This window comes from Mercenaria mercenaria, unplaced genomic scaffold (genome assembly GCF_021730395.1).
Source record: "Mercenaria mercenaria strain notata unplaced genomic scaffold, MADL_Memer_1 contig_2017, whole genome shotgun sequence".
In the NCBI taxonomy this organism is placed as follows: Eukaryota; Metazoa; Mollusca; class Bivalvia; order Venerida; family Veneridae; genus Mercenaria; species Mercenaria mercenaria.
The window spans coordinates 1-65,197 of NW_026460046.1; the positions used below are offsets into that span (position 1 = coordinate 1).

Consider the following 65,197-nt stretch of genomic DNA (forward strand, 5'->3'; position numbering starts at 1 on the left):
GTACTAAGCGTAGTTACACGTAGATAATCGTAGTCAAACGTAGTAATGATCGTAGTTCGAACTTATGATTTGTCCGTAGTAAGAAAATAATTTTTCGACATGTTCAAAATCTGACTACGATTAACTACGATGTTTTGACCCTACTGTGACCGTAGTTTGAACGTAGTTGATCTTAGTTAAACGTACTTGATCGTACTTAACAGTAGTGTGTATCGTTTTTGATCGCAGTACAAGTACAAACATGATATGAAACGAGAGCCGATTACACAAAAACTTTACTGTTATATAAATTAATTTCAATTCTAGTATGATAATATCGCTAATTATAAATACTTAAAAAACTAAATAGAATTTTTTCGGTATTCATGCGAAATGAACAACAGATGTGGATCGGCAAATACATGTACATGAATCGCGCTAGCAATCAACTGTTCATTTACCATGAAAACCGGGAAAAATCCATTTTATATATTGCATTTAAATTATTTTTTTTTTTTTTTTGCATTAGTTAGCAAATATGTGGTATAAATTGCGCATTTTTATGCATTTTACTTTTAAATTCAGTTTTTCGGCCATTCTGTTTTATAACATCGTTTTTTCCTAGGCGGCATACCGAAGCTTAAATGATGCTGTCTCGTCAACTTCCTAGAGCAAAATGACTGTAGCTTTCCCGTCCTGCGCAGGCGCAACCACAACGCTTTTCCGCAGCTCAACGTAGTTGATCGTAATTTGTCGTAGTTGTTCATACTTCGATCGTAGTATATACGTAGTGTAACGTAGTAACTCGTGGTAAGACGTAGTGATACCCTAGTTAACCCTACCCGATTTACTCGTAGTTGAACGTACTTACACGTACTTCATCAACTTAGACTTTCCATATTTCATCTTTTAAACCTAGTTCGAGCGTACTTCAACCTAGTTGACCGTAGTATTACTACGACAAACTACGTTTAAATGAACTACGACCAACTACGTGCGTGAACGTAATGTGACCATTGCATTAGATTCTGCTCACCGTTATCAGAATGAGTGATACTTTACTGTGTACGGCGTGCACAGAAAAAGAAGAGTAACACTGCCATACATAATAGGACATCTTGTTAGTGTTACTTTTATATAGAAATGAAAAAAAAGGAATTGAAATTTTCAACTGTTACTTTTAGGGTTTTTTAGTGTATGTGTGTTAACATTTAGTTGTTTTTAATATTTGGGAAAAAAACATTTTGAGAGTAATTGTACATAATCACATCATCGGCGAAATTAAGTGACGTCCTCAAACCGAAGCACATTAGGACATTGTTTTTGGAAACTCCATAAATATTTTGGAAAATGATATATTTGCCTAATGTTTATATTTCAAAATATATGTTTGTACCGGCGGAAACTGGTATCACGGGGAAACCTAAGCTCAAAACATTTCAGTTTTAAACAATACTATTCTTAAATTTAGTTTATTTGAATACTTCAATGTAATATAAGTCAACACAATGACAGAGGCATATCGACCCTTGGGGTTGTAAAAGCAGCTTTTAAATTCATTTCTGTCTATCATTCTGTGTAGCGGTGCGATTAATCTAACATCATTTCAACATGTCGGAGCCAGAAATATGTATAGTATTCGTTTGTAATTTGTAATGTTATTGAATCACAGAAGAGCAAACAAACTGAGAGAAACAGAATATGTGCAACATATTTACTTGTTTCAAAGATTGATACTGCCAATATAATCCAATGTCGACAACATTGAAAGTCTCCATTTAAAATAACTTATAAGTTATAAAATAACTACACAAATCAATTGATGCAAACAATTTACAGGGTACGTCAAATCATGCAAAATAATATAAAGAAAAATACTCATACCGTTGATCCACGTGTTTTCTGCGATACCGCACAACCAATACCGGAATTGTAACTGTCAACAGCATAAGAAAAAGCCCAGCTATTACAGTAATAATTACTTGAATACTGGAGAAGGAATAACTGGAAAATCCTGTAAAGAAGTTAAACAAAAGTAATAAAGTTTTGATTTTTTATTATTTTACAACAACTGTACATACGATAGTTAATAACTTTGTTAACTTTTGCTGTATAAGGCACCATGGGTATATAATATACTGAAAGTTTGTATGACTTTAAAAACCGTTGGAGAGACTTAGGTTTACATTTCTAAGAAGCATTTACATGTAATTTAATATTTTATGATTATATATATATTATTTTATTCTCTTTTCAGTTTATGTATTTTCGATGGTACTAATTGTGTATTTTCGTGCCAGTGACAAGATGCAGACGATATTTTCACTTTTAAATCACCTAATATGTTTCAAATACCAGGTACTAATAGTTTTATATAATAAGATTTACAGTGCATTCCCGATGCTACGAACCGCAATTTAACGAAATACTAGTATACAACGAAAAGGTGTTGTGGTCTCGGCTGCTTTTCTTCTTATTTCTATGTTACAAAGTCGCGGTTTTACGAAAATGCAATTTAACGAAAAATGCGCTTCTACGAATGTATTGTTATGCCCTTAAAGCCTGTTTTCAACTTGTTTTAGTTGCGATTTTACAAATACCTGTATTGTCTAAGTTTTCACACCTTCCATAATGGCGTGAAAACACTTTAGAGTGGAAAGTGTCACTATCATTTAGCTGGGCGTAAGAAAACGTAGTAACTGAATTCGAAACACATACGCTGTACACTATGACACAAGTTAGTGGTTATTTTTTTCTCCTATAACTATCAAATTGGATGACATACCAGTCACACTAAGTCTTGCTTCGATATCTATACAACTCAAACAATCACTGCATAAAGAAAATAAAAAATATTTAACTCCTGGTCGTCTGTATATTGTCGTTTTATTATTCTGAACTATTCAGTAAAGGGTAGCTGAGGGTATCGGAATATGCAATTGCGATTTTTGTTCTCGTGCAACAATATACCATGTATATGTTTTATGTACAGTGAATAAAAAGTGAAGAAAAAAAACGTTTAATATTCTAGATACCAGAATCGGATAAGATTTGTAGTAAACCCAGATGTACATACAAAATTGGTATAAATGTACTCCGATACGAAAATCACATGTTTAAATACTTCCGGTTACGACGTGTAGATATAAAGGTGCTGTATAACGAAATTTCCTATGCTACGCTCGAACGAAAATGCGATATTACGAAAAACAAACGGCCGGTCCCTTGGCTTTTCGTAGGATGGTGATTGTACTTTATGTCAATAACTGCAGAAGATTATGTATAATAACAAAGAATTGTTAAAGTATTGTTTTTATTGCCTGTCATGGACACAACCGCAGCATATTTGTGTTAGCATTATATATGATGTTACATTTGTTTCTATTCGATTAACATCACACTAATACTATTATAGGTTTCCAGACTTTCCAGCTTTTGATGATGGAGGAAGACCCCAGGTGCCCCTCTGTGCATTATTTCAGGAACGGACAGGCACTGGGCAGAACCATCGGCCTTCCATAAAGCAGCTGGATGTGTTTTTTTTTACATGTAACGGGAGGCTCCTGATGTTGTTAGTACAAGTAAAACAGAAATCATAGTTGAAATCTTTTTGTAAAATGTTCATTTTTGTAGTCATTGAAACACATGGCACTGTTATTGTTAAAATCTACGGCCTGCAAATATCAAAACAAATGTTTACTACATGTATGTATTATTGTATAATCAAAAAGCAAATTCGATGAATTGGTATCCCCCGCCGAATGGGCAAAAAGTTAGGGATGTTAACATGTATATTTGAACTTAAAGCAACAGATGTCCTTAAGAGAGCACAAGTAAGAAATATGAATCGTGGGTGGTGACGGGGATGAGGGGGTTACAACTTCACATGTTGATAAATATTCATGAAAGGTTTGAAGGAATGAAACAAATTTTGGGGGAGGGGGTGACGAGGTGAGGGTACTAAACTTCACATGTAGATGATAAATATTGATTGATAATAAATAACGAAAAGATGTTGGGAAGGGGTTGTGTATGATCAGCATGGTTGGGGTAACTGATTAGAGGAGTGAGTTGGGGGAGGGTACAACTTTGAATGTTGCTAAATATTCAAGGAAAATTTAAGGTTTAAAGAAAAAGAAAACTATGGAAAAAAATTGTGAGCTAGGGGATGGTGGTGAAGGAGGTGGGGGGGGGGGGGGGGTGTCCAGGACGAAGGGGTGACTGGGTGTGCACAACTTCACATGTTGATAATAAATGTTCATGGGAAAAAATGAAAGAAGTTTAATGACATTCTACCAATCTGTTAGTTTGTCATGTACAAATATGTGGATTTTTAAACAATTAAGAGCAATAACTGAAGTTAATAAAGAGATCCTGACAAAATTGTGTGTGCACTACTACATTATAGTGATCTAAATTCATTTGAATTTTAATAGTTCTAGGTCATATATGTCACAAGTTGTGAAGCAGAAATTGTCATATTTATAGTACCCTATAAAGTTAACACTAGAAACTACTAAGGGTCATAACTCTGGTGTTACTTAAGCAATGTGACTGAAACTTGATATGCCGCATTTCCCTAAAGTGGTAAACATGTATATAAGCTTTCTTAAATACTTCGCACCACTTCCTACATATGGATCCGGACGGACGGACGGACAACGCCAAAAGTATATCCCTCCGCCTCGGCGGGGGATAAAAAACGAACTTGTGTGCTGGAAAATAGTACATTTGTACTTGACAAAAGATAGTTCGTGTTTCTTCTTTTTTTTCTGTATTTGTATTCTAATGCCCTGTTCACATGACGAAATACTTATACATTGGCTTAAAGAAAATACATACAAGATGTGGTTAACATGTAGTAACGGGTTATGAGTGCCACAAAATTTTGTTAGAGATTCAACAGTTTCTGTTAGTAAACTGTGGCCTTTCACAGCAACTCATAGTTTTATGCACAATACGTGTCGTATTAGATACTTAATCCGCTTGATCTATCAAATGGTATATAAACCTGCTTAATATTTAGTTTTTATCTGAAACGTTAGATTTTCTTTTAGGTCATAATTATCTCATAATGGCTTTGAAAGAAAGAATGAAATCTTTGAAATAAACCTTTTTTAATAATGTCTTAACACTTCTTCATTCATATCTAAGATATTTTTTTTTTTCAATTCACTTCTAATCAAAACAGTCTTACATTTTAGAAAAATGGGCTTATTTGTTAGTTATTATTGTTTTAATGATAATATAAAGCTTAAATATATACTGAATGACTGGTCGGTACAGTATACAAGATTATAGAATTTAAATGCAAAATATTATCAAGTAAAAGATAAATTAAAGAAATAAAATATCAGTTTTTTATATCAACCAATTACAATCAGAAAAATAATGTAATTCATAACTTAAAATATTTATTTATTTATTGTTCTCGTTTTCTTACCAATAATTTTTTTAAATAAATATTTTTGTAACCCTTATTGATAACTGAGTTTGAGAGAAATTACATTGCATCTAGTTTGTGTATTTAGTGTATTTCCTCATATTGCTGTATATAATACCTTTAAATTATACATATAAACATAAATCAGTGGGGTGGACGTACGCTGTAAAGATTAAGTGAGTGAACCATCAGTTTTTGGTAAACAGACATAACTACATGAACGAACCCTGAAAGCATGCAGAGAAATGTCATATTTACAGAGGAAAAGGGAAATAAGTCTGTAAAAATAAAGACGTTTATTTGTAAATATTGCACTCGAGCCCAAAACCTTTTTTTGTCTTAAAGTTATTCGACTATAAATGCAATGTTGCTAAAGAATAGGCTTTTCGGTACAGCACTGGCACATTAATTCTAACCATATTTATAATATATTCATATATTAGCGGACACTTGTATCTTGCTGAATAGGGAATGAAAGGTTTAAACTATATTTAATATTTCAAAAGCATTTGAAAGTTTAGTAAAGGCACTTCACGGATGCCGTATTTGGCGACATATTGCATTTAACGCATAGGAAATGCCAAGTTGATATATAACAATTTTGCTAAGGTTCAATATCTAAAGGAGATTTTTATATAACATTAATCAGGGTTTCAGAAAACTGCAAATTTACTGGTAGCCCATTGGGCTACCAATATTTTTGTCTGGTAGCCCGAAAATTTTAGTTTATTCGACAATGACCGTTTTGAATTATTTGCTTGTATACTACAGTCTGCTGTTGGGATTGAATGCTGAAATTAATATAGGGTTTCTTAATTCCAGCTATATGCATATGTTTTTGTAGATATTATTCTCTAAAATATCAGTTACTAGTACCATCTGACACTATTTTTTTCTCATTTTTGTCTTTTTTTTTTATTTTTTTTTTATTTTAGAAGATTAAAATATTTAAATTGGGAATTCTTCTCCCTCTAATTATTGCAATATGACAATCATGAAAATGTCTTAAACTCCACAAGTAATGTTACTGAAAATCTGATATCTTCGCATATTCATCAGACAGTATTTTCAATTTACTTGGCAATCGACCTACAGAGTAGGGTGTCTGTCACTGACAAAAATGTCAGTCACTGACAAAAGAAATCCCATGACAAAAACATGTTTCCTTGCAATTAATAATTATCGTTCTTACCCTCTGATGTCTGCGATACATTTCTGGAAATAAAAGAAAGAAAGTATGAACGAAACACATAAAAAGTTTTAAATAAGATATTTGCCTGGACTAATTTCCGAACAAAAGCTAGACATAACAATGATGTTACTGCTATTGCTAATAAGATAATGGTTCATCTATGCAGGGACATCCGAGTTCGGAGAGAGGACAAAAATATCGGAAAATGGGGCACATACTTAACGTTGCTTTTTTCCAAACCTCATTTTAATACGATCTTTAACTTGGACATATTCAAACACTTAATGCTTTTGGACAATCTGACATAAATCAAAAGCTTAAGAAAACAAACTTTGTATTTCACTATGTATACGAAATTTGTAAAATCCCTAAAACAGGCAAACTTGGCATATTCTACGTGTGAAAATGTCACACACATATTCATGATATTACAATCATAAACTCTATTTGTCAATCAATCTATTTCTTTTGTCGGATAAATGGGACGGATGTGACATGATTCCTCATATAAAAATGTTATTGTTTTCGCGCAATATTAATGAAGCATGTGTATTGGAAATTTATGGAGAGCATTAGTTCAAAGGTGCACCTGATATTTCGAGATGCTGACCCGACATTTCGATTTAGTAACTCGATATTTTGACTTAGTAACTAAAAATATCGAGATACGTAACTTCAAATTTCCAGGTAATAAATATATTCTTCCTTATCAGCAAAATTGGAACGTCTGTCCGTCTGTCAAAGACCAAAAATGTTAATGGGCTATTTCTCCTAAACCCTGAGCTCGGAAGTCATTTTACTGACTTGACTCTTAGATAGCAAAAATATAATGTGGAAACATTTACCTACAGACCCATATATGGTACACAGCATGTAGAGACTTGTACGTATGCTACAATACATTAATGTATGTTTTACTCTAGCTTCTAGAGCTACTTTCGTTTTCAAACTATTTGCAGGATATTTATCTAGATTAACATGTATTGTACATTCTGTATATCGTATATTCTGGTAGTAGGGACTCGAAATAGGTCAAAAACCTACTTGAGGTCAAATGTGAAATTTTCTAAGTTTGAACACTACTCGGTCACCTTCTATAATCTCTTCTCAAACTTCGGAGCTGCTCGTAGTGTCAAAGGGCAGCCGACACCCATAACTGCACGAACATATAGAGTATGTTTGTATTTCCTTGCCAAATGGACTCAAATAGACTCAAACTGGGTTGGAAACATTCGAAATTTCGGCTTAGTAACTTGAAAATTCCATTTACGTAACTTGTAATGTCAGGTAAGTAACATTACTAAAATTCGAAAATCCGCCATATCATCTGAATCGTGCCGAGGTGACTTATGACCTAACAAAATATCTACTTATTGATTAAGACGTTTAAACTTTAGTTCATGATACTCTCATAGACATTAATAGTAACATATACAGTGTACATGTAAAGGTAACATGTGAAAACGAAACAGTCTGAAAAAATATAAGAAGCTAGTATTCATTCCACTCAATTCGATTAAGCTGTACCATAATATTTGGACAGTATAATTCAAATAATAACTAGAAGATGCTTTTGTAGAAAAGCACATGTCTCCGCCAATGCATAGACGTATAGGCAAGAAGTTAATAGGGGACAAGAGCGAAAGTCAAAGAAATGGATTTCCATGTTCTGTCCGCTGCAGCCTTGACCTTTAATAAAGTGACCCTAAAGTCAACAGGGGTCATCTACTCTGTATGTTCAATCAATTTTATAAAGTTTCAACATTCTGGGTCAAGTGGTTCTCAAGTTATTGATTGAAAAGTGTTTCTATGTTCAGCCCTCTGTGATCTTGCCCTTGACCTTTGATGGGGTGACCCTAAAAACAATAAGGGTTATCACCGCTGTAAGTCCTATCAACCTATGAAGTATGAATGTTCTAGGTCGAATGATTCTCAAGTTATTGACCAGAAATAGATTTTTATGTTCTTTACGCTGCGACCTTGACCTTTAATGAGTTATCCCAAAATCAACAGGGGTCATCTACTCTGCATGTCCAATCACCTTATGAAGTTACTACATTCCGGGTCAAGTGGTTCTCAAGTTACTGACCGGAAATGTTTTTCCAGGTTCAGGCCCCTGTGACATTGACCTTTAACAGTGACCCCAAAATAAATAGGGGTCATCTACTTTGCATGTCCAATCATTCTATGCAGTTTCAACATGCTGGGTCAAGTGGTTCTCAAGTTATTGATCAGAAATCGTTTTCCATGTTCAGGCCCCATATGATCTTGACCTTTGATGGAGTGGCCCCAAAACCAATAGGGGTCGTTTACTCCATAAACCCTGCCACCTTACGAAGTTTGAAAGTTCTAGGTCAAATGGTTCTCCAGTTATTGATCAGAAGCTAAGTGTGACGGAGCGACGGACGAACGGATAGGGCTAAAACAATATATCTCCTCCAGTGGGGGAGACATAATTAGAGGTAAAATATTTCTAAGAAAACATGTAATGACTATAGGAATTCCATGTTTGCTTCCTAATCTTCGTTGCTATTCTGTAATACTATAACAACTATGATTATGGTAAAATACAAACTTGCAAACTGGTTTGTTGCTTATGATTTGACACCGCAGTCCATCTTTACACTCTCCAATGAGGAAATAACGAATGTCGCATGGAGTGCTTACATTTTCAGGAAATTCTGAAATTAAATTTAACAGGAAATATAAAATGATGTTAATAAGAGAGAGAGAGATCATTCTTACAAACAGCCTAATGACAGATTTGCCACAAAAAAACTCTATGCTTTTGGTTATGGTAAGGCAGCGAATATGTAAACTATGCAAGAAAGCACTATATAGAATTATATCACGAAATGTTATCATTTTCAATACAAATTATTTTTTATGTGAAAACATACACTAAAGATTTTCGGAACTATGCTTGCAATGTGTTGATCAAGGACTCAGAATAATGATACATGTATGAATATTTTGATAAGAGAAAGTCAAGAGAAAGAAAACCATTTGCTTACACAATTTAACTTGACTTTTTTGTGCAAAAATACATTTGTAATAGTTATATAAGCGAACAATACCCTCTGACCGTGAATGTACCATTCGTAAGAGACAACCTCTGAGATATCAATACCAGTAGGCCCTATTTATTCTCCAGCTTCCTTATTCAATAGTTTTACTCAAGCGTTGAAACTGACGATCTTCAGGATTTACCTGCTTTAGCTTTCACCAGAGTGCCACCATATCGTATTCCTACACCCCTGTACAACTGCACTATAGCAAGAACTAAGCGATCAATCGAATGAACTGCGACACCATAAACCAAAGTGAAGTCTGCAATGATACTGCCTGTCCTGAAAAAAAAATATTGATAATCATTTTACATTGTTAGATACACAGTCTTATAAATACATGTTAACAAGCAATTCGTTTTCATTAAACCGACCAAGGAGCAGTAGTCCAGTGGTTAAAGTGCAAGCTGCCCAACCCAGAGGTCGGGGTCACAATGACTCCTCAAATGACACCAATTACAGTTCTAATTGTTTTTCAAAAAGCAGATTACAGATTTATTCAAATAACCTTTAAGCCTTCATCACATTTGCGCTAAAATAAATTAGTATAACCTTAACTAGCCAGCCTTGATAATTATCATCTAAAAATCGTTATCATTTGTTTTAAATTAATTTAACGTTATTAAACAGACAATCCTGCTTTAGTGAATTTTGGAATTGATATTGTGTTATTGAAAGAGTCACCAACACCTATTTATCGTTAGATGAAATTAAAACATCCAGACACTTTTCTGTCTAAGTTTCGACGGGAATACTATTGAAACTTTATGACTATTTAACCAGCTAGAATCAAATACTACATAAGGTATATTCATGTAATGTTGATGATAATAATAATAACATTGATTTTGATGATGACGACAGCAATAATAAGGATACTAACAATTTAACAAGGATAACATAATTGGCAATAACCATTTTAATACATGGTCCTCTAAACACAATAAAAATTAAAAAACATTTACATGTAAAATTGACGGTCAAATTTAACACTAAACGTTATGCACTAAACTAACGTATTTCTAAACAAATTTATCCCAAATGGCATGAAAATATCTTTTAAACAGCAAATAGAACTATAAAAATATATTTAATATCCTAATATCAGAAGATAAAAGTGTATCCCTGTTTCTCGTATTCTCAGGGTTCCTCATATTCTCGTTTTTTGTCTTAAAGCTGTCAAATGATATGATGTTTGTTATTTTCTAGACATAAATGGCACAAAACTGACACATTGAAAATTCCAAGTGATTTGAACGTTTTACTGAATTTTCAAAAAATAAATCCTTATTTTTGTCTGGTGGTGTTAGTAAATTTCCTATAAATTATTCATTATGCAATTAATTGTCATATTTCTTGATATATTTACTACAAAATATATCTTTTTATTACACAATGGTAATTTTAATGTTTTAAATTCTACAAGTTATTTGTGATGAAGAGTCAAATCTAAATCCACAGGACTACGAGTAACTCTTGGTTCATTTCTGTGGCTGAGGGTATTATCAAATACTGTAACAAAATAATTAAATGGAATAAATTCTATAACATCTCATGGCTCCATCTGAAAGACATGTGAATTTTCTACAAAATGACATCCAAGTATTGTTTTATGAAATGGTTAATCTGTTACTGGGAATAAAACAACCCCTTAGGCCACTAAGAATATGAGAAAACAGGATATACAAGTAGTTAAAATAAGTAACTTGTAATATTCACAGTAAAACTCTAACACCTCTTTCGTGAAACAATTACAGGAAAGCGATATCATGTTCTGTGTACGTTCCTTATTATGTTATAGTGACCATCTCAATAGAAAAAAAAATATTTTGTGCACGTTTAATTTACCTTTCTAAACTGAAATGTCAGATATGATCTCGAATGACTAATTGCAATTGGCAGAAGGTTCCAAAATAGCAGTGAAAAAGTAATACTTACCTGATCCCAGAAATTGATATTGACACATTTGAGAGAGTGTAGTTTCGGAAGTATAACAAGAGCTAAAACAGCATGAAAAATGTCATTGATTAAAGTTACATAACGTTAAGTTGGTCAAAAATATACAGTGTTATTACATTATTAATATATAGTTAATAAAAGGATAAATCTTACAATACGATAATCGCGTCAATGCACATACCTTAAGGTTTGATATATTCTAAATCATTCCATTCCAAACTAACTATATTTGATACATGTAAGTGTAGAAATTTCTTTAACAAAGTTTTTCTATTATTTGGCTTAGTGTCCTAAAGACTCAGATAATCCAGTTTCGAAATATATATTGGTTTATGAAGACACACATTCCGACTATGTTTCCTATAGATCGGATAGTAATGTGTATTTTGACCTATTGACATAGCTTTTATCGCCAGATGACACTGTTTTAACCAACATTTTATGAAAACACATATTCATAAAGTGGAAAATTTAGCTTCTGGAGTGTTTACAAGACTTTTCTTTGATTTAATCCAGCGACTTAGGTTTTTGGCTTCAGATATAATCCAGTTCGAATTTGACCTTGTTTTATAAAGTCAGCTGTCTGACCATGTTTCATTTAGACACTATACTCTTCAATAATATGACATAGTGGTCTAGTGCGACAAACATTATGACCAGGTTCCATTATTATTAAACTGCAGCTGTAATAATAAAGGCATTTGGATTGTTGGATTGATATTGTTAAGGTCATATGTTTTAAAAATGTATAGGTAATAAATGACAAAACTTACAGATTCCTTCACATTCTCGGATATTTGGATATGCGAAGAGATGTTCTGGAGATTGCTCTGGCCTGAATCTACTTCGTATTTTACAGTAGAGACAATGGAACTATTCCTAACATCTTCAATGAATACAAAAATATCAGTAACATATAAATGTATGTTATCAATTACTAATTAATTACTTACAACGATACAAATTCTGAACAAAATCTTCAGTTATCTTAATTGCTAGTGATGCAATGATATTTCGGTAAATGTTTGATTACTTTGTGGTAAATAGTGATTCAGTTTAAGCGAATTTTGATAATATTGCAATGTTATGAATTTAGATCTTCAAACATTAAGTGTTATCAGAATATATTACTAGATCCTACCACTCGATGGACATCGCTGATTCAAAATGAGGTAGACAGTAAATACTGCACAGGTCGCCCAAAACGACAAAAATGAAAATGTTGAAGGCTCGGTTGGAATGGGCTAAATTTATTGCTACAGAAAATATATATTTTGTATGCCGGCCAGGAATTTCCGGTATTTTCAACGGGGCTGAAAAATCAGTCCTATCTCTGTGGTGTAAGATGATTCTCGTATTGTTACGAACTACATCTATGTAGTAGATTCGTGTATTTATCTTTTTTTGTATATGAAACAGGATAAAATCACCTTTTTAGTTGTGCTTCATACCTTAAAGTATCAAAACAATATGAGAAAAATATAACATTACACTACAGGTAACAATGCGCTTTGTCAACGTCAAGGCGCCCTTTCTGTCGACTGTGCATTCCCAGCTTTTTATATAAGCTAATGTAAGAATATCAATCGTTTTATCTTATTATTGTATGATATGATATGCAAGAAAAAGAACGAGGTTCGAGCTGGATATTCCATCCGCACTTACAAAAAATTGAGGAGTCTAACAGCAGCACAAAAGGCTGTGAGTGTAAACAATCAATGACACTGGGTATAGATATCGCCCAATCAAATCCAAAATTCTGGTAAAAATGTACATATCTATTTTTCAATCACTTGAAAGCTGTCCTTCTGACAACTACTTTCGTTGACATTTAAGAATTGAGTAGACTGATATGCCTTGTTGAAGCAATATTGGAAAATGTATAACGACAATATGACTATTTGATCCCTCCAGACATTGAAGGAAGTAGAAGAGATTATATGAGTGTTACACGGCAACCCCTTTGCAAAGATCGAACATATCGGAATATTAGTAAGCAAGATATTACATGTGCATTCTCTATAATTTTTTAACCGATTTTTTATCTTAGAGGAATCAAAGTCAAAGTTTCCTAGTTCCATCGTAGGCGAATTCGAAATGAAGGCTGTGGAGGTTGTTTCGCGTTCGCCCCTTTCTGGTTTGATCTCCCAAACAATTACACTACTGAAAAATAAAACTGATAGCCAATAAATAAAAATTGACTTGCACCTTTTGTTGTTCGAGGGAAAATGTGTTTTCAACACTATAATATAATCGTTGGGACCAGATCTACGGTTCGGGAGTCTAAGCAACCAGTTTTTAAGCAATCCGAGGTAGAATAATACTTATTAAAAAGGCGTTTGCCGGGACTGAACATGGTTCGCGTAAATGGGTGTATTCAGTCGATCCGAGTTCGAGCGACTGAAGTTGGACTGAATTACAAAACTATGATAGCTGACTTAACATTGAATCACTTTATGATATAGATCCTAAATATGGCCGCGGTGTGAGTTTATCCAAAAAAAACTTACAGGGGTATATTAAAAGGTTATGTAATACCAAATCATAAATTCATTGCAGCATATGTATCATTAAACATATCTTTCATTTCGCGAAGGAATTATCGTAGCGTTTAAAACCGAATTACCTTGATTTCGCCGACTTTTGGATCATCAGATGTGGTAACTATAGTCGCAGCTTGACACTAGGCATAATCAGGCAGACAGAATGATTACTAGAGGATTCCAATCAAAATGCATTAATCAATCCTATATAATACATCGAGGATTAACAATTAATGAAAAGGAGAAGTAATTTCTTTCCTTTGTCTGAATGAATATACCCGTTTTGGTACGTAATATATAGAATATTTCTGATTATTGAAATTTCTAGACTGGAATTTTAAAATAATCTTTAGATAAGAACAATCCGATTACTTCAGATACAAACCTATGCAAGTGAAGCCATCTTCTGACAAAATATATCCTCTGTCACAACTACAAAGGAGAGATCCATTTAGAATTAGACATCGTTGATGGCAGGTTACATTTAATGGTTCACATTTATCTACATAATAACAGTAGATATCATTTCTAGTAAAAGTTTCATTACATCGACATGTAAATGAAACTTTTACATTTACACATTGGCGATCACAGTTGACACTAACCTCATCGCAGTTATTCACATCAATACAGGAGATGTTGTCATTCTGTAACTGATAGCCAGGATTACAACTACAGAAAAATGAACCATTTTGGTTAGTACATTGCTGTTCACAACCACCATTATTTATATTGCATTCATTTACGTCAATACAGGTGGTCTTGTTGTTATGCAGTTCGAAGCCGGAATTGCAGCTGCAGAAAAACGACCCATTTCCATTGGTGCACAGATGCTCACATCCTCCATTCAGTATCTCGCATTCATTTACATCATTGCAGGAGATGCTGTCCTTTTGTAATTCAAAGCCGGAATCACAGCTACAGGAAAAGGACCCCTCTTGATTGATGCACAGCTGTAGGCAACCACCATTCAATGTGTCACATTCATCTACATCCGAACAGGAGATACTGTCATTTTGTAGTTCGTAGCCGGAATCACAGCTACAGGAAAATGATCCGTTTTGATTGGTGCACTGCTGCTCGCAACCTCCATTCAATCTGCCACATTCATCTTCGTCAGCACAGGAGATGCTGTCAATCTGTAGTTGAAAGCCGGAATAACAGCTGCAGGAAAAGAATCCCTCATGATTGGTGCACTGCTGCTCACAACCACCATTCAATGTGCCACATTCATCTACATCCGAACAGGAGATACTGTCATTTTGTAGTTCAAAGCCGGAATAACAGCTACAGGAAAATGGTCCGTTTTGATTGGTGCACTGCTGCTCACAACCTCCATTCAATATTTCGCATTCATCTTCATCAGCACAGGAGATGTTATCATTTTGTAGTTCAAAGCCGGAATAACAGCTACAGGAAAAGGATCCCTCTTGATTAATGCACAGCTGCTCACAACCTCCATTCAATGTATCGCATTCATTCACATCAATACAGGAGATGCTGTCATTTTGTAGTTCAAAGCCGGAATAACAGCTACAGGAAAAGGATCCCTCTTGATTAGTGCACAGCTGCTCACAACCTCCATTCAATGTATCGCATTCATTCACATCAATACAGGAGATGCTGTCATTTTGTAGTTCAAAGCCGGAATAACAGCTACAGGAAAATGATCCCTCTTGATTAGTGCACAGCTGCTCACAACCTCCATTCAATATTTCACATTCATTCACATCAGCACAGGAGATGTTATCATTTTGTAGTTCAAAGCCGGAATAACAGCTACAGGAAAAGGATCCCTCTTGATTAATGCACAGCTGCTCACAACCTCCATTCAATGTATCGCATTCATTCACATCAGCACAGGAGATGTTATCATTTTGTAGTTCAAAGCCGGAATAACAGCTACAGGAAAATGATCCCTCTTGATTAGTGCACAGCTGCTCACAACCTCCATTCAATATTTCACATTCATCTTCATCAGCACAGGAGATGCTGTCATTTTGTAGTTCAAAGCCGGAATAACAGCTACAGGAAAAGGATCCCTCTTGATTAGTGCACAGCTGCTCACAACCTCCATTCAATGTATCGCATTCATTCACATCAATACAGGAGATGCTGTCATTTTGTAGTTCAAAGCCGGAATAACAGCTACAGGAAAATGATCCCTCTTGATTAGTGCACAGCTGCTCACAACCTCCATTCAATGTGTCGCATTCATTCACATCAATACAGGAGATTCTGTCATTTTGTAGTTCAAAGCCGGAATAACAGCTACAGGAAAATGATCCCTCTTGATTAGTGCACAGCTGCTCACAACCTCCATTCAATGTATCGCATTCATTCACATCAATACAGGAGATGCTGTCATTTTGTAGTTCAAAGCCGGAATAACAGCTACAGGAAAAGGATCCCTCTTGATTAATGCACAGCTGCTCACAACCTCCATTCAATGTATCGCATTCATTCACATCAGCACAGGAGATGTTATCATTTTGTAGTTCAAAGCCGGAATAACAGCTACAGGAAAATGATCCCTCTTGATAAGTGCACAGCTGCTCACAACCTCCATTCAATATTTCACATTCATCTTCATCAGCACAGGAGATGCTGTCATTTTGTAGTTCAAAGCCGGAATAACAGCTACAGGAAAATGATCCCTCTTGATTAGTGCACAGCTGCTCACAACCTCCATTCAATGTATCGCATTCATTCACATCAATACAGGAGATGCTGTCATTTTGTAGTTCAAAGCCGGAATAACAGCTACAGGAAAATGATCCCTCTTGATTAGTGCACAGCTGCTCACAACCTCCATTCAATGTGTCGCATTCATTCACATCAATACAGGAAATGCTGTCATTTTGTAATTCATACCCATATTTACAGCTACAGGAAAATGATCCCTCTTTGTTCGTACACAGGTGTGCACAACCACCATTATTTATATCGCATTCATTGACATCAATACAGGACGCGTTGTCATGCGATAGTTCATACCCTAGATTACAACTACACGTAAATGATCCATACCCGTTTGAACACAAATGTCTACAGCCGCCATTATTTTCTTTACATTCATTTATATCAACACAGGTAGTGTTGTCTTTCTGTAATTCATACCCAATATTGCACACACACCTGAATGTTCCCTGTCTATTTGTACATCTGTGATCACATCCGCCATTCTGGATTGCACATTCGTTTACATCTAAAATATCAAATTTAGTGATATATTAACATTCTCGCCTATAAAACATCATTTGATGTATTTTATTTTTTATGCAACTGTGTTGATACTGCACCTCATAAAATAGGAAGTAAAATAAAGGTGCTTAATTATTTAAGAAATAATAAATATGTCACTATATTTTACCAGTAATAAAATATGGGCAGGAGTTCGGATGCGTAATAATTAAATCACGAGTGCGTAGCACGAGTGATTTAATATTCGCATCCGAACGACTACCTATATTTTATCAACTGATAAAATTATTGGAACATATTTATTATTTCGATTCTTCGCATTTTACACCACTACATTTTAGCTTGATACGTCATTCGGCTGGAAAAAAATCAGAAGTAAATACTGTATTCAAAGTTTGTCTTTGCAGTTTCTAAAATAGTACACGTCACCTTTGATGACACTGCAACATACACACCAGAACTTTGCGGCATATAAACACGTTAACACTTGAGTGCATGAATTATTATTTACTGTCCAAGTAGACTCTAGTCAGTATTATTTATATTATTCATGACAAATTAAAAACTCCATTCTAAAAATGCATGCAATTATAAGCTTGTATTTTTCTGAACGAATTAATATTTATACTCACATACTGAATACTGAATGTATCACTGAGTCAGGAATCCAATGGTAAAGTAATAACTTTTTGAATTTTTGAGATAAGTTGGTTTTCACTATATGGCCAAAATATGTTTTCATCGGAATTAAAATCCTTGGTTTAGTACCGGGTACCTAAAGACTTATTCATGATAATCAATAAACTGTATAAGAATTAATTGTAAAGAGAGAAGTCTTGGTTTCATTGAGGTTGTTGATATGTAATGAAAAGTGCAAGTTGCCCTATGCTCCCGAGCCACACTTATAAGATTTACAATTTCCCTCGCCTCCTTTCTCTGATTTAAAATTTATAAATGTGTTTGCATTTGTGATGGATGAAATTTGCAATTAATGTAAAATACTCTGTTAAAATACTTCTGATGATAAATTCAAAACCAACTGAATCGATATATTTTGAATTGTTTTTGTGATGAGCATTATTACAACTTTTGACAAAGTATTTGAAAAGAATATGACGAAAGGCATTGTCATGGAAACCCAGCAGAAATATTAAATATCCTCTCCAAACCCGCATATCTATGAGTGCTGCCGGTAATGCTGGTAGATTCTGCCGCTTAAGGAAACTGATCAACAATTCTTCAATAAGGATAGAAATAGACCGGAAAATATTTCTTTTTCAAAATTATTCTTTTCTTGCGAGCGGTAAGATTTTTTCGCATTTATTTTTACCAAGTTTGGCGCGGGAAATTCGACGGGGAGAACATCATCGTTGAGTGTCCTAATTATGAGACGAAAGATACAAACATTTTAAGCTGTTAGCGAATAAAGTTCATAAAACGGTTATGACGCCTTAATGAATATTATTTAAAACCATTCAAACATTTCGATAACGGAGGTCATTCAAAATTTTGTGACATGTACTATTACGGTACATTTATCTACGCCATGAGTAAGAAATTAATGAAAACAGTTTAAAATATTGTGATTAAACGCGATTCAACGCGATCTGCGTAGAGAGCCCCTATGTGAACGGGACTAACAAGCACATCGTTGCATATGGAAAACTGTATGTCAACTAATTAGCACAGGTAACAGTTTTGTTCAATGCACGAAATCTAGCAGTGGAAAACATACATGCACGTTTGCTGATCTACAAAATTAATATAAATACTCCATGTATTTAGACTCAATGCTTTTATGTTTTCTTGTACTTTGGGACCACGGGGCCTATTCAATGTATACCGTAGAAGAATCCGGTGCCGGAGGGCGTGAGTGGTGTTGTACCTTTCTTAACCCCTCATGAACAGACTAAATTAAACCGATTCTGCATTGACTTCGCTTGGTTTTATGTTTCCAAGCGGTCTTCTCATAGATTTATCAACTATCGAAACACTAGTATTTCGTGACTTGTGGGGATCATAAATACTTTCCTCGTATTTGTACTCAGTGTTGTTGTTTGTTTTTTATTCGTTATTGGTGCCAGAGGAAGTTCTCATAGTAGATTTTAAAGTGTGATACAAATTAATGCTAATAATTTTCAAACCTGAACATGTTCCTCCGTTATCCGAAAGTATATATCCTGTGTTACAACTACATTCGTATGATCCCACTGTATTGTGACAGATGTGTTGACAACCACCATTTGCGACTTCGCATTCGTCCGTGTCTAAATGAAAAAAAACTTATTATTTCTTTTTGTTAGTAGTTTGTTTTGTACCATGCTGGTATTTAAGTCTAATGCCAATGAATGAAATAATAAGATCTAAAATGAAACGAGCCATTACGAGTCAGCATCTCTGCTAATTCTATCAGAATGCCGTCATCTTGAAAGATATTTTCCAGTTAACGTATCTTTCATGATAAAATGCATAAATATCAAAATTATATTTCATTGAACAAATTGTTACTATGGATTATAAGGAATCTTTCCAGTCATGTTAAGGATATTAGTAAAACTGTTTGTTTTAACAGTTATGAAGTAATAGAAAGCTATTTTAAAATATAGCGTTGAAGTGTTAATTCGGATCTTCAGTATATTGCAACAATTCTTATCATATCTGGGTCGAATTTTTCAGTATCATTTAATGTTCTAAAAATGATTACCTAGAAATAGGCTTTTTGAAAACTAAATTTCTATCACCAAGTTAACTTCACACGGTTCCAAATATTGCGAATATTTGACTTAAACAATAGTCATTTATTGCATAAAATCAATGAAACAGAGAATAAGTATTATCGCTGGAAAATAAATACTAAAAAGGTAACTTGTAAATTTAAGCAATAGATACTAATTCTGTAGCAGTTGAAAAGGCAATGACTGGCTGAAACTATTTCAGTGTTAGACATTCTGAATTTTTTTTTTTCTAATAAGTTTTTATTACTATTTAGATTGAACTAAATCTGAAATAAGTCCCACGTTAAGATTAGCAACTAATTCTTTTTGAAAATTAGTAGAATTATGGTATGTGTCACACGTATGTAGTTTGGGTCTGACAGCTTTGGTCTAGTTTCCGTAACCCAACTAAAAATTTCTTCCTAAATGGCATTTAAAAAGCTCAGAACTTTTCTGTAGAAATGGTAAGATATTTTGTTAAGGATGTACGAGCGAATTTTTCTAACGTTAAGAATTTTTTCGTACTCTGTGAGCTTGAAGAACATTAGTTTCCAAGTCAAACAAGAGAAGAAAAAACAAGGTCACCGAACTCGTTTTAATTTTATAGGGCATTTTCTTCACCCACTGTTTAAGCATTTCTGAAATTTTGTAAAATTGAAAACATGGTGTTACTTTATGATACATATTAATATCCCACTTAATATTATAAGGATTTAAGGTCTTACAGGTTAATATGAATACAAGGTGATGTCAGTATTATATAAGCATAAATGTCACTAACAAATCTCGTTCATTTTTACATGTTGACATAATTACCCCACCCACTTTATTTTCAATGGAAAAAACGTATTTAGATCTACAAAAAAAATTCTGACGTAAAGATTTTCAAAATATTTTGTAGCTTTAATGACACACAAAAATGCTTCAAAATGGAAAAAAAGGTTGGGGTCACCGTGCATCTAAGAGATTTGTTAAGGAAAAGCTGTTAAAAACTGGTGAATTTTGATATTTTTGTTCTTTTTGATTTAATTTATATTTTCTAGATAATATAAAGTGCTATCTTGAAAACTTTTACTTCAATGATAGCTTATTATTATATGTGTCAGTCAGGAAAATATCAAAACCAAACCTGATCTACTTTAATAGATATTTGAAATTACCTACCCCTACCCCATTGTAAATCTTACGTCAATTTTAGGCAAATGCCAGCCAAAAAAAAGGTTGAAATGTTTTTTTCGCAAAAAGTAGAATCTGTTTGTATAAATGGTACATTATAAGGCATATTTTAATTATGTAGCATTAATTTTTGGAAAAACTTTTGTTAGAAAGCAATATTCGAAGAAACATTTTTCAAAATTGCGGATATCCTGGAAAAAAAACGCTCGTACATCCTTAAGCAACATAATCTCCACTTCGCTATCATTATCACTTGATTCCAACGCTGCTGTCTGAAAATTTGGGATTTGGCGTTGGTGAAACTTGTTTATTCTACGGCCAAGTTGAGGTTCGAGCCCACATCATTAAGGGACAAGTGATTCGAATCGAGCGATCATAACCACTCGACTTCGGAGGCCCCTCTATGAATCCTATCTGAGATTGTGGAAGCGTACTGCAAACATTGCAAACTATTCATGTCTGGAAATATTACATCAATCTCAAATTTAGTAATGCTATTAGAATATTCATTGTACTGTTAAAAAATAATTGTTCAACCTGTCAGTTACAAAATTAAGTACTCATAAGTCATGGTTACTTTCATACTTAATCAAAATTAATCGATTACTATCAAATTTTGCAGTAATAATGAAGTACTTGATTACAGAAAGAAGGCAAAATAATTAATAAGGAATGCGCTAGATAATCAATATAATGCTGTCATTAGATAAGATTTTTATTTCAAACTCCACCTTCTTGTTTTCTTATGCGTTATATTTTTCTCAGCGAATCACAAGAAAAACATCTAGAAGTCACTTTTTTCTTATTACATAAAACATAATATTATAACTCTTACCTTCTGAGATTACAACCAGATATGCGTCTTTTGATGTAACGTTAGCAACAATATTTCCTGCTATGCAGTTATATTTAACAGTAGCATCCTCCATATAAACACTTGGTATATAAAGTTTGTTTGTATATTGTCCGTCCAAAATTTCACCGTTTTTCAACCACCAGTATCTAGGTTCTGGGAAAGCGTATGCATAACAATGTAATAAAACACTGGTTCCATTAAGCACTGTCTGATTAAAGAGCTGAGTAAGAAAACGAGGGGGTTCTGCGCAAAAAGGATTTATTTTGATGATATATCTTATTAGAACAAGAGCATCTTCTACCATTTCGGCTGCATCATCAAGCGACATTGATTCATTTTGAAAATAAGCAGCTATGATACTTTCAAGTTTTGAAATCGATTCAACTAAATCCGTTTTGTTTGGAATAAATTCTGCTTCATACAGATTGTATAAAGTTGAAATTGAAAACATAACGCAGTCTTTGAAATCATCACACTCGCCGGCTTTGAAGACGTTTTTCGTTCTATTTTTCATTGAAGTATGCCAATAACTAACAAAGTCTATAGCTTCAACGGCATTTATTACAGTATCCGCTTGATCTTTAAGATCTGATGTAAATGAAATGATGTCTGTCAGAAGTAGATCATTAAGAACAGATGATCTAGTTTCTTCTAAAATTTCTTCAAGTTCATCAGTTGTCATGTTAAAAGCAGTAATTGCATATAATTTGCTTATACCTAAACTTTCGACGGTTTTATTTTCTGCAAAATTATTTGTGACATTATACATATGTAATGCATGTGTCAGATTTTTGGGAATTTGAACGTAATGTTTAGTATTAAGTATTTCTTGCAACGATTCAAATGAATTCTGAATAAAATCTTGGACAACTAAAATTGCCCGACACTTTTCTTTGAAAATCAATATTCTGTTATCTGTATTGCTGCTGACAGTGCTGTTGAATCCTAAAATGTTGCCTACAATATCAACAGTATCGTTAGATAATGGTTCAGTTGCATCGGATTGTCTAGTGTCTCTAACATTTCTACGTGTTCTGTCTTTTACACCTAAACGATCTATAAATGTGATACTAGTAGCCCATGAAGCCTGCCAAAGACTTTGTAAAATATTTTTGAAATTTATTCTTATTCTTATTTTCGTCCATCCCATCCTAAACGCGTTTATCTTACAAAACACATCAAAAACTTCCAGGTCTTTTGTAGTCAATGTTAAGTTGAACGCACAGTCCGATACATTAAAAACATCCTGATTTCCGTAATTAATGACAAAATCGTGAGCTAGTATGGCTGATCCAATCAATGACTTTACTGAATCTACTGTTGCATTTGCTTCTATAAATGTGTCTTTTGCAAATTCGAAACCTTTCTCGGAAAGGTTCAAATTATCTTTTTCATTATTTAGCAAACTTCTTGATTTGTTAACATTAAACTGAGCAAAGGCAAATGCAGAATGTACGGCGTCATACTTCAACATTTCCTCTCTTACAGAAATGTTTTCACGTTCCAAAATAATATATGCTTTTTCTCTAGCAGTTCTACAAGCTATATTTTCAATGACACATTCATAGTCAGGGATACTAGTTACACATTCTAACGGCGTGCAACAAGGGTAAGGTATACGATCGCCTCGTATGTTTAAGTTACAAATTTTGCAACTGATTCCAGGTATACATATTTGTGAACACATATGTATGCTGCAAAGATCGTCAATATTAACTTGTGCTTCAGCAAGTTTCCTAAAGGCTTCATGGAGGGTTGCATTTGCTTCTTCAAGCCCAAGCGTAGTTTTTTCTAACAATAACAAATCATTTTCATATATAGCGGTAGCATTTTTAACGGATTCCAGTCTATCATTACGCCTTATCTGCGCCTTTATAAGACTGGTACTTGCTTTCACTAATCCAGCTTCCGCGAGAGTTTGTCTCTTTTCGGAGTTTTCTAATATCGAAAATACTGCCGGTCTCAATACATTTAGAAAATTGTCTGTAAATGATTCATTTAGAACCTGAACGTTTCTCTTTTCTCTGTCCTTAGTACTGAACTTACCATCGAGATGAAGTGTGAGTTGATTCCAAGCTTTGCCGACATCTGCGGTTGCATTAATGCGTGCTAAATATAATCCCCATATAGTGCCTTCTAGGTAGAAGTGCATGCCATTGTAAGATAGCAAAATGTCACTTTCCGAATCTATGCCAAGCATATTAATAAACATATGTAACTGCACAAAGACAATGCTTGAATCAATAGAAATTGATCCCCGTGCTATTGTTCCTTTTTCTAATTTGAAAAAATACCCATATCTATATTCTTTGGATATTGATCCGGTAAAACGCAAGGCACTGGCACCATTTAACAAATGGTCAAGTTTTTCAAACTTTTCACATTTTAACGTTTTTTCACCATCATATATAATTTCAACGTCAATATCGTGCAACAATAATTGAAATACTTTTATATCCGCATTAAATTTTAAACCGAAACCTGCGTAATTTCCATCGCCGTCAAAAATATTTTCTGTAATCCTGTCAAAGAGGCCATAAATACTTTCTTGTATCTTAACTACGTCATTCGCAAGTAATTGTGTGAATGTCTGAATTGTTGCATTATAACTAAATTCCGTTTCATCAACCATTTTATCTTTGTAGTCGTTCAACTCTTCAGTTATTTGCCAAATATTTTCAAGCTCTGTGATATTGAAACCAGGCCCTTCGAACACGTTGTTTCTAATAACGTCCCTAATTATTCCTACAGAAGTGTTAATTTTGCCTAAGTACGTTGTTGTAATCTGGTCAAAATTAAAAAGGAGGATACCGTCAAACAACAGCTTGTCAAAATTATCTAGAACTTTAGAAATTTGCATGACATCACCTGTCATATTTATTGAGTAGGTACCTTGTTTCTTTGTTACAATAAAGCCATGCAATATGTTTGTATGTGGCATGAGCCAGTCTTCAAAAATTGGGAGTCCTTTTAACGGACATTCTTCAATCATAGTGGACATATATACCAATGGAGTGTGCGTGTTTCCACATAACGTATGTTCTCCTGAAACAAAAGATAAGACATAAATACATACATAAAGGTATAGAGGACATCTGTTTGTTTCAATGTAAGATAGAAATATAGATCAGCGAGTGAGCACCAGATGCAATATGGTGTTCATGTGTGACAGACATTTTAATCATACAGGTAAAACGAACACATTTTCTTTTTATTTCATGTCTTAAGTCACATTCAACAACAGCAATATATCTTATAAGAATTCCCGATTATATATTCTTCGGCATTCCAAGTTCCGTATCGGTAAAAATATATTTATATTTTCACTGAAAATATGTATTTCACTCTAATATTTCAATAATCAGATCAAAACATGTAAAACTAGATGTGTGTCCATAGGACACAGGTGCCCCCCACTCCTGCCACTGTAACATGGTTTTATGACTCAGGTTAAATAATTTTTATGATGTTTGCAACACAAGCGTTTAAGAACCTTATGTGTATTTTTCACTTAGTTAGCCATAACTCTGGCCCAGCTGAGTAAAATCCTAAAGAGAACACTTCACAGCCTATAAAACAATCCTCTAATGTTTATGATTCTAGGTCAAGTACATTTTAACATACAAGTTTCACAAAATTTTTTTTTTGAGAAAGTCTGGACAAGAAGTCTGGTCTTGTGTAATGAAAAAGCTTAAAAAACAAAATAATTCTGGGGTCATTACTCCTACACGACTTAATGAATCCGGACGCGAAACCCCAGGTGCACAACTGCACATGCTGACCAACATTCCTGTAAACTTTGGTGACTCTAGGTCAAATACTTTTGGAGCTACGCGCGACACAATATTAAAATGACCAATTTTTTACTAAGTCAGGGGCTATAACTCCTACACGACTGAATAAATCCGGACGCGAAACCCCAGGTGCACAACTACACATGCTGACCAACATTCCTGAAAAGTTTTGTGACTCTACGTCAAATACTTTTGGAACTAGGCGCGACACAACACTAAATTGACCAACTTTTACAAAGTCAGGGGTCATTACTCCTACACGACTGAATGAATCCGGACGCGAAACCCCAGGTGCATAACTACACATGCTGACCAACATTCCTGTAACGTTTCGTGACTCTACGTCAAATACTTTTGGAGCTAGGCGCGACACAACATTCTCGGACGGACGGAAGGACGGACGGACGGACGGACGGACAAGAGCAAATCTATATGCCCCCACCACTCATACTTAGATCAGTGATATACTCATAGAAGACATAAACAATAAATTTTTTTCGGATAATAAATGATGCTTTAAAAGCCGTTATATGCGAAATCGGTGAAATATATTACAGATCCTCATTCAGAATTACATGTATACTTATTTCAATAAACCTATAGTAGAAAGTGGAAAGTTTGAAATTCGCATATTATACTCTACGCTAATTATCATAACTAGACTACGTAAGTCAAGTTGGTAAAAAAATTGGAGCAGAGGTAGAGCGACGAAATTATTTGTTTCCTGGCCCGACCCTAAATGTTTCTATGGCCTGGAAGAGTTTTTTCAACTGTTTAACAAAATGTTGCAAAACTGCACTTTTCATGCTTTAAACGTGGTCAGTGATATTAGAAATTAACTTACTGATGCTCTAAAACCATAACCCACTTATTTGTATTCATTTTTTGACACAAAAATAATTTCCGAAATGTCCCACTTAATAAAAAAAAATACTGACTTACCTACCCTGATTTTTAGAACGTTACCAGAAACATGTATGAATCCTTGTTAGTGCGGACTGTGACAACGGTCACCATGATTTCTTACAAAGGAGAGAGTACTGGCCAGAAATGCAGAAGGTAGTCTCTGCGCGATAATAACATCAGCTGTGAGAGAGGTTTTTTTCTAAACTAAATACGTAAGAAATATACACTTAACGCTTAGCCTTACATTTTGAGAAAAAAAAATCAAACAACACCAAATCATTGAAAGAAAGGGTTGTTTCACGTGAAAATCGAAGAGCATGTAAAACATGTATTATATTACTCTACAAAACAATTGTCAGTATATTGATATATACATTGCGGTAAAGGACTGCATAAAGGGACCACACTTCCAGACAGTTAAATGCCTTTAAAAACTCACCATTTTTGAAGAACTGTTACATAATTATGTTCGTTTTAATGCATTTGCGATTATGTCAGTGTTGAAATTTCACATAAGTAGGTACAACGCAGTTTTCAGGAATTGTTTAGTTTTATTTCTTTACAAATTCATTCGTTTGTAAAGGGGGACAACATTTTCAGAATATTTTAAGTATCCATCACACAGAAGAGTATGGCAGAACATGTAATAGTCAGGTAGATTGTTGGTAAAGTTGTTGTTCTTTTATCAAATATTTCTGTGTTTTTATGAAGTACTCCTAAACCTTAACAACACTTATTTTTCATTTATTCAGTTTTTCTTACAAGATTTAAAGCATATGTATTTCTCCTTATTTTACTTCTGTTTCAAGCAAAACATATATATGTCACAATGTATTCTGTGACTGAATACATGCATGAACAACATTTATTTGCACGAGCAAGTCGTGCTTGTTTCAATTCATGAACTTTAATCAGCGATTTATAGCCTGTGAAAATTGACGTAGGAAAATGGTATGGTTCTTGTCACTTGTCCTTTTTAGGGCGACATGCCATTAGGGTTGGCTCGTATCAGAGTTGTATACATTCTGTAAAAAAATCAAACTACGGATATTTAGTCACCATCAATAAGTGAACGTTTAGTGTAATACAGCTAAAACATTTTCATTACCGCCCATAACGTACCTTAATACCAAAATTTAATGACACTTATGTAAAAAAAAAATTATTTTATGTTATTTCTGTTTACCTGCTTCCGAAGAATATGTTGCAACGTCAAGAGTTCGAAAGCCTTTTAAGGGAACTGTGTAATAACTGCCTAGAAGTTTTATTCTCAATAATGGTTCCTCCGAAAGTAAAATTCTGTAGAATCCATTCCATTTATCGAGATACAAGGAACTGAGCATCTGTTAATAAAATGTTTTATAATAAACTAATTAGTTATCGGAAACGTCTTTAATGAATTAATAACATCTTCATTGTTACTATATTAAGGATGATAATTTCTGGAAATTGGACCTCAAAGGTTGGTTAAAATAGTCGTTAAAAATCATTGTTTGATTCGCCTAACTCGATAAAGGGATTTCATTATATAAGAATATTAATTTAGTCCACAATTATCAGGACCCTTATAGAAAGTTTTACCAGTTGCGAAATTTCAATCGAAGTAAATACGTTTCAACTCATTGAAGCTTTCACAACTGATAACGGCGGTGATGTTCAGTACACGACTATGCATTACAACATATCTCTTTAAGAATATTACAAAGACCCATAAAATGGCAATAAAGTGTAAAAATTGCCAAAACAAATACAAAATGTATGTGTTGTCTTTCGCATAGTCATATCGTTGTTGCTTATCTGTGGAATTAAAACTATCCGTAAAATAAATCTAAAACCATGACCTCTAATATAACATGTAATCAACATTTTAAGAAGTAACTGACCGTGTCCTTAATATTAACTTTAATTCACATATTCACATCATTGTTCATCAGTCATGCAAGTTTCAATGAAAACAGTAAGCAGTTGGAAACCAAACAGTCTGTATCCACATGCACCTCAAATCTGATGAAAGGGTCTTAACTCAGGTTACCAGTATGTACTTTACATATACATCAAGTCATGTTGCTAAAGGCTAACGAAGAGTTAAATATACAGGAATCCATAAAATATCCCAAATTTGAATATTACAAAAACAACAAACAAACAAAAAGACTTAATTATCAAAAATATTTTATTGGTGTGCATCTACATGTCATGGAGTATCATCCGTTAACGTTTGAAAGAGATATTGCGTAAACTGAATAATTGGGACACACATACATATATCAAAATCTTTATGATTATATATGGAATATGTTGAAAAACCTAAATTGCATATAACTCTGGAAAAAGATGACATTCATTTAAAGGGTCATAATGCGTTTGTTTATAATGTTCCAGCCACAGTTTTGTTACTACTTTGAAAAAGGTAAAAGGGCCATTATGATTTAAAACAAGAATACATAATGCCTTATATTGCGATTTTGATATAATTTTAGTAAAATCAAACACGTATCGTCTTATCATTATTGATCATCTCAGCATTTCTGAATACGTACTTCTAATAGAGACACAATTAGTGCATGCCATGCCCGAACCTAAATTGACTCTATGATTAAACGTAAAGGGCAGATTGTGGTAAATATAAAAAACCATGTGCTTATCTTCATAATTATCTTACCAATTCCGAACAAATGTAAAAAATAAATTAATTTAACCAAAACAATTTAATATTGTACACTCTTACTTTACAAAATGAGTCAATTATTCATGTAATAATGATATTTTCATGATGTCCTAAACTCATAAGCAAGCATGATCATTTTCAAACAACTGGCAAAGTTAGGATGAAATCTAAGAGTATTGAACCATACACAATTGTGAGGGAAAACCGTGCGGAATGAAAACCCTGTTATTATACGAGAAATAACTAAGTGCTGGTTCGGGAAGAGGAGCTTTAATATCCGAGCTGGTAGTTGGCGTAATTGTTTTTGTGCATTTATAGACCATTGATCAATTAAATGAATATCTTTATTTGCAGATGTGTGCATAATAACAGAAAACGTTTTTGTACTAGTAAGGGTTGTCAGGTAGAATTGACAAAAGGATGGAATACTGTGAATTTATCCTGTGTAAAAGAATATTTGCCTATATTTGCCTTTGGAAAAATTTTCTAGGGACAGGGTAAAGATTTTAAATACATGATTAAAGGGAGCATAGATATTCAACATTACAAATTGCTATACTATTTTGAAAAATGGCAATGGTATGGTAAATACTGTGCCGATTTAAAACAAAAAATCGGACTATCAGCTTATAACTCAAATAAGAATACTAATACTTTACCTAAGATGGATACTATATACCCCGATACACAGAGTTATATGTCATGTGTCATTTGTAGACAAAACTTAATATGATAAATAATAAAAATATGGCAAGGGCTTCACAATGACAGATGGACCGGAATGACGGACATACAAGATTGATAATTGTTGGGCTTTCTGTTTCAATAGTGTTTTACCTTTTGGACATTTGGAACTTCAATATAAAAATCAGCAACTGCATCTATTGTAAAGAAATTACTATGTATTTGTATATTTCCATGGATCCAGACATCTGATACATGAAGTTCTCTGAAAACAAAAAAGAAAGACGCAAAGAATTTATTATGCCAAAAAGTAAGGTATGATATGAATTATATATGTTTTACGTACATCCTCACATGTTACAGGATACATATACGCACCAATAGATCATATGTTTAGTAGTTATATATTCTTTTGTTTCATCTATTCAAAATGGCGATCAAAAATGTTTTAACGATGGTATCTTATAACTAGTATTCAGTAAAGGGCTTTTACAAGGTAATTAAGAATCGTTTTTATTTAAACAACATACGTACGAAAACCGAATAATTCTGTCTCCGTTCCAGAGATCAGGTCTTTCATCCGGAGAAGGTAAGTCGATTCCCTTAACTGTTGATATTCCGATTCCTTTTGGGTCAATATAGATATTGTGCTTTTGTTTCAGTGTTTGTAATATTGTTACATTTTGCAAACTTCTTGCAGATTCATCTGGCAGAAGTACAAATGTCGTCACACCACCAGTTTGATATATATCAACAAGCAGACAAATCATTTCAGAATCTATTGGCGAATGTATAGCGACTTTGCTTCCAAATATATCTATTTTGAACCCTGAATCAAATCGATATACAGCGTAGAGATGATTTTCAACAAATGGTGCACCTTCGCACCAGGTATCATTTATATCTTGTCCGAACAGAATATCACCTTTACTATTTTGAGTAGATAGTAACATATCATAAGAGTGCGTAAAGTGTAGCCAGTCTGGAAAAAGAAGTGAAAGCGATTCGAACATAGTTTTTATAAAAGACCCAGCCGAAATAAACTCAGATATGTCAGATTCAACGAAAGTTATAGACTGACAATCTGATGATATAACACTGTTGTATAGGACGGATCCTTGTGTATGTTGATACTGTGCATCGTAATTTAGCTCAAATGTGTTATTATGAATTACGAGTTCTATTCCCGAAACAGAAAGAGGAATAGTGGTGTTATTAGATGTAACGTATGCTATTCCTAGAGTAAATATGGTGTTATAATCGTTTGTCAATGTGTACCACTCTGAAGTCGATTGCAGGTATATATCTTCGTCCTTGCTGCCTACAAATTTAGCCAGAGATATCTCGAAACAAGGTTTTGGTAGAAGTTGTCTTGTTATTTCATACCGACGGAAGACAGAAGCGTTAGCCATTTGATCTGTAAGAAAAAAAGTTTCATTTCTGTAATAAATTATAGCTAGGGAACACATCCTGGATTTCAGGTCTAATTTAGACCACCTAACTTTCCAAACTTGTCCTTTATGCATCCTAGCTAAATTTTACTAGGGTCCGAAACGTCTACTGGACCTAATTATAGCTATTTCAAAATGGTCGCCACGAAATTCTTACATACCAGAGGCTTTTTTTTTCAAATAAGCTGTGTTACAGTTATTGATTAAAATCGTCAAAATTACACATCAAGTTCAGTTATACATCTGTTTATATAACAAAATATGTGTTTATAAACTGCTGATGATTATAGATTCTCGAGATGGCCACCAACACAAAAATATTTCAAAAGTAACGAAAACGTACATGGATATATTTCCTATAAAATACTTTGAAGACCCATGAGCCCGATGCTAAACCTTTTACATATCTTCTTCTAGATCAACACCTAGTGCGAAAATCCAATGAATGGTGGCTAAACTGTCAAACATGTCATATTTACAATAAAGTGGTTAATCACGTTTAACCATTTTTTCAGTTTTCGTATAATCTGTTTAAGATTTATTTTAAGAATAGAATGGCCTACTACATAGAGTTAGATCCCTATGTATGATTTATTATTCAGTATTAACTCTTCTGATTACCTTCCTTTAATACAAACGTATTTTTAATTTCAATAGATTATCTAGTTTTATATTTGAACTTGATGGATATTTCAACTATCTGAGACAAAAGGCATTGCGAATCTTTAGAATTCGTCTGTTTACAATTTACATTGGTTTCGCAACCAAGATAGGGAAAGGGAGATAATAATAATTTTACAAACTTGCATTTCTAGTGAAATTCGGCAAAATGCAAGTCTTAGACAAATATATTACGTCCGTTTCTATATTCAAGTGGTATCTGGCGTAAGAGTGCACTATACTATTCGACGTGTAAAGTGGAAGTAGTTGCTTCCTCGCTTGCATTAAGAGGACTTGTCAGTCTGGTGTCATTATAATACGATTGGGTGTGGTATCGACGGCGAGATATTCTATTGAGACAGCATTATAAAGTTAGGCATTGTGCTCACTGCTACAAGTAAATATCGTCTCTATATGACTAAGAAATATGTTGGAAAAGACGCAAAATCCGAACAGACACACGTTCCCATGCACGCACGAACACATATTCATATCACCCCTTAGGCAAAGTATTTTAATTTTAAATGTATACTAATGCTAAAATAAGCTAAAAATGATATTGGTTGTTGAGCAGCCAGGATAGGAAATTCCAATTTTAAAAATACCTCCTGTGAAAATCTAATATGTACTGATAAAACACAAATAAGCGTAAATGATCAGTTGTTAAAGGTTAAAGTTTCGAACAAATCCAAAAACTAGGGAACGCCTTATCTTGCCGGAATAGGTGACTTGTGCACTCAGATTTCAGCACGGTAGTGAATTATTTTAAAGAATATTAACACCCCTTTTAGCATTATCTGTGCATTAGAAGTATCCACTTCAAAGTGTGTATAGTATTTGTGTCACTACCAGGCTCTCAAGAATAAAGGTACCTACGGCAAAAAGTGAGGAAAAATTACTTGCCACTTTTAAATGGCGAAATGGCATGTTTACGTTTGGGTGTATCAATGACTTGGTTGACATATTTTTAAATGAGGAAGACGTCGGCAAAGAGCCCTAGTGGTATGCTTACAGTGTCTGGTGGTATATATGAGTGAACCCATGACAGTCCTTTTGGGTCCGTTAAGTTTACATTAGCCTCAGTTGGTGTTGAATGTTGCTGCTTCCAGTCACTTAGAAGGCATCCTATCTGGCTCAAGACAGAGCTTTTTTATGCTATAAATATGAAAACTACATGTGCTTGTCTTCAGAAAGTTCTTTTGCCAAGGTTTGGACTGTCGTACAACAGAAACCATGTTTAGATGCAGTAAATGATGTTATGTTTTTCGAAGTGTCCCGTGATAGTAGAGTGAAATATATGTTCCGTCACATTTAGGAAATCAGGTTTAAATTTGACTAGTTTACTTCTTTCACTCTTCTTGAATACTGGAACAACGTTGGTCATACATAAATCTTTTAGGACTTCATCTTAGTTTAAGGATGTATGGTATATAAAAAGTCATAAATATATCTCTTGTTGTGATTCTCAAATATTCCTTCAAGAGTGGTGATATCTGGACCGGTGACCTTGTGTGGTAGAAAGTTAATTAAATGATTCCCCAAACCAGGTGAACTAATTTCGATACCTTGCATAGGGATGAGCGAATTTGGTTCTTTAATAATAGGTAAGGTATGCAGGTCTTTTTTAATGAAGATTGCTTTAAACTGACAGTTAAGAGTGTATGTTTGTGTGAGCGTCGCTGTGAATAATAATATAATTGTTCCGTAGTGAGGTGTTATTTGCAGCGTCTTGATTTTTTCCTATGATGATTGACTAGATTTGTTTTTGATTTTTTCGTTTCTTGGCTTATGATATTATGCATATAGTTGTTGTGGGCTCGATGGATAATTCTTTGGCAAATAAATTTCAACTGCATATGGCGTATGGTGTCCTTAGCATTTCATGATTATTTAGCCTTTTAGGACGTTCTGTCGTTCTGCTTTTGTTAATCAATTTATTGTAGTAGTCATCTGCGGTAATTAGTATGACTCGAGATTGTGTTTTAATGTAGTATTGCTCGTATGTTTCTCAAATTCCATGCTGTATTTTTGTATGTTTCTATTATTCTAAATTCTATACTGTGTTTTCGCATGTTTCTCAAATTCTATAATGTACTTCAACTATATTTCAAATTCTGTTGTTGCTAAAAAGAACATTTTCAAATGTAACCAACTCGAAGAAAATATTTTAAAATAGTTGCATGTACGGTTTGAACAAATTTAGGTTCGAATTGATATACTTTTTGTCATCGTAAATTCTTCTTAATTCCCGAAATTATTCATTTCTTCAATTTTAATTTACTTATGTTAATTCATTCGTAATACAAACAAACGGTTTCTTCTATTTTGTGGCTATTAAACTGCAATTTATTACTTCCAACTTTAATCAGGTACAACTGTTTATTTTCAATTAACTTTGTCAGTTTTATTTTAAGGGGATGGGTATGGGCATCCAACCAGTCACTGGTTTTCAGCATGTTTCACACGGGTCCTTGCCTTGTTTGGAGATTCTCTCCGATTTCGTTATCAAGCCATTTTTTAATTCTTCAACATTTTCAATCCTTCATCTCTATTTAAACGTCTGTGTGCTATTTATTATATCAATAAAAGTTTTAAAATGAAACGCGCGCCTAAAGTTTAGTTGGTAGCAGTATTTTTCGATAAAAACACAACGAGAAAAGAAACTGTTGTCGGCCCAATCAGTTCTTTTCATTTGGCCATATATCGCTAGTATTTGAACAATACTTGTTCATTCACAATGTCAGTATATGTATACTTTTATTTGGAATTCAATGATTTTACGTTCAACTATGTTTATTACATATATTTTGTAATATCCATCTTCGCCACATAGCGCTTTTACAGTACAACGTCAACTTTAAATTAAATGGTATAAATATATTGCATATAGCACTATATTTTTTGATAACTTTTAAGTTTGATGAAACTTTTAACGTCTCGAGTACTTATCAATTTAGGAAAACTAACGTTTACATGTCTGTCTCTCGAGGTTTCTTATGATTAAGGAGAAAATATAACTTACACAGCTCAAACTTCACTTCAACAGTTTAGCAAACTAGATTTAGGATTTAGGAGACAGATGCTTACTTGTCTGTTAATCTCGGTAATCAGATAAATGGTACACACGTGTATGCCGAAAATCGACATCTGATTGGATCATGACAGACGACGACTGGTTAGTTCGGCATGAGGTTTTAAAGTCAACTTCTTACCGGAGATTAACATTAATTTTGTGCTTGTTGACTTAACTCTTTCCAGACATTTAAATATGTCAGTGGGCGTCACGGCCGTCTTCTCAGCGAATAGGTTTGAATTTGAGTACTTACGATTGTCGCTGGAGAAGGAGATGCCGATGATCTTTGTACCTCTTGTTGCTGTTGCCACCACTTAACATTGGCTTGGGATGCCTATGCAAATATTTGACATACAAGGGGAAAATGATTTGAGAAATGTATGAGAGAAGGCCAGTTAATATCTAGTACGTAATATTCCCTGCTGCAAATGCCCACTCTTCTGAAGTTCTTCCGAAACCTACTAAGATCATCCACCAACACAAGTTCGTCTTATGTCATACTTGGTGGTCGGCTGATTTTAATATGTTGAACCGAAGTTTAAAGCAGATGAGAACCAGTTCCTTGTTGGTTTGGATAGCTCGTTCTGAGCTGCTGTAAGAATATTTCCATAGCAGTGGTCTCAGACTTTCGAAAAGATTTTTACATGACTCAACTTGCTAGTACTCTGGGTGAAATTGTCTGAGAAATATTCAAGTCCTGGCCGGCACTAAAACCCTGGACCTCTTTCATGTAAGAATCTACCACATCGCTTTAAAACTCAGCTCTATAGCAAGACGGTTTAAGCGCTCCAATAATCTCTACCCGACCCTAACGTGTGAACTGGAACAAATGTTGGTCAATTTCGTCCAAATTTTCTCTTACTTGTCCTTTATATTATTAGTTTACTAACTGGTACTGCCAGTTTAATATCACTCACAAAGAAACATTTGTTTGCATTTTAACAGCAGGCGAACAGCGATACCAATGAGCTTTGTCTAAAATTTAACAAAGATTTTAAGATTTTCGATAGGATAGAATTTCAGTTATTAGACTGAATATAACAATTAGAAACTATATACCTTCCTTTCAAACTTTACTGTGACTTTGGTCACTTTAATTCTTACACAAATTATAACTCATTGTATGATTGTTCGCAAACTCATTACATGCGAACAATCATACGCGGACGGCGGACGATGAGTGGCCACAATAGATAATTTTAAGCACTTTTCGCTCTAAAAACGAGACACGACAGTTTTGCTGCTATTCTATAATCAACCGAGCTATGCTATGTATTTTTGCCATTTGTCTTCATGTCATAATTCGAAGTCAAAACTATCTAATCAAAGGCAGTTTTACAGTGTCTCCCAGTCAAAAGATCTATTCTAAAGAAAATGCGACTCTACATTAATGTAACTGAACGATGTACCTGCACACATATAATATGTAAATAATACTATTGCTGCAATAAATCTAAATATATATACTTGTATTACATAATTACCTATACTTGTCTCTTTTAGTTCTGATTAGAACGGTCATTTACATTTGTTTTACGTTTTATGCAAATTTATAAGTTTGTAAAAATGAATGAGACGTTAATAAACTATAAAATCTAAATCTATAATATGTAAATAATACTATTGCTGCAATAAATCTAAATATATATACTTGTATTACATAATTACCTATACAGTCTGGTGACTGAAACCCTTCAGGACAGCTGCAATGGTCTGGAGACACACATGTTCCGCCGTTCGGACATGTAGTAGACCCATAACATAATGCTGCATAAAATAATTAGATTATAAAAAATATGTACAATTTAATTGGAAACATAAGGAGCTTAAACCAACCACCTGCACAATATACAGTTTGTTGTTAATGAAAATCTATATTTAGATATAACACGGGTACATTTGTAGGTAGCACTGTATTCGAATACCAGACACTCTCGAAATAATTTGAAACGTAACACGTCCCTATATACAATTTCAATGCAACACATGATGCTACGATGCTACAAACAAACCACATTACCAATCCAGCTAACCATTACCAAAACACATGATAACATGTTGATCTAAACAATATCACAAACATACAAATTAGACTAAAACGTGTGGCAAAACAATCTTCATCATATTCAGTATTTATGGAATTACTCTTTTGTACAACCTAATACATAGAGGATATTACATGAGTATCTTTTCATATTGAATTCATTAAACGAGTTTGATAAAATAATAAAATGTGAGGCTCTGCAGACGTGCAATTGTAGAATCAATTCTGTCTTGTGAGGGGCTATCCATCTTATTTGTGGTCGGTCATTGGCTTTATAAAAATGTCCACAAAAATGTCCTAAAGGAGACACTCCATTTATAAGCTCTGACGATGTGACCAAAATGAAAGGACTTAAACAGAGACTTTTATTTGATTGAGATGACATGTACACTTGCTGTCTTCAGTTGTAATGAATAAGCTGCAGTCATAATCAGGCCTGTCTGTTTGCTTAAGAATTGCAAAGCTGTTCTATACAACTATTGTTCGGCAAATGTAATATTCTTGATAAATGAACTAGGAGTTATTGATATTTTAGCGACTTTGCTGATTAGTTAAGCTTCGGGCCCAGATGAAATTGGCACATAACGTTAAAAGAATGTAAAAATACAATTTGTAAACCATTATGTATACGTCTTAATAGATTATTAACTGAATGTGAGTATCCGGACACGTGAAAATCAGCTACAGTCATGCCGATATATAATAAAGGCAAAAGAGATACATCCTTAAAATGCAGGCCTATTATTCTGATCAGTAGTGTCAATACATTATGGAAAGAGTTTAAACATTTTTATCATCATTTGTATTTAGACGATTTAATATATTTGAAGCAGTCGGGTGTCTTAACAGGTCACTCTATTATGTATCAACTTTATGTTCGTTCATGAAGTATAAAGTTTCTTGTTCTCGTCACAAAGGCGAAGACGCAAAACACGAAACAGCAGACATCAGCCACATGTATTGTTTATAATTAATTGTCAGAAGCATTTTCTCAGTAATATTGGATACATTTTTATGTAATTTTATAACTCGTTAGATGTAACACACCATTTTATTGCATTTTCAGTTCAATAGTGATCTGAATTAATTAGGCTGGTGGAGGACTTCGAGGAGTTTGCGAGACTGTTGCGTCATACAGCAGCCCAACCTAATGTGCAATATTTGTATAAGCTAGTACTTATAGTTTCAATCTGAATCCTTTTTGTTTTGGTTTGCTTTTTATATAGCATACGTGATCCTTTAAATGTGCGTTGATTTACAAGCTTTGTTAACTTCTCTGGTGTATCTTATTTTGCTTTGTCTTGTGTGTTTTATCTGACATGTTTTACGTCCCTACTACTTGTGCCATTCCCTATGAAATGCTTTTATGAGGGATGTGCATAAAAATGTTATCTCCATGCAACTGAATATACTTTCAAATTTGGTCTATGCTACTGCCATGAATTGTAAAGTTGTGATCACCATTTTACTTTTTGAGGGTTATAAATATGTGCACGAATTTTCAAAATGTGCGATATGTATGATATTTCATCACCTTTTCAAAATGTTGATATTCTATGGAGCCAAATTTATTTACTAAATTTGTTTGTCTTATTTTGTTCGGGAAAATAGCTCCATAGCTAGAGCTGACACGGTATGCTACTCCTTCACAACACAGGCTTCTTATATTTATATTGTTTTTCCTTTATATGATAGCAAAATGTGTTAAACGTCAAATAAACATATGGCATTAAAGAACATCTTCAAGGTGTTGGTAGATATATGTATTACATGATAATGTTTTCTTTACAATGTAACATTTATTATGTAAGTATTTTCGTTGAAATCGTTTTATATATGATAGGAGATAAGCTTGAAAACAATTAAATGAACTTACGTTGTGTACATTCTGGTTCTCCGGTATATCCTGGGCAGCATATCTCCCTAACACACGCTTGATTGCAGTTGTGTGAAATCGATCTAGAACAAACGTATCAAAGTGTGGTTTTAGAACTGCATAGAGTCTACAACCTCTCGCGCACGACATGATCAAATAAGGAAAACATACTTTTGCTCAACATATACTCACATGTTTTTGTTTTGACTTAACAAAAATTGCAAGTGAATATAATATTAACACACAAAACGTAAAAGTATCTGTAGCCGAGTTATTAAGGTCGATGACTTCAAATCACTTACCCCTCACCAATGTGGGAGAAAGCATTGCTGAGAGTTTCGTTAGGAACGCATTCGTTAGAATATTAAAGAGACAAATTGCGATCAACAAATATGCATTCATTAGCACGATGTCCTAAATAATGCACGATATATCACACGAATTCGTGTCTTGTTTCTTTTACATTTGACCCTTGCATAGGTTTCATGACGTAAACAAAACTCGGAATTTCTCCACGAAAAAACGTGCAGGTACTACGCAAGTATTTTCTTCATGGATAATCCATTATATTAATGACCAGCTTGTTATGTGCTTCCATCATTTGTTTCACTTTGTAAACACGTGATATTTGCTGCGTTTTACATTTGAACTGACCAATAGAATTGTAAATTTCGTGATGTCACGTGATGTTTACCATTTCACAGACCGCTATTTGTTAGAAACAGCATCTGTTAAGCCTCTTAATCAGGATGGTAAGTGGAATGTTGGCAAGTATGCACTGCTATGTACTCCTATGGCTAATTCTGCTAATCTGCTGGAGTTATTCTGCCTGGAGTTATTCTGCTCTTCTGCCGGAGATATTCTGCTATTCTGCTGGAATTATTATGCTAATCTGCTGGAGTTATTCTGACTGGAGTTATTCTGCTATTCTGCCGGAGATATTCTGCTATTCTGTTGGATCTTTTGTGCTGGTGTTATTCTGCTTTTCTGCTAGAGTTGTTATTCTGCCATTCTGCTGGAGTTGTTCGGTTATTCTGCTATTCTGCTGGAGTTATTATACTATTCTGCTGGAGTTGTTCTTCTATTCTGCTGGAGTTGTTTTGCTATTCTGCTAGAGTTATTCTGCTATTCTTCTGGAGTTATTCTGCTATTCTGCTGGAGTTATTCTGCTATTCTGCTGGAGTTATTCTGCACTCGTTGCAACTTTAAAGGTCTACTTAGAACTTTTGTTTAGTATATTTTGCATTTTTTAATATTTATCCGATAATTTGAATTATATTTTTCTATACTGTTCTATATATGCCCTACAAATAATCTTTGTGTTATTTGTGTTACATGATGAAATATTTTAAGGTAATCCGTATTATGTATTTTTCAGCCTGTAAAACACTTCTTATCTTTAGAAAATATCTATTCGATAATTTGAATCATGGGATAAAACTAAGTTTCCTAACAGCGAATTACATTGGTTCATAGAAAACCAATATGACTTCTTCATTTTCGTGTCTACGAATTGTGCATTTTGGGCTACCCTGTAAGTTTAATTACCGGTCCCGACTATAAAGAAGTTTAGATACACACATACAGTATGCAGTAGTCATGTGGACTATCAAGGAATCGCGAGTTCGAGCATGCGCTCAACCGACTAAGATTACTAGCAGTCATTTGGATGTGGCTTTTAATCCAGCTCCCGTGTAGGGCGCTCACACATAAAAGAACCAGAATGAGATTCTTGAATAAGAGCAGCCTCTGTATTTTGCACTAAATATCTTCTGAACGAGTTGCCGATGTAGGCATCCAGTGTCGACTATGAATAAACTCGGATACTAAAACACGTAACATATTATTCGTACGGAAGCATACCTTCTTTATGTTGTTTTCAATTATTTTTAGAGACTCAGTCTTTATAGCGTTGGAGACAATACAGAGGGGTTTTCTACCAAAAATTATTGTTTGGAATTAATTTCCGCCGTCTGCACGACTTGGTATAGGTATTGTGATCATTTCCGTCTAATGGTTTCATTTATTTCTGTTGATTGTAAAAATGTAATTGCATCAATTGCATCAATTGTCTAAATAAATTAATTTTTTATCCGACAGCCGTTCCGTCTGGAAATGTTGCTGAAAACTTACAATTTTAGCTTTTATTAAGCTAACAACATTTTATTTTTATTGAATAATTATAATACCAAAATCATAAAGCTGAATATTAGCACAAGTTTGGAAATATGTAACTCGGGCATAAAACTGGGGATGGTGACCAGTGAGAAAATGATCTCAGTACATCCGCTTCTAAAGTTTCTCCAACTGAATATTACATTTTTACTAATAACAATCACTACATGTACCATTTAATTATAAATTGACATATGGACACTAAAAATAACAACTGCTTATACCTGAAAACAATTATGTGTCACCATTACATGTATAATATTGTTCTATTCATTCCTGGGAAGTGTAACTAGACTTTGTTTTGTTTTGTTGCAATTGTGTGTATATATTTGCATGTATATAAAGGTAATCAACTATGGTTAAATCATTGAGAATCGTACTTCTACGTTAATGAGAAAATCATCCGGATGAAACTAGAATAGTGAACAGTAGTTTATATTGTTAGCAATAATATCAGCTTCTGTTCGTCCGCTTTCATATGATATAAAATAATAAATTTAGTCCGTGGTATTACTATAGATAACATAGTTTACCTCCAGCTACATGTATACAGCTTCATCTGAAATAGTAGTTATATTTCATAATAGAGTTCTAATACTCAAATTGTCATTTGGAACTTCCGCAGCATGACAGACAAACAAAATGCTGTCGTGACTAAAGATATTTGTATGTGACTTAATGACATTTTCAAGCACAGCTGTTTACATAAAATTTATTATGGTGTTCTACATTACAATTTCCTGTCTCAATACTTTCAAACTCATGCATATGAAGAAGTTAAAGATAACAATAACCTGAGATCGTGAAAACTACTGACACAATTGACAAGTCAAGATAAGGGTATGTTTAAAAGTTTCCTTTTTTCTACCTTTCAATTTGATGTCTTAAAATGGATCTCCTATGTGGTAACTTACATCTCAAGCATTATAAACTCGCTTGATTGTTAATTTACTGTCAGTTTCACTATCCGAGTCACATAATAATTCCTATTGTTTTAATTGCCTGATTAGAAATTACAACCATCAAGATGTTTTACATAGACAAAATGGACCATTTTAATATACTGAGAATATGTCTCCTGAGCAAATATAATTGTTGTAACATTTTAGTATCTGTGGCATTTCTCACGAAAGTCTAAAGTTTAGCCTTAAGTTTGATTTTAAGATGTCTTTAGGTATAACGTAAACTGTTTCGCAAAGCTAATTTACGCATGTCCTAAATAGTGGTTGTTTGAAAGAGAACTTAATATACCCCTATCTATTTTGAATGATGTCTAAGAAAATTCTAATTTATTTTCAAACAAATTATGATTTAATCATTTATTATGATACTGGAGCCATGAAGAACAAAGGCATTGTTTCGAAGTGCAGATTTTATCACATTTTATAGCGTATGAGCAAAGCAATGCACATTTAAATTTTGTAGCAAATAAATTTTTCTTAGTTATGAGAATTGAAATGGATATAAATAGATAAGCAATGCGACAATAAGCAGATTGTGAGGATTTATATATGCTTGAAGCAGGAAAGTGATAAACGTTTGTTTTTTGGTTCTACATGAGAAGAAAGAGAAAGAAGAGTAAAGATTCCCCACAGTGACAGTATCAGAGAAGAGAGATTAGGCATGGTACTTTATATTCAGCAAATTACTCAGTCTCAGCAGAACCTTCTACAAAATGGTCAAATATCAGCAAAACACGACATGATATGGAGGATTTCAACAGGCAAATTCAAACTTTGTAAATCAAAATCAACAAACATTCTCTCCACCTGTTTCTCGAACACTAGGTGACAACAACTAGACCTTGTTACATTAAACAGTCACAAACACCGAAGGCTCCAGTACAAAACATGAGTAGTGATCAGTACTAAGTTTCTATTGTAAAGAAATAAATCTGTCATAACTAAACTCTATACAATCAACCGTTAGCGGTATTACAAATCTAGACTGTCTGAATCAAAAAGCCAACGGTCTCGAAACAGAAATGTCGGAAATTTAGATAAGCCGTACTCAGGACAGTAGTTGTATAGAAGGTATATAACTAAAAGAGCTCAATACAATCATGTTGAAACTTAAAAAGGCTATAACATGAGCAATATAAAAGGACGAGATCACAGACTTGAAAGGGAAAAGCACTGGTGATAACCTGCTTTTCTTTTCTTTGCTATTGGTTTTACGGCGCACAAATACAGTACAGATTATACGGCGCAAAACAGGACTAACCTTTATATCTGGAATCATAGAGGTACAGCAAAACTTGGCAAGTCAGAGGTTCATATTCATATCATAAAAGAACCACATGGGGACTGCTATTCTTTGGGATTAAAGAAGAGAAGAGAGAAAAGGACTTCTATCATGTAAATAAGGCTCTGTTTTTTATAGAAGAAAAGTTAGGACATGCAAACGCAGCCATAGATGTCAAATTTAATTGGGCTCACATAATAGAAATCTACTAATCTGCAAGGATAGGACCCGTACTCGCAAAGTTTGCCTGTTTACCAGATAGGCGAGCATGGACGCTAAGATATTAAGTAGGTCCTATGACATTAGTCAGAAGTTTCCAATTGAAGTGATGGAACGCCGACGAAAACTGATTCGGTTATGCTGGACTCAAGGAAGGCTGGCAAAAAACTATTGGTAGCGGACAAGTTGTACATCGATGGTCTCTTATACAGGGATGAGACGGCTTCCGGTTTTGGCTAGGAGCGATACAGGGCAGAGATCTGTTGTATAACTTGGACCATTAAATGACCCGCGCAAAGACAAAAAGAGCTAACACTGATTTTACAGACTTTTTACAGAATACGATGTCGTATTTCTAAGTAAAAAGGACCTCGGACATTTTCCTTTTCAGATTGCCTATCCACTTAAGTAAAACCTGACCTAGGTCTAGACTTCTGAAATTGCATAGTAAAGATACTTAAAGACCATTTCTTGATATATTCGACTAAATTTTACAAGTTTGTGAACAAAAAAAGAAGACTTTGTAGACATATCTCATTCTCATTTCTATAAAGTATGAACATTAATCCCCCCGCCCCCTCCCCAGTGACGCAACAAAATATTTCACATCCATTTGTAAGTAATTATTATATACGTATGCTGCAAAAAATGGTATTTGGTCCGAAATGCTAGTAAGGACCGCCAAAGAACTAACAACGACGCCCCAAGAATATCTACATAGATGTTGATTACTACATGTACATGTATTGTTATGTTGTTTTATTCTTTTTTGGTATTGGAGTAACAGAAAGCATATTTAAATGTTTGTTAGGCATTAAAAATATAAGCTTAATGTGCATGTCTTTGTGGTGTAGGCTATGATCAATGCATCAGTTATCATGGGAACTCGGTTGGAAAGAACTGAAGTACAGCTGAGTGACCAAAAGTTTTGTTCAACTTTTATTTTTTGCTTTTCAGTTATTTTAAAAATGTTAATAAACTCCTAAAATATGAAAAAAATGGTATCCGCAAATGTTGAAAATCTGGTTTCCTGGCGTTGCCGCGTTTCTTGTTTTCAAATACCAGACAATATTTACATACATTGCAACTTAACAATAACCAACACACAATCTAAATGACATAGAATTATTTTGAGTGTTAGAAACTGGTGTTGTTTTCAATTAAACTAGAGGAATTGTATATGTATGTAGGGATACAAATTCAAAGATTGGGACAAAATCTGATTTTATAAATTATGATGTACCGTTACAAGATTTTGAAATTTTGATTCATTTATACCGCGGACGACGACAACTCAACCCTGTTTGGGGAAACATTACTTTACCTTTGTAAATCAACGGATAGTCGCATTGTAAACGGATGATTAGATATGAACGCTAATCACGATAAATAGACATGTAATGCGTATAACGGGAACAGCATAGTAGACTATTTAATAACTAAAGCATGCAACTTCAAAAAAAAAAAATTCTACGAATTATGTCAATGATTTAACTATTCACTATCTATGGAAATGGACATGTTGAAAACTTTCACCCAAACTGTGGGCCAGTAGCTTTAATATGTTTGAGTCTGTTTTTCGCACTAGACTTATAGACATGTATATAAAGAATAGGAGACAAGATATTGGTTCAAGATTTTCTTTGTTTTTTAATATATAGAGGTAAAACAAGATTCTTAAATGTGATAATATATTAACAAACTGAAGTGTCAAAGTTTAAGAAATACTTTAGCTGAATTACATTTATCTTTGCACCAGCTTTCTAATTTTTGTACTATTTACATTACTGTGTGTATGTATGATTTTGTTTGTATGTAGTTAAATATTATTATATAAGTAAAATAAATAAACGTTCTGTTCTGCTCTGTATCACTTACAACAATTAAGATTAAAACAATATCTCGTACAAATCGTATACCCTCATGTTCCAATGCTCTTTCTATTATTTGTAGCTCAAAAGGTGATAAATTGTTATGTACACTTGGCGTTGGTAATACTGGGTTTTGTCTTTAGTTAAACAAAGGTTACATGCTCAGTTAAGGCAGAATTGGCACGAGAGACAAGAAACTTCCAGTAAGCATTATGTTACAAAAAGATCTTGAATTGTATGTTAAGAGTTTCTTCTCATAGACTGCAGATAGAAGCATGTCGTTGACCAGAAGTTACACCATTAATTGAAAGAATATGATATTGTCATGTTTGTAACGTCTTAGAAAACGAGTATAATTTTATAATGGTAAAATGTTCAATTAAATGAGACCCAGATATATACATGTACCATCAAAATATAAGCGAAAAATGTGCAGCTTTATTAAAGACTGAAAACCAAATGATTATAAGAAAACTTGAAACTTTTGTATACAATGTCACTGTTGGATAATTCTACATGTTAGTCACCTTTCAATTTGTTTAAGGTGACGTAAAACTGGAATATTGTACACATAGGATTATTGTGTAACAAATTATCAGGCTATATATACTTAATTACATGTACAAAAAGATCATATAAGTTAAATTGTTTTAAGCTGTCTGTAATTTTTTTCATTGTCGTAAACTACAACAATTACTTGTTTATGACACATGTATCCACAAAATCAGTATACGTGTATTGATGGTTATTGGTCACCACAGAGTTTTGTATATGTTAAAGGCTCCTTAGTCTAATAGGTTCATATGAAGTAAAGTTGTTCAAATAATGTAAATGATAATGTCAGTAATTTAGGGAAAAACTACCAAAACTATTTTATGTGAAATAAAACAGCTATAAAATAGAGAATTTTATATCACTTACCTACTTACTCGAAAATATTCAAATCTTCTGCATTATTCTTTGTATCTTTTACTCATGATAAGATATTCACTGGAGTTTGTTTACCTAATATGTTTATAGCTCATGTTACAAAACTTTATTTAGTCTTTAACAACGGTTATTTCATATACATGAATAAAGCAAAGATATGATTAGGTTAAGCTCGGTTTTATATACCCATGGCATTGTTATTGTATGCTCGTTATTGTTATTCGATGTTATGTTATTTATACTGTACACTTTGTTATTATCCTTTTATATTTCGATATTCTTATTGTGTGTTTGTAGTAATGTTCAATGTTTCCTTACGCTTTTTGTTAAAAAGTCATCATTGTTATTCTGTATTTTGCTACTGTTTACTGTATGTTTGTTATTCGATGTTTTATTATTCTTATTGTAAAAGTCGGGATCCTTTTTCTATATTTCTTGAAAGAGTTATATCATTAAATTGAAACGTTTTCATAAGTAGGCGTCGTGAAACGGCCCCTGTTGTTCGTATAAATCCGAAAATATTCCATCTTTGGCTGAATCTTAAAATTAGACATCTACCTGTATTTACTACAGCGTCCCCAACCGAACGTTCCACAGGACGTGTAATACCGCTCAGCACTGTAACATTTTCCGTTGCAGGTGTACGTCTGTGTGCATACATTAGCATCCGCGATGCCATGAAAAGAAGAGAATAATCATATATACATTAATATTACAAAAACAAATTAAAACAGATACCAAATATCAATATTCATTAATCAATATTATATAAGCTCATATCTTTAGAGCCTAACAAATTTAAACTTTCCCTTTCTTCAGCAAATTTAAAGCAAGGGAAAATATATGTTCCAAAAGTAGCATGGGCTATATTTTAGGTATTATGCTAACGTCATGTTTAGATCTGAATGGCTTAACAAAACTGTACCAGTCACAAGACAAAAGCTGATAGAGGTAAACAGTTTATCAAGAATGAAGCGGAATACAATTGATGGACGTGTATGTGTTATTTGATATTAGAAGACTGGGATTTGATGTAAGAAAAGTATCTGGTCAGATTTTGTGCATAATGCCAGTCGTTTAAAACTGATGTCCAAAATACTTTTTTCAAGGAAAAAACCATAAGATTTGGGATAGAGCAGCGAAAAACTGAAAATGATTGTAACGGTCAAACCAATATGGAAATATTATGTTCAAGTATCTCCTAGGTCATACCATGAAAGAATGCACATTATATGGTTAAATTCGTGATAGGGAACGCAGATCTAGCCGTATCCACACAATGGAGGTCAACGGGAAAGGTAATAGCGATATCTGGCCTAAATACACAACTGAAATACACGGTTATACGAGAGAAAGAAAATAACTTTAAGAATTAAAAATCCATCGATGAATTCTCATTGAAAAGACCGATCGCGGTAATATAATTAAATATGTGTATCCTAATATTTCGGGTTCAGGGAATATATTTTTTTTATTACCTCGACTAAATGTTGTTTTTATTTTCTGGTCTTTTGGGAACGATGGAGTGCAATTAATCTAAAACATTAATTGTAAAAGGTGTCCGTTTAAGCCAGGGCTAGGGGGCGCGATGGGTCTTGAATATGTCATTATCTTTTATGAACCTGCTATCAGTTTGATTGTTCCAAAGTGTGTTCTTTAAAGATTATATACTCTACCAAATGTTCACATGAACTTAAAATTGCTTTGCTGCATTACAATTGTATTATATGTTTTATTTATGTAATTTAGTTATCACTGTAAATGGCGAGTTTCGTTTCAAACACGTGTTGAATGACCACATGTTCACAGGGCTGTTGGTAATCAAAGCTGGAAAGACGCCATATGATTTATAATTGTGTCGATGCGACGTTAAACCCAACAAAAAGGTAATATAAATTGAAGAAATATATAAATGTCTCAGAAAAGGCACGAATACCCACAAGGTTTATGTTTTCTTTCTGCTGTTTATGATATATCTTACTTAAACAGTTAAAAAGGAAAACGGTTGTTCATTCAAAACAGATATGATACAAAATGTGAATTTGTTTGCATTTCAAGTGGTTTTATTGAAAAGTAATTCAAAAGAACATTTATTAAAACTTTGTATATATAAATGATAGTCCTATCAAACTTTGCTAGAAATTGTATTTTTGTCCTGTGGTAAAAACATATTTACACATGTATTTTTGCAAAATATTCTTAACACTGAGTTGAATAAAATCAACATTTTACATCGATATTTACATTGACTGATACTAGATTTTACTGGTTTTGTTATTTCTCATAGTCTAATATGAATTTTATATCAGATTCAGTGTACAACAACAACAACAACAACAACAACAACAATAATTACTTTTATTTAAGTCAGGTCACATAATGTAACAGTATGACTGAATAAAGTAAATAAAGTGTGGTTTTTTCTTAGCAATAATACAATTAGATAGTTTTCTGTAATGAACATGGGGACAGTTATTTTGTCATCAACAAAGCATATTGTTAATGTATACAGATAGATGGAACTATTTTGCAAATAAATACAGCCTAATCGCCTTAAAATTACAGATAATAACAGATGTCAAAAATGTTAAGTTAAGAGAAAGGTAAAAGAAAAATAATAGTGTCAATTCCTCACTAAAATACAGGTACTATTAGTTACACTGCTTGTTGGTGACAGGATACGGGATATACGCTGTCGAGGAAATCTCGAGCCTGATATGGATTTTTCGAGACAGCGTATATCCCTGATCCTGTCACCATTAAGCAGTGCAACGATTTTATCTTGCCGACTACCTTTTACATCCTCGCTGTAATTGACGTATTTTTTTTTATTAATACAACCACTTACATTACAGTGCAGACTGGAATCCTGCAATATTCTCTGGTCATCATGCTTTGATTATAGTTGATTAACACCAGCCATAAAATGCGAAATGAACTGTATTTTGATTGAAACACAAAACACAGAAGCTCATTTATACAGGTTATGAACTGGTTTTGAAAAACTTCCGTCCTTTCGAAAAATCATCAGATTACACGATGTCAGAAATGTCTTAAAACTTCTTCGGCTTTCGTCCCGTTTCCTGTTATTCCTTTATCTTGCAGGTAGATTAAATGACTGATGTCTTAGAAATGTGTTAATTTGTTAGCTTTACGATGATTTAACTAAAACAACATTTCAACCTGGCAGTCGCGGCCGTCCCATACATGTTCTTCTATTTCCACTAACTAAATTTTTTATTTCGGAAACGATATCTATAGCTGGAGCTTATAATCTGACTTGATTCAATTACGCTAGCGATGCGGCAGCCATTTTGCTTTTAATCAAAATTCATATCTGAAATGTACTTGCACGTGGAGACAGGATATATTCCATATCCTGTCTCCACGTGACGTTTATTGACCAATAGAATTGCAAGAATATTGTAGGAGGCAAGATGAATAGCAATATTGAATACACATGCGCAGACAGAATTTAATGGACCATGCAAAAATACGGTCAGTTATCGTGGGAAAAAGATCTGCTACCCTACTACGATAGTACTTTTGCAGGAAAATCTCGCTTACTGCGGAGATTATGAATGACATTCTCGGTAGGGAATGAAATAGAACAAAAAGTGTGTCAAGGGACTTTTTTCATGGGAATGGTTTATGAAAGGAAAACTGCTAATTCTTTGAAGACAATATTCTTAATTTGGATTACATACATAATTTTGTTCGGGTGAGTTGAAAAATAAATACACTTTCATTTTTCTATTCTATCTAACTTTCATTTTAAAGTGATGCATAATACAACGTACAAATAATGTTATATTTCTAAGGAGATGTAAGTGTCCTGTTGAAAGCAATTCCTTAAATTTCAAAGTATTCGGCCTTCTGCAGTAATAACTTGGTATATAGCTTTTTCTTTGGATGCAAAAGAATGGGTATACAAAGAGGTAGTGAAACTCATCGCCAACTTTATTAAGAATGCACAAATTACATTTACGGGCTTCATATGGGAGGTTTGAGTTACGCCACCGTCCCGTTTCTACAGGAAACCTATGATTTCCTGTCCTAAAATGAAGAAGTGAGTAACGGAGACTGTCTGGCAGTATACTTAAATATGATTCAAATCTAATTTTTCTTAACATTTTTTTCAGTATGAGTCAAATTTATTGTTCTCTGGTGTCCAAATATATGTTTTACCAGTTTGATTTAAAACATTTTAATACAATTTAACCATTTGTAGTTAGTAGCAGAATTCAGCATATTTTCATAACATATTCGAGAAATTTTATCGGAGCTACCTGTCAATAGTTTGCACCAGTAGCCAGTCATTATTGTTTTGACAATAATTTCAAGTGGATACCGACCCAACTCCCCGTACAACATATAGAGTGGCGTGCTCTTTTTACTTTTTGTAATTTTTCTAAGAAAATCTTTATGTATTTTTTCGATCAAAACCAGATTTTCAAAACCCCAATTTTCGCAGTAGAAGATATTAACTCCTTCAACCCCAACTGCGAACCAGCTGTCAAATAACTGCGAACAGAACTGAATAAAACTTATCTTGATTCAGAGATACTGCCATAGAGAGATTTGTCAAATCTAAATGTATGACATCATTAGGAAAAATCGAGATTATACTAATTAATAGTGTAAATTATATTTAATTATTTTTTCCTATAGCGTAAATGTTTCTATTTCATTTGGCATTGAACTGTAAATGATACAACAAACTATATTTTCGTTGAGTCTGACATTGTTATTATAGATAGCTCATCTTAACAGAGGTTTGATGTTCAAAAGTAATCAATATATTTGGAGAAAGGGTTAATAGTTCCTACTACAACTTTTAAGTTCAGTATAATAATGCATAATATATGCATTTCCATAAATAAATTAAAAACTAACGGAAAGCACGTTACAGATAATGATGATAAAGTAGGTAAAATACATTTTCTACTATTTCATGAGTATATTTTTATTTTTAAATAAATGGACGGGTATCTTAAGAAGAAAGAAAAGGATAGTTTGATTATTCCTGAAATTTCATATAAACTCAGCTTAAAAAGTCACAGCTATAGTCTCTTTTCAATTTCTTGGTGAAGTCCTCAATTCTATTGTAACTTGCATTTTGTAAAAATATAGACTTATTGACATGTTATCTTGCGCACAATACCCCTAATTGTCACGAATTAATGGCCCAAAAGACTATACCATCTCAGTTTCTTAGAAATAATGAAAACTTAACATTCTTCATATCTTTTACCAGTTTTCAGATTTTTTTTCTTATCATTGAATGTAAGATATGCATTTAATCAAACTACGTGTATGTGTAAATGAAGGTTATAGTCACTAATGAATTACTGACCAAATACAAAGCTTCGGTGTATGATAGGAGTCGCATGTAGTCAAAAACTAGATGTGTGTCCGTAGGACACAGGTGCCCCCACCCGTCACTGTACATGGTTTTATGACTCAATGTTAAACATTTTAAAGATATTTAAAAACTTTACGTGTATTTTTCACTTAGTGAAGGGCCATAACTCTGGCCTAGCTGAGTAAAATCCCAAACAGAACATCCGATGCAAAACTTCATAGGCTATAAAACAATCCTCTAATGTTTATGACTCTATGTCAAGATCATTTTGACATGCATGCAGTACAAACTTTTATTTTCTACTAAGTCAAGGACCATAGGTCTGGTCTTGCAAAGTGTAAAAAAACTCAAGTGCACAAATTCACATGTTCGATAATATTCCTACATGATTTCATGATTTTAGGTAATTTTATGTTTTATGACTCTAAGTCAAATACTTTTTTGAGATACATGTGACACAAACTTGTATCCCATTTATGCATATTTTTGACAATCAAGGGCCATACCTCTGGGCCGACTGGTAAAAATCCGGAAAAAAATCCAATGTGCACAACTTTATATGCTGAATGATATTCCTGTGATGTTTCATGACCCTATGTCATATACTTTTGAGATATTTCCGACACAACTTTTATGCCTTTTATGCGTATTTTTATTAAGTCAATGGCCATAACTGTTGTCAGACTGAGTGATATCTCTAGAACTCTAACAAAACACCAGATGCACAACTTTACACGCTGAAAAATATTCCTGTAATTTGTTTCATAATACTGTGTCAAATACTTTTTGAGATGCATTCGATACAAACTTAAGCCCTTTTTATGCCTATTTTTTAAGTCAAGAGCCATAACTCTGGGCTGACTGTGTGGGATCCAAATTAAAACCCTGGTGCACTGCTTCCCATGATGAATAACAATCTTGTGAGGTTTGATGACTCCTGGTCAAACATTTTTTTCGATATAAACCATACAATTAGGACGGAAGGACGGACGGACAGACGGACAAGGACAACTCTAAGTGCCCCCCCCCCCCCCCAACCACCACCACAAAAAGTAGGGGGACCACAAAAAGCGTTGTGATATGAAGGAAGCAGCGTAAACCTTTTCATCAAGGTAACCTCTTATAAAGATTAAATATGCATCATGTAACTTGCCTTAAAAGCTTAACAGAAATAAAGATAACATTGACAAAAATGTATTTGCAGTTTTTTGCATAGTATGGCCTGAAGTAAAATTCTAATTTGAAATCATGTGTTTTTGATAAAACATGTGAAATTTATATCATTAAGATACGCGTTTTTCATAGACATGTACTAATTATCGCACTGGGCATATCACTTTCTAGTAGACATTTGCAAATTAAGACGAAGTGGAGTGTGGACACCTAAGACGATTAATATTTCAAGGGGACCATCTCAACATGATTAAGTTATATTATGTGCGGTAGGAAAAACGTGTCCATAATGTAGATAATGTTTGACTTATTATGCCACCACTTTGCTGTGGTGGGATATACATTTGGCTTTGTCCTTCTGTCTGTCCGTTTTTCATTCAGGGAAAATATGTTACTCATATCGCCAAAAAGGTTTGACTTACCGTCATTACACTTTACAGAAATAATATTCAACATTAGAAATTTTGCATGTAAAACAAAGTAGTCGGAGTGAGCTAGTGTGATCGCACTGTGTCCGTTGTCCACCGTCGTCAACCAACGGAAATTGTTCAGCTTTGAACAATCCAGAGATCACAGCTGTGGTCCAATTGTATTGCAACTTTGTCAGAATATTTGTTTTAACAAACTGTCGGACGAGTTTGAAACTGGGTTAAAAGTAGGCCATAAAATATCTATATTGGTAACAAAGGTTTTCTATGATTTAACATAGGGACCTAGTTTTCAATCCCATATAACGCCGTGTTTAAATTAATACAGTCTGCACGAAGACAAATATTCTTACTAAATTGCAAATAGATTAAATAGAAAATATTGCCTCAATAGCGCTAAGAAAATTTTCTATAATGACATAGTTATTGACCAAAGATTGCAGAGTTTTAAACTTGGCCACGATTTTATAAAAAGACAAACTTTCTTACAAATTGTTATGTAGATCAGGTAGAAAATGGGCATTAAGAGTGTTATGAATGTTTTTCTATAATATGACATAGTGACCTAGCTTTATATTCTTTAAATTTATTCAACCATTTATAAAGAGAAAAGTTTGATGTACAAAATAAGTCATCTAAATTATTAAGAATGTTTTTTTCTATGAGTTAACTTACTGACTTACCATAAAAGACAGATGACCAAGTTTCAAACTTTACCTAGATTTGATTAAGACAAGCATCACGGCTATGTTTCATACAGGTCAGGTAAACAATTTAGTCTCTAGAGTGTTAGCAAGGTTTTTCAATTATTTGGCTTAGTGACCTAGGTCTTGACCAAATTTCAAAATTAACCTACATTTGATAAAGGCAAACATTTTGATCCTGTTTTATAAGATCCAGTTAAAAATATTTCCTCCAGACTATGAACAATGTTTTTCTTCTATGTTACAAACTTCTGACCTAGTTTTTAACCCCAGATAATCCAGTTTCTCTCTAAATTTTATAACTTCAAATATTCTAACCAGGTTTTAGAAAGATCGAATATAAATCATGGCCTCAAGTTTCTTTTTCTATAACTTAACCTGATGACATTAAATTTTAAACCTAAATGATCAAGATTCAAATTTGATATAGATTTTATTTGTATAAAGGCAAAGATTCTGACCAGGTCTTGTTAAAATAAATCTAGAGTCTTAACATGGTTTTCTACGACTTGACCTAGTTACCTTGTGTTTGATTTAAAAATGACCTAGCTTCGAAATCTGCTGAGAGTTTCTTAACGCAAACTTTCTAAGTTTCATTACAATTAAGATTAAATTATAATCTGTAGAGCGTTAACAGTGAAATTGTAATGGACGGACGAAGACAGACGGACGGACACAGAGCTACCACTTTGAGCAATCTGTGCTCAAGTCCCGTTTGCCCGAAAATGCTTAAGTTTGTAAATTGATTTAAGAACATTAATTTGCTCAAGTCAAACGTACATAAGTCAATTAACAAAGAATGTTCATGAAAATGGGTTCGCCACCCCTAAGTAATATTAATTGTTCGAGGAGTAGGTCTACATGGTGTTTATAAAGCTGTGAGGAATTCGTAAACAGAGTGAGTGTAGCGAGAGAGGTTTTCAAATCTCCTCATAGACATAAACACAATGCATAACTATTCCGAGAATGGCAACTGACATGCTCCTTTGTTTTAACAGTCCAGATTGGTTTCGGGTTTATGAAACGTTCGTTGTATTATATGCATGATTGAAACCAAATTAATAAAGGAAAGAACACCATCACGTGCTAGACGTTGTCGGGTAATATGTAATATTACAAAATGCCCAACTTGTTACGCACCTGTATATATGCTTGCCGGCAATAAGGACATGGCATTTATACTGCATGAAAAAAAAATCGTGCACATCTGGTAAGCATTTGGACGATTATAGTCTTTTTCTGAAATCAGCAATTTGTGTCTTTTCAGTTTTTAGTTAATCAGGATTTGATTCAGATGCTAAGAAACAGTAAATTTATTTATGCTCTTAGTTCCATATATAGCAAAATTATTTATATAGTTAGTTGATTTAACAAGCATTGAAAGTCAGTAGTTGTCGTTTTAGTTTTATAAAAGATACTTTGTTGCAACATATTTCATTATCCTATTAGTTAATTGCATATTTTGTAATAGCCCTGAACATGTGAACATTGAAATCATATGTCGTCTATTCTGATGGTTTAAAAAGGCAAATTTCTACAACACAGTTATAATGATTATTACGTTATTTTCAGTTTTCATAAATATATCTTACAATTGCTGCAAGGTTGTAGAAAAAAATACAGTAGAAAATCAAATAATTACACCAAATTAAATCCTGAGTGTAATGCCCATGGTCCGAGAACTCACGGACTTTTACTGCAACAATTGAGGCCAAACGAAATTTATACATTTTTGGAAACAATATTTCATATCCTGCATGAAAACCCATTTCTTAAGTGTCAAAGCCGTGCCTATCTATATTTTGTTCACTTATGTTTGTGATAGGGGAGGTAAAACTCACTTGTAAAACTATAAGGGGGAAGGGTAAAGTTTACGTCTACCAGTTTTTTTCACTGATTAATTACAGTAACTATCTGATTGTCAGTAAATGTATATATGTCCAACAATGACAGCAATAAAAAAATTCATCGAAAAGAACTGAAGGGCAAACTGGATATTCAAGGTCAAGGGTCAGATTCATGTAAAAACCACAAAAATTGGCATGTTTGAAATTTATTTTTATTCTTAAAAATAGTTTGTTATCTTAAGTCACTTATCTTTATTAACGTAATGTGTGTATATCAGCCAAAATCAGAAATGCAAATTTTATTGCAAAACGTCAAGGTCAACCCTGATAATTGAAGGTCAAAATTCATTTTTATGCAAAAATGTGAAAATTATTACCTTAACTTTTTCTAATTTGTTTAATAAGTTTTCACGTTATTAGTCACTGAAGTTAATTCGTTTTAATATTTGTATGTCAGGCAAAGTCAGCAGTGCAGATGTAACCCTAAAACTGCCAAGAGTAAAGCTAATATCAAGGGTCAAAGGTCAAATTTGTTTGAAAAAATCGCATGAATAGCTTCCTGTTTGAAAAAAAAACAGATATGTATTAATCATTATAAGTAATTGCTCGTGATTTATTTTAATGTATGTACGTCTCACAATGTCAGTAATAAAGATATCGTCTAAAATCAGACAAGTTCAAATGAGCCGTGCCATGGGAAAACCAACATAGTGGCTTTGCGACCAGCATGGATCCAGACCAGCCTGCGCATCCGCGCAGTCTGGTCAGGCTCCATGCTGTTCGCTTTTAAAGCCTATTGGAATTGGAGAAACTATTAGCGAACAGCATGGATCCTGACCAGACTGCGCGGATGCGCAGGCTGGTCTGGATCCATGCTGGTCGCAAAGCCACTATGTTGGTTTTCCCATGGCACGGCTCAAATGTAATATTAAGGGTCAAAGGTCATTTTCAAGTGAAAGAATGAAAAAAATAGCTCTTTAACTTTTCTCTTTATTAACAATATCTTGTCGATATTATGATATCAGTTCATTTTAATGTATAAATGTAAGGCAATGCCTGGTATGCACATATAATTTCAAAATATTCAAGGTCAATCATAATATGAAAGGTCAAAGGTCAAAAAGTGAGTAAAATGTTGCAATAATATCACCTATTTGTAATATTTTTTATTGTTTAAAACTATTTGTTTTGTCATTTCAGTAACTGATCGTTGTTCATTTTACTGTATATATGTCAAACGATGTCATGGAAGAGAAAATATGTCAAGGTCAAACCTGGTATTAAAGATCAGGGGTCATTTTTGTGTAAAAGATTAAAATGTAGCATACTTACTCATTACTTTGTTCAAAAATAGCTTGTTGTTATAATTCACTTTTAGCAATTTATTTTAATGTAAACATGTCATCACTTCCAGCATAGTGAACTGCTTTTTCCGCTGATCCATTGGTATATGCTTGGATCCAAGAGTGTGCTGGATAGCGGTCATGATCATTTCTAGCGTAAAAGATTGTTGGTGGGCCTGATGTTGTTTTCCCTATTCTTCTACTCCTGGCACCTCCAATCTGATCTTTGGAGCACATTGTCTAGGAACCCATTCATCGGGCACAAGCGGCTCTGCCTCTGTGTCCAGTATTGCTGTTTTTCCTTTCTGCAGTCCTTTGACGATATGGTTGAATCTCTGTCGTTTCAGTCTGTTCTTAGTTCTGCTCTCGAGTTTCGAATGGGTGTGATGGTAGTCTCTTTGCTTTCTCTGCCTGCACAAGGGCTTTGTACTCTCGTCTTGTCTCTAATGGCTCAATGTTGGATGTCGTTTTCATTTCTTTTACTGGAGTTGTTTTCGTTGCTCCGAGAATTATCCCCAGACCTGAATTTTGAACCTTGTCCAGTTTCTTAACTGGTTTTGGAAGCAGTTACCCATGAGGTGGATGCGTACTATGCTATCGGCCTTACGGTGCCTGTGTAGACTTCTCATAGGATCTTTTCATTTCCTCTCCATCTTGTTCAAGCCATTTTTTCATAATGGCAAGTTTCTTGAAGACCCTCTCCTTTGACCTTTAATGTCAGGTTTGACAATGACTGATTTTTCATAATTAAGGAAGAATGATATCACCTGTTATATATACTTTAAAATGAATAATGATCAGTTACTAGTGTTGACAAAAATACCCTAAAACAATAAAGAAAAATCATTGCAAAAATGCTGTTTTTTGCAAATTTTCACACAAATTTGACCTTTGACCTTTGATAAAAAGGGCTGGCTTTGACTTATTAGGATAAAACCTACATTGCTGACCTTGCTTGACATATATACATTAAAATAAATTTCTAACAGTGAATTATAACAACAGGTTATTTTTGAAGAATGCAATGAGTAAGTATGCTACATTTTGATCTTTTACACAAAAATGACCCCTGACCCTTAATACCAGGTTAGACCTTGACTTATTGTCTATTCCATGACATCGTTTGACATATATACAGTATAATGAACAACGATCAGTTACTGAAATGACAAAACAAATAGTTTTAAACAATAAAAATTATTACAAATAGGTGATATTATTGCAGCATTTTTCTCCCTTTTTGACCTTTGACCTTTCATATTATGGTTGAACTTGAATGTTTTGAAATTTCATGTGCATACTAGACATGGCCTAACATTTGTACATTAAAATGAACTCATATCATTGACTAGATTGACAAGATATTGTTAATAAAGAGAAAAGTTAAAGAGCTATTTTTTCATTCTTTTACTTGAAAATGACCTTTGTCCCTTAATATTATCTTTGAACTTGTCTGATTTTAGACGATATATTTATTATTGACATTGTGAGACATATATACATTGAAATAAACCACGAGCAATTACTTATAATGATTAAAATATATCTGTTATATTTTAAACAGGAAGCTATTCATGCGATTTTTTCACACAAATTTGACCTCTGACCTTTGATATTAGCTTTAATCTTGGCAGTTTTGGGGTTACATCTGCACTGTTGACTTTGCCTGACATACAAACATTAAAACGAATTAACTTCAGTGACTAATAATGTGAAAACATATTAAACAAATTAGAAAAAGTTAAGGTAATAATTTTCACATTTTTGCATAAAAATGAACTTTGACCTTCAATTATCAGGGCTGACCTAGATTTTTTGCAATAAAATTTGCATTTCTGATTTTGGCTGATATATACACATTACATAGATAAAGATGAGTGACTTATGATAACAAACTATTTTTTAAGAATAAAAATAAATTTGAAATATGCCAATTTTTGTGGTTTTTACATAAATCTGACCTTTGACCTTGAATATCCAGTTTGCCCTTTAGTCCTTTTTGGTGAATTTCTTATTGCTGTCATTGTTGGACATATATACGTTTACTGACAATCAGATAGTTACTGTAATTAATCAGTGAAAACACTGGTAGACGTAAACTTTACCCTACCCCTTATATTTTTACAATTGAGTTTTACCTCCCCTTTACAAACATAAGTGAACAAAATATAGATAGGCACGGCTTTGACATTTGAGAAATAGGTGTTCATGCAGGATATGAAATATTGTTTCCAAAAATGTATAAATTTCGTTTGGCCTGAATTGTTGCAATAAAAGTCCGTGAGCTCTCGGACCACCAGGTGTGACACCAGTAGAAAGTCTTATGACAAACCACTGGCGCCAGATCAGAAAGAAAATGCCTCTGTACATGGTATACCCTACCCCTAGGTATTCTATAAGAACATGGTCGTTAACGGGAAAATATACTAATCCATTTCAATCGCGTATTTCATACCTAAAACACGAAGTTCAGTAAATGTGTACTATTGATATCAAACAAGTGGTAATTTATCTTCCGTTGTGTACCGGTCACATTGTCTTGCAGATATGCTCCAGTGTGACAAACGTGTATTTGAAAACCAACTTACACTGAGATAATTATGTTCCTTCTTTATAATTGGTGATTTCATATTTTTCAATGACTTAATATGTAACTAAATTACATGTATTATATTTTAGAAGACCTTAAAGATTATCAAATCAAAATTTCTGTCTTATACTTGGATTTAAATGTCGTTGAGATATATATCAACAATCGCTGTTTTTAAAATTAATCTTATTAGCTCACCTGTCACGTAGTGACAGGGTGAGCTTTTGTGACCGCCCTTCGTCCGTCGTCCGTCGTACGTCGTCCGTCCTTGTGAACACGATAGAGACCACATTTTGTATTTGATTTTAATCAAACTTGCACATAACTTGTATGGGCATAATATCTCGGTGCTTTTTGAAAACTGGCCAGATCTCATCATGGGTTCCAGAGTTATGGCCCCTCAAAGGCTTTTGTGACCGCCCTTCGTCCGTCGTACGTCGTCCGTCCTTGTGAACACGATAGAGACCACATTTTGTATTTGATTTTAATCAAACTTGCACATAACTTGTATGGGCATAATATCTCGGTGCTTTTTGAAAACTGGCCAGATCTCATCATGGGTTCCAGAGTTATGGCCCCTCAAAGGGCCAAAATTTGCTATTTTGGGCTTGTGAACATGATAGAGACAACATTTTATGATAAACTTTAATCAAACTTGCATACAACTTGTATTGGCATAATATCTCGGTTCCTTTCTAAAACTGGCCAGATCCCATCATGGGTTCCAGAGTTATGGCCCCTTAAATGTCCAAAATTGGCTATTTTGGCTATTGCAGTCTTATAGAGACTTCATTTATGGTTTGATTTGATACAAACTTGCAAAATATCTTCAACAACAATAAATCTTGGATTCCATGATGAATCTGTCAGATCCAATCATAGGTTCTGGAGTTATTTTATATCTGATTACCTCCCCTGATTTTAATCAAAATGGATTTATATCAGTAAGTATTTATAGGACGCATTTAAAATTTCATTATTGTTATTAGCTGGACTCAGACAATCAGGTTAGGTAACTATGGACTTATTTTATGTCAAATTACCTCCCTTTATTTCAAATTAAAATGGGTATATCTCTATAACTAATGAAGATACTGATCTGAAATTTCATTATGCTATCAGATGGACTTGGACAATCAGTGAAGATACATACTGACTGAATTTATGACAAATTACCTCCCTTTATTTTTTATGGAAAAGAATATACGTAGCAGCTTCTAATGAGATTGGTTTGAAACGTTATTTATGTCTTCCATGATAAGAAATTTCTACTTTTACTTTCTTTTCTAATATATTGTTGTAAAGGCTTGTACTCTGTATCTTCTACATGAATGTATGATTACCTCCCCTGATTTTAATAAAAATGGATTTATCTCAGTAAGTATTTATAGGACTCATTTGAAATTTCATTATTGTCATTAGTTGGACTGAGACAATCAGGGTAGATAATTATGGGCTGATTTTATGTCAAATTACCTCCCTTTGTTTCAAATTAAAATGGGTGCATGCCAGTAATCAATGATTTGATATGTCATATATGCCATCAGATGGACTCGGACAATCAGGGTAGATAACTTTTGACTTAATTTATGACAAATTACTTCCCTTTATTTTTATGTAAATGAATATACCTCAGCAGCATCTAATGAGATTGGGTTTAAATGTTATTTAAGTCTTCCTGGGTAAGGAATAGTCATGCTAGTACAAAAACGCAGCATTTGAGCCTAGGACCCTCAAAGTTGTTATGGAGATTGGTCCTGACTAGTACGTGATCCCAAAAGGGACTGTTACAAGAAAATATTTATCCTGATGATATTTAATGTGTATGCCTATGTGATCTATGTCAAAACTTGATCTTATCATTAAGAGCAATGATACTCAGGTGAGCGATATAGGGCCATCATGGCCCTCTTGTAATTCAAATTTGTTGGTACAATGTCTGCCCAATGCTTATGTAAAAGTCTACCCGATGCTTATGGAAAAACCTTGTATATAACTTTTGACAATATGTTTTGGGCTTCACCATAGCCTATGTGTTTTCAATGTATTGTTTAACATTGGGACATGGAAACGTGTTCCTTATACCCGGTCATTCGCTATAACTCTAAAGTTTCTTGTTTAGCTTGGTTAGTCTGTAGAAAGGGTGGGACAACTTATTTCAAGCCGAGTCCATGGTAGGTGTTATATCGAATATTTACCAATTATATTTAGAAACAGTACCAAATCTCCCAGCACTGAACACTAGTCTAGATATCAGCGGCAAACGAATATCGAACCCGGATCGCAGGCGTTGTAGTCCAACCTGCGAACCACTGAGCCACGGACTCTCCCTTCGTTCGCTATAGCCATTTTCTTGTACATACAAGAAAGAATGATAAAAATTGTGTTTAATGAAACCAGTCCTAAATAGAATCGAAGATATACGTGTGCCCAAAACATACCAGAAACAAAAAGGTAATAAAGTTGTTATTCGCCTCCTTTTTTATTTTTAATACTTATTCTTTGTTGTAGCATGATGCAGAGGTTAGACTCCACCCCCCCCCCCCCACCTTTAGCACCCAAATGGTGATAAATTTGAATTGCATTTTATATACATGTATGCTGCATGTAAAGCATAAATGTCTTTAACAATATTTAATATCGTTCCACATTCCGAAGCAATCTCCTCTAGTAATTAACCAATTGCGGTCAGAGTATCTATATAGAAATAAGAAGGACGTGTACACAAATTACTTAATATCAAAACGACTAAAATTAGAATCCCTAGCTGAAAATGTTTTAACATTTTATTCACCACAAACTATTCGTAGAATAAATATTATCTTTATATTGCATAACTCAGGCAATGATTCAAAATGCCAATAAATATTGTCTATTTTCTATATAAAATATCTAAACATGATCATATATGCGGTCATACACCAGTTTCATGCTTTCAACTGTAATATTCGCTTTACATTTTTATCGTTAAAATTTACAAAATGAATAAAAAAACACAGGCAGGTAATATTTCACCATAAAATCTGCGGTGACCTTGAAAACAGGCATAGCCTTGTTCTTTTTCTCTATACAGCTTTATATTCTCATAGTGCATGTCCTTGCAGGACAAAACAAATAACATTTATTTGTAACATATAGTAGAATTCGATTTGCCTTACATAACTGAGTTACAACACACTAGTTTGAAGTTTCTGCATGAACATAAGAAAAACAATGATTTTCAGTATTTTAAACTACTTATTATGCAATAATTATGTCAAGTCACTTATAGATGTTTTCTAATGGATCGATCCACATATTGATTTTGCTAATAGCTTACAAATCTTTGTTTTACAAAATATAACTTCTATATAGTTTTAAAATGATTTTTACGAAATGAGAGAAATAACCGCTATATACGCCATGCATACTGTTTTATCTATTTTTATAAAAAAAGCAAATTATAGTCGGCTAAATGACAGACTGTAAAACAATATTTTGCTGATAAGACTTACCCGCATATTTAGATAGGATAATTTTTGATAATTTAGTGACATAATACATTTTGGAATAACATAAACCATTAATTTAAATCTATTAATTTTGCTGTTTTAAGCACTAGTTGAAACACCACAAGTGTGATTTTTTGGAATATTTATCGAGTGTCCTATTGCAACACTTTCTTTTTTCCAATATCTTTAATATTTCTGAAAGTTTTTTTTTTTTAAATTGAATACGCATACATTTTTTAGAAAATAATAGTGCAATGCCCGAGTAAAACTAGAAAAAATCAAAGATTGTTCCCAAGTATATTTATACAGTCAGTTACTCGTCATATAATTTCAACCTATTTTTAAAACAAAGACTAAACTGTACGAAATAACTGATTTTTATCATTGATGAAATAGTCAATCAAGCGAATTTAATAATATCAACTTAAAGATATTTTTAAGTGTAAGTAACATTGTTATTTGCACAAAATCCTTTTACGCAATTGAAAAATTAACGATATTTAATTTCTTATGGTAAATGTAACTGTAATTGTCATGATATCATTGAATGGTGAATTGCATTTGTTTAATTTTTTTAACTTTTCAAATAACAACGTGAGATTAGTTCAGTAACATGTCAGTTATAAATTGTAAATAATAATATGAATGGTATTTACCTAATAAATATAACCAGCAAAACTACAATCCTCATTTTTCACTGTTGAAATCCCTACTTCGATACATACAGATAGGTCCGACGGTACCAAGTATAAGTTGAATATTATAATTAACTGTATAGTATTTGTATGTTATCTAAATGTTAATCCATCCATCCAAATCCTGAAATATCTTACAAATATATTTATATATGTACTTTTAATGTCAAATCCGTTATAATTTGTCTTTTCATGACATGTAAATTTGCTTGTAAGTGTGTTTATCACGAGGAACTTTGAGTTCAAATATATAAACTTCCTGTTCTGTTCTGTTCTGATATTAATATATACTTAAGTATGAGTAACCTTTTAATCATGCTATTGCGCATTATTGCGTGTGTACAATTGTAAACACACCGGCCATATCTTTTTCAGTATAGGTGGTTCCTACGTTGTTCGAGCGGTAAATTTTACATAGAAAGAGTGGATAAATATCGATGATACGTTACATGTCCGGTATAGTGAAATTTACCATTTATACATCGAATTATAGCAGCTGGAGTGCAAATGAGTCATATTTAGCCTAGTGTATGGCCATTTACAGTACGACAGGGGATGGAGATTTATGTCAAAATTTTACCGCATCCTGAAAAATACAGTGCTAATCGTGCTGTCAATTTTATTCATTCATTTATTTAATTTGTTGGGTTTAACGTCGCACCGACACAATTATAGGTCATATGGCGATTTTCCAGCTTTGATGGTGGAGGAAGAACGGGCACCCGGGTAGAACCACCGACCTTCCGTAAGCCAGCTGGATGGCTTCCTCATATGAAGAAAATTCAACGTCCCGAGTGAGGCTCGAACCCACATCGATGAGTGGCATGTGATT

The 65,197-nt window shown here is 33.6% G+C and overlaps 1 protein-coding gene across 1 annotated transcript; it reads right to left on the reverse strand.

Moving 5' to 3' along the window:
- Positions 1-1,625: 1,625 nt before the first annotated feature.
- LOC128552082 (uncharacterized) lies at positions 1,626-47,406 on the reverse strand. Its single transcript, XM_053533086.1, has 15 exons — positions 47,288-47,406; positions 39,291-39,373; positions 37,039-37,137; positions 30,721-31,603; positions 30,340-30,451; positions 28,021-28,177; positions 22,114-25,179; positions 19,533-19,655; positions 14,570-17,392; positions 12,415-12,527; positions 11,621-11,682; positions 9,825-9,964; positions 9,190-9,295; positions 6,615-6,637; positions 1,626-1,993 (listed from the first exon to the last, which is right to left on the reverse strand). Exons 4-15 carry the CDS (start codon positions 31,596-31,598, stop codon positions 1,830-1,832), a joined length of 7,767 nt encoding a protein of 2,588 aa, XP_053389061.1. The 5' UTR covers positions 31,599-31,603; positions 37,039-37,137; positions 39,291-39,373; positions 47,288-47,406; the 3' UTR covers positions 1,626-1,829.
- Between the last annotated feature and the right edge of the window lie 17,791 nt (positions 47,407-65,197).

Bases quoted from the DNA above. Each gene is read 5' to 3' on its own strand.
- LOC128552082 (XM_053533086.1), bottom strand. From the start codon at position 31,598: ATGGCTAACGCTTCTGTCTTCCGTCGGTATGAAATAACAAGACAACTT. The intron at 25,180-28,020 runs GTAAACAGAAAT...CTTTTGTTTCAG, and splicing joins AACATATTCTTCGGAAGCAG to GAGAACATACGTTATGTGGA. The intron at 17,393-19,532 runs GTTTGAAAATTA...TTGATATTTTAG, and splicing joins TAACGGAGGAACATGTTCAG to ATGTAAACGAATGTGCAATC.